This window comes from Chelonia mydas, chromosome 2 (genome assembly GCF_015237465.2).
Source record: "Chelonia mydas isolate rCheMyd1 chromosome 2, rCheMyd1.pri.v2, whole genome shotgun sequence".
NCBI lineage: Eukaryota > Metazoa > Chordata > Testudines > Cheloniidae > Chelonia > Chelonia mydas.
In genome coordinates this window covers 50474306-50533802 of record NC_057850.1, presented here as the reverse complement: position 1 = coordinate 50533802, position 59497 = coordinate 50474306, and the positions used below count along the sequence as shown (strand labels likewise).

General features: G+C 44.0%; 3 protein-coding genes and 1 long non-coding RNA gene across 5 annotated transcripts; 3 read left to right on the top strand and 1 right to left on the bottom strand.

Moving 5' to 3' along the window:
- The first annotated feature begins 7841 nt into the window (after positions 1-7841).
- LOC102932487 (myelin P2 protein-like) lies at positions 7842-10212 on the top strand. 2 transcript variants are annotated; one of them, XM_043539424.1, is made up of 4 exons: positions 7842-8022; positions 8313-8527; positions 9251-9352; positions 9972-10212. In XM_043539424.1, the coding sequence occupies exons 1-4, from the start codon at positions 7950-7952 to the stop codon at positions 10008-10010; spliced, it is 429 nt and encodes a 142-aa protein (XP_043395359.1). In that variant the 5' UTR covers positions 7842-7949; the 3' UTR covers positions 10011-10212. The 2 variants fall into 2 exon arrangements, with proteins under 2 accessions (XP_043395359.1, XP_027674408.2); XM_027818607.3 differs by having other exon boundaries at positions 7858-8022; positions 8313-8485.
- Positions 10213-14808: 4596 nt separating this feature from the next.
- LOC102932267 (fatty acid-binding protein, adipocyte-like) lies at positions 14809-17573 on the top strand. Its single transcript, XM_027818866.3, has 4 exons — positions 14809-15013; positions 16095-16267; positions 16593-16694; positions 17335-17573. The coding sequence occupies exons 1-4, from the start codon at positions 14941-14943 to the stop codon at positions 17383-17385; spliced, it is 399 nt and encodes a 132-aa protein (XP_027674667.1). The 5' UTR covers positions 14809-14940; the 3' UTR covers positions 17386-17573.
- A 2859-nt stretch (positions 17574-20432) lies between these two features.
- On the top strand, positions 20433-40404 carry LOC122464229. The gene is made up of 3 exons (XR_006288171.1): positions 20433-20650; positions 35562-35566; positions 40392-40404. It is a non-coding gene; the product is annotated as an uncharacterized LOC122464229 (long non-coding RNA).
- Positions 22333-43178, bottom strand: LOC102932038 (myelin P2 protein). The gene is made up of 5 exons (XM_007052961.4): positions 42408-43178; positions 34759-34858; positions 28303-28475; positions 23391-23492; positions 22333-22586 (listed from the first exon to the last, which is right to left on the bottom strand). The coding sequence occupies exons 2-5, from the start codon at positions 34829-34831 to the stop codon at positions 22536-22538; spliced, it is 399 nt and encodes a 132-aa protein (XP_007053023.2). The 5' UTR covers positions 34832-34858; positions 42408-43178; the 3' UTR covers positions 22333-22535.
- Between the last annotated feature and the right edge of the window lie 16319 nt (positions 43179-59497).

Below are 59497 nucleotides of genomic sequence, written 5' to 3'. Positions count from 1 at the left end.
TGGAGTGGTGTGTATGGAGTCTCAGGAACCCTGGGCATAAGCCTTGCTACAAAGCAGCCCATCACCTGCAGATCCTCTCAAAGCAGCCCAGTTAACTCATCTTAGATCATCCTGATGCTGGACTTTACAAGATGACAATATGTATCTCCTTACATGTGAATTGGGACCGGGGTGTCCAGGAGATGTAAAATAGCTGGAAGTGATTTTTAATAGTGTCCGTCAGCTGCTGCAAAATATCAGCCTAGCTCTTGGGAAAGTGCTTACAGACCTGGTGATAGAATATTGCTAAAACGACTAAGAAAAAAGGAAAGAACGCACGGAACAAGCAAACTGTGTACCAAACCCCACTCCTCGTTCCCTTTGCTTTTTGTTGCTTCTTATCCATCTTTCATTTGTATGGTTCCAGTACAGCCTTTGATCCTGCACTAGGAGACCCACAGTGGTTCACAGTCGTGCTGGAAGGGCATAACGAGTGGGGTCCTGCAGGGATCGGTTCTGGGTCCGGTTCTGTTCAATATCTTCATTAATGATTTAGATAATGGCATAGAGAGTACGCTTATAAAGTTTGCAGACGATATCAAGCTGGGAACAGTTGCAAGTGCTTTGGAGGATAGGATTAAAATTCAAAATGATCTGGAGAAATGGTCTGAAATAAATAGGATGACATTCAATAAGGACAAACGTAAAGTACTCCACTTAGGAAGGAACAATCAGTTGCACACATACAAAATGGGAAATGACTGCCTAGGAAGGAGTACTGCGGAAAGGGATTTGAGGGTCGGAGTGGATCACAAGCTAAATATGAGTCAACAGTGTAATGCTGTTGCAAAAACAAACATCGTTCTGGGATGTATTAGCAGAAGTGTTGTAAGAAAGACACGAGAAGAAATTTTTCCGCCCTGATTAGGCCTCAGCTGGAGTATCATGTCCAGTTCTGGACGCCACATTTCAGGAAAGATGTGGACAAATTGGAGAAAGTCCAGAGAGGAGCAACAAAAATTATTAAAGGTCTAGAAAACATGACCTATGAGGGAATAGTGAAAAAACTGGGTTTGTTTAGTCTGGAGAAGAGAAGACTGAGAGGGGACATAACAGTTTTCAAGTACATAAAAGGTTGTTGCAAGGAGGAGGGAGAAAAATTATTTTTCTTAACCTCTGAGGATAGGACAAGAACCAATGGGTTTAAACTGCAGCAAGGGCGGTTTAGGTTGGACATTAGGAAAAACTTCCTAACTGTCAGAGTAGTTAAGCACTGGAATAAATTGCCTAACGAGGTTGTAGAATCTCCATCATAGGGGATTTTTAAGAGCAGGTTGGACAAACACCTATAAGGGATGGTCTAGATAATACTTTGTCCTGCCTTGAGTGCAGGGGACTCTCGAGGTCCCTTCCAGTTCTATGATTCTATAAACATCACAACTGAAAAAGATAATAGAACCAAGAGCTTCCTCTCTCTCTCACACACATCTGCAGATAAGTCCTCTCCATCCTGGCCAGAGAGGCTACCAACCCACTGACGAGACAGCAGGAATGAAATCCTGTCCCCATTGAAGTCAATGGGAGTTTTGACACTGATGTTGCTCCAAGTCTCAGCAGCAAACACCCATAATTAAGCTCCCAGTACTATCTGCCACTACCTCCCCTACTGTGACCACAGTAGCAGCAGCCTCTTCATGGTTTCTGTCTCCAGCCTCACAGACATCAGTACCTGTCATCTTTCTGGACACACTAGGACTCCAGTCTCCATTTGCAACAGCCAAGGGATTTGTCCATTTACCCACCCCTGTTCCAAAAAAAAAAAAATTGGTTCAACCTAAACTGTAAATTTCAAAAAAACTGGTGAAACAAGAAAGTCTCCCGCTGAATGCCCCGGCTGCTAGGTAAAAGAGAGATTCTCACTCTCTCTGGTCCACTGATTAGTCAAGGATTTTCTGCAAAGTAGAATAGCTTCAACAGGAGACACTGAGGGAGACCTACCCCAGACTATGCTATAACCAAGTGATTAGGGCACTTTCCACAACAGGCAGAGTGGGGAACTGAACCTGGGTTTCCTACATCCCAGGTGAGTGCTCTAATCACTAGCCTAAAAGCTTTAACTTGGGTGTTTCCTGCTGCAGTTGCTGCTCCCTCCCTCCTTGCCCACCACTGCTTTGTGAATGGCAACTCACTTCCCCACAACATTTTATTTTGGCCTGAACTACTCAGTGAAATAATGGCAAATACCAACAGTTTTGGGTTGACCAAAAGAGCATTTTTGGCAAATAAATTATTTGTCAAAAAAAATCTCACCCAGCTCTGCTCTGGTCTGGTCTGACCGCTCTGCCTTGCCTAGCATACCTCCTACCTCAGCCTTTCTCATCTGAGTTTTAAGGAACCCAAACAATCCTTGAATAATGAGCGACCCCCGCACCCTTCCCCATAGGGGCTAGGACTTGCTGGTGAAATGGATTGGAGAGAATTCTTGAATGAATGGGAGTGACTGGGAGAATTCTTAATTGACGTGGGTATTGAGGGTCGTATGTGGTAATGACAGAACAGCCCTCTTCACTGCAGCTAGGTGGGGGGAAAGTTGACAAAAAGTTGAAGTAAATCACCACTTCCCCCCAGCCCCCATTTGAGCACTGTACTCATGGCGGGGAGAAGATAAGATGTTGATGGAGCCAGGTTTGAGAGCAATCAGAACTTGCTCAGTTTAAAGGGAAGTACTTGTTCGGAGTCAGGAAGCATCACCACAGGCAGTAATCAAGCCTTGTGTGGGTCTCACAGGCACATCAGGAAGGGACTTCTTGAGCCTACACAAACTGACAGGTCTCTTTACAGCTGATCCCTCTCTAATTTGGGAAAGCTGATTGAAAAAAACTCAATTTCATTTAGGGTATGTCTACACTATGAAATTAGGTTGAATTTATAGAAGTCGGTTTTTTAGAAATCGGTTTTATATATTCGAGTGTGTGTGTCCCCACAGAAAATGCTCTAAGTGCATTAAGTGCATTAACTCGGCAGAGTGCTTCCACAGTACAGAGGCTAGAGTCGACTTCCGGAGTGTTGCACTGTGGGTAGCTATCCCACAGTTCCCGCAGTCTCCGCTGCCCATTGGAATTCTGGGTTGAGATCCCAATGCCTGATAGGGCTAAAACATTGTCGCGGGTGGTTCTGGGTACATATCGTCAGGCCCCTGTTCCCTCCCTCCCTCCGTAAAAGCAAGGGCAGACAATCGTTTCGCGCCTTTTTTCCTGAGTTACCCGTGCAGACGCCATACCACCGCAAGCATGGAGCCTGCTCAGCTCACTGTCACCGCATGTCTCCTGGGTGCTGGCAGACGTGGTACTGCATTGCTACACAGTAGCAGCAACCCATTGCCTTGTGGCAGCAGACGGTGTAATAGGACTGGTAGCTGTCATCGTCATGTCCGAGGTGCTCCTGGCCACGTCGGCCAGGAGCGCCTGGGCAGACATGGGCGCAGGGACTAAATTTGGAGTGACTTGATCAAGTCATTCTCTTTAGTCCTGCAGTCAGTCCTATTGAACCATCTTATGGTGAGCAGGCAGGTGATACGGATTGCTAGCAGTCCTATTGCATCATCTTCTGCCGGGCAGGCAAGAGATGAGGATGGCTAGCAGTCCTATTGTACCATCTTCTGCCGAGCAGCCATGAGATGTGGATGGCATGCAGTCCTCCTGCACCGTCTGCTGCCAGCCAAAGATGTAAAAGATAGATGGAGTGGATCAAAACAAGAAATAGACCAGATTTGTTTTGTACTCATTTGCTTCCCCCCCCGCCCCATCTAGGGGACTCATTCCTCTAGGTCACACTGCAGTCACTCACAGAGAAGGTGCAGCGAGGTAAATCTAGCCATGTATCAATCAGAGGCCAGACTAACCTCCTTGTTCCAATAAGAACAATAACTTAGGTGCACCATTTCTTACTGGAACCCTCCGTGAAGTCCTGCCTGAAATACTCCTTGATGTAAAGCCACCCCCTTTGTTGATTTTAGCTCCCTGAAGCCAACCCTGTAAGCCATGTCGTCAGTCGCCCCTCCCTCCGTCAGAGCGACGGCAGACAATCGTTCCGCGCCTTTTTTCTGTGCGGACGCCATACCAAGGCAAGCATGGAGGCCGCTCAGCTCACTTTGGCAATTAGGAGCACATTAAACACCACACGCATTATCCAGCAGTATATGCAGCACCAGAACCTGGCAGAGCTATACCGGGCGAGGAGGCGACGTCAGCGCGGTCACGTGAGTGATCAGGACATGGACACAGATTTCTCTGAAAGCATGGGCCCTGCCAATGCATGCATCATGGTGCTAATGGGGCAGGTTCATGCTGTGGAACGCCGATTCTGGGTTCAGGAAACAAGCACAGACTGGTGGGACCGCATAATGTTGCAGGTCTGGGACGATTCCCAGTGGCTGCGAAACTTTCGCATGCGTAAGGGCACTTTCATGGAACTTTGTGACTTGCTTTCCCTGCCCTGAAGCGCATGAATACCAAGATGAGAGCAGCCCTCACAGTTGAGAAGCGAGTGGCGATAGCCCTGTGGAAGCTTGCAACACCAGACAGCTACCGGTCAGTTGGGAATCAATTTGGAGTGGGCAAATCTACTGTGGGGGCTGCTGTGATGCAAGTAGCCCACGCAATCAAAGATCTGCTGATATCAAGGGTAGTGACCTGGGAAATGTGCAGGTCATAGTGGATGGCTTTGCTGCAATGGGATTCCCTAACTGTGGTGGGGCCATAGACGGAACCCATATCCCTATCTTGGCACCGGAGCACCAAGCCAGCGAGTACATAAACCGCAAGGGGTACTTTTCAATAGTGCTGCAAGCTCTGGTGGATCACAAGGGACGTTTCACCAACATCAACGTGGGATGGCCGGGAAAGGTACATGACGCTTGCATCTTCAGGAACTCTGGTCTGTTTCAAAAGCTGCAGGAAGGGACTTTATTCCCAGACCAGAAAATAACTGTTGGGGATGTTGAAATGCCTATAGTTATCCTTGGGGACCCAGCCTACCCCTTAATGCCATGGCTCATGAAGCCATACACAGGCAGCCTGGACAGTAGTCAGGAGCTGTTCAACTACAGGCTGAGCAAGTGCAGAATGGTGGTAGAATGTGCATTTGGACGTTTAAAGGCGCGCTGGCGCAGTTTACTGAGTCGTTTAGACCTCAGCGAAACCAATATTCCCACTTTTATTGCTGCTTGCTGTGTGCTCCACAATATCTGTGAGAGTAAGGGGGAGACGTTTATGGTGGGGTGGGAGGTTGAGGCAAATCGCCTGGCTGCTGGTTACGCGCAGCCAGACACCAGGGCGGTTAGAAGAGCACAGGAGGGCACGGCACGCATCAGAGAAGCTTTGAAAACCAGTTTCATGACTGGCCAGGCTACGGTGTGAAAGTTCTGTTTGTTTCTCCTTGATGAAACCCCCCGCCCCTTGGTTCACTCTACTTCTCTGTAAGCTAACCACCCTCCCCTCCTCCCTTCGATCACCGCTTGCAGAGGCAATAAAGTCATTGCTGCTTCACATTCATGCATTCTTTATTCATTCATCACACAAATAGGGGGATGACTACCAAGGTAGCCCAGGAGGGGTGGTGGAGGAGGGAAGGAAAATGCCACACAGCACTTTAAAAGTTTACAGCTTTAAAATTTATGGAATGCCAGCCTTCTGTTGCTTGGGCAATCCTCTGGGGTGGAGTGGCTGGTTGGCCGGAGGCCCCCCCACTGCGTTCTTGGGCGTCTGGGTGTGGAGGCTATGGAACTTGGGGAGGAGGGTGGTTGGTTACACAGGGGCTGTAGTGGCAGTCTGTGCTCCAGCTGCCTTTGCTGCAGCTCAACCATACACTGGAGCATACTGGTTTGATCCTCCAGCAGCCTCAGCATTGAATCCTGCCTCCTCTCATCACGCTGCCACCACATTTGAGCTTCAGCCCTGTCTTCAGCCCGCCACTTACTCTCTTCAGCCTGCCACCTCTCCTCCCGGTCATTTTGTGCTTTCCTGCACTCTGACATTATTTGCCTCCACGCATTCGTCTGTGCTCTGTCAGTGTGGGAGGACATCATGAGCTCAGAGAACATTTCATCACGAGTGCGTTTTTTTTTCTTTCTAATCTTCACTAGCCTCTGGAAAGGAGAAGATCCTGTGATCATTGAAACACATGCAGCTGGTGGAGAAAAAAAAAGGGACAGCGGTATTTAAAAAGACACATTTTATAAAACAGTGGCTACACTCTTTCAGGGTAAACCTTGTTGTTAACATTACATACATAGCACATGTGCTTTCGTTACAAGGTCGCATTTTGCCTTCCCCCACCGCGTGGCTACCCCCTCAACCCTCCCCATGGCTAACAGCGGGGAACATTTCTGTTCAGCCATAGGCAAACAGCCCAGCAGGAACGGGCTCCTCTGAGTGTCCCCTGAAGAAAAGCACCCTATTTCAACCAGGTGACCATGAATGATATCTCACTCTCCTGAGGATAACACAGAGAGATAAAGAATGGATGCTGTTTGAACGCCAGCAAACATACACTGCAATGCTTTGTTGTACAATGATTCCCGAGTACATGTTACTGGCCTGGAGTGGTAAAGTGTCCTACCATGGAGGACGCAATAAGGCTGCCCTCCCCAGAAACCTTTTGCAAAGGCTTTGGGAGTACATCCAGGAGAGCCGCGAATGCCAGGGCAAATTAATCCTTTCACATGCTTGCTTTTAAACCATGTATAGTATTTTAAAAGGTACACTTACCGGAGGTCCCTTCTCCGCCTGCTGGGTCCAGGAGGCAGCCTTGGGTGGGTTCGGGGGGTACTGGCTCCAGGTCCAGGGTGAGAAACAGTTCCTGGCTGTCGGGAAAACCGGTTTCTCCGCTTGCTTGCTGTGAGCTATCTACAACCTCATCATCATCATCATCTTCTTCGTCCCCAAAACCTGCTTCCATGTTGCCTCCATCTCCATTGAAGGAGTCAAACAACACGGCTGGGGTAGTGGTGGCTGAACCCCTAAAATGGCATGCAGCTCATCATAGAAGCGGCATGTTTGGGGCTCTGACCCGGAGCGGCCGTTTGCCTCTCTGGTTTTCTGGTAGGCTTGCCTCAGCTCCTTAAGTTTCACGCGGCACTGCTTCGGGTCCCTGTTATGGCCTCTGTCCTTCATGCCCTGGGAGATTTTGACAAAGGTTTTGGCATTTCGAAAACTGGAACGGAGTTCTGATAGCACGGATTCCTCTCCCCATACAGCGATCAGATCCCGTACCTCCCGTTCAGTCCATGCTGGAGCTCTTTTGTGATTCTGGGACTCCATCATGGTCACCTCTGCTGATGAGCTCTGCATGGTCACCTGCAGCTTGCCACGCTGGCCAAACAGGAAATGAGATTCAAAAGTTCGCGGTTCTCTTCCTGTCTACCTGGCCAGTGCATCTGAGTTGAGAGTGCTGTCCAGAGCGGTCACAATGGAGCACTCTGGGATAGCTCCCGGAGGCCAATACCGTCGAATTGTGTCCACAGTACCCAAATTCGACCCAGCAAGGCCGATTTAAGCGCTAATCCACTTGTCGGGGTGGAGTAAGGAAATCGATTTTAAGAGCCCTTTAAGTAAAAATAAAGGGCTTCATCGTGTGGACGGGTGCAGGTTTACATCGATTTAACACTGCTAAATTCGACTTAAAGTCCTAGTGTAGACCAGGGCTTAGAAGCTACCTTTGAGACTACCATCCTTTACTTAACAACTTTCCTTGTGTACTCTGCCAGCTGTAAGGATTTTAGGTTTATGCTAAAAGAAAGAAAAAGGAAATGATTGGTGTCTTTGCATTGCCTCTCCTGATTGGATGTCGCTGAGTATCACATGTTCAGGGCACCTTTAAAAGGAAGTCATTGAGCTTATGTAGCTCATAATAGCTTCAGGTCTTCTAGTGAGAGTAATTTCTTCTTTGCTTAGTCAACCATTGTCTATATCATGTGTGAGGTATTTTTAGGAGCCTGGAAACTCATTTCTAGTGAAAACTTTGACAGCTATATGAAAGAACTGGGTAAGGCATGTGACCTAGCATGTATAAGCACACTTTAATCTAGTGGCTGTGTCAATTTCAAAAGTGACCATAAAAATAACAGTTTTTTACCTCATAGATTTTTCCCCCCTTTCTATATTTCTGCTAATCTCAGTGTCCTCCTTTGTACTCCAGCTAGAGCCCACTCAAGTGTTAGTGAGATGACTTCTCATACATCCACAGACCTGTTCAGCAAGTTCCAGTGAGCTGTGTGTCCCTTCTGGATGTGCATGTAAAATCCAAGTGGTTAACTTTTGCTTTTCTTTTTCAAGGGGTGGGTTTTACTACTAGGAAACTTGGCAGCCTGGACAAGCCCAGTGTGATCATCAGCATCAATGGGGATATAATAACCATCAAGACAGAGAGCACCTTTAAAAACACAAAGATCTCCTTCAAGCTGGGAGAAGAGTTTGAAGAAACCACAGTAGATGACAGGAAAACCATGGTGAGGGCTAATCCTTCAGGATGTCCTGCAAAGGACACCTGGGTTTGTGCCCTTTCTTGCTTATGATTATTTTTGTCTTGATGTGACTTTCTTCCTTCCCAGTCTCCATGGCTGGCTCTTCTGGCTGACTCTAGGGCAATCACGTACCCACAAACTAAATCCCACCTCTCTTCTAAGGTCTAAGGCATTGCAACATCGAAGTCTCTTTGCGGATCCAGGTCTAATGTCTAGGCAACCAGAAAATCCCTGGGATTCACAAAGCCTGAGTTAGGTACCTAGGCTTATTATACAATGCATGAGCAGAGACGGGCACCTGCAGAATGATCCGCAGACATTAGACCTGGATCCACAGAAACTGGCATGCTAGGCAGTGAACTGCCTAAGCTAGCCAATGGGAGATGACAATGAGAGGGGTGTGGTGTAAGGTCCCTCCCTCTCACAGAATTGGGTGCCTATCTCCTGCTTGCAGCCCACAGCTGGAACCCAGCCAGAATGGTTTGCAGGGGGTGGAGGTGGTGGTGGCAGCCTTCCTTAGCCCAGTGGTTAGGGATGTGGGAGACTTCAGTTTAAATCCCCCACGTTCACCTGGCTTGAGAAGAAGGAATTTGTACAGGCATCTCCCACCTCTCAGGTGAGTGCCGTAAGTACTCGGACAACAGAGTGGTGGCCCAATTAATTTATTTGAAGTAGATAGCTGCAACAGGAGAGACTGAAAGTGTCCCATCAGAATATCCCAGGGTCCATTTACTTCTCTTCTTTTGGCAGAGCACTGTAACCGTGGACAATGGCTCCCTGACTCAGGTGCAGAAGTGGGATGGCAAACAGACCACAATCAAGAAAGCGCTGGTGGATGGGAAGATGGTTGTGGTGAGTTCAATCTTCTTTTTTTTAACGCTCATCTGAGCACTAAATTCTTTTGAAATAGAAAAGTACAAACTAAATGCTGCTGTGACTTATGATGGTGAACAAGGGAGGAATATACAGCTTAGGGAAGCTTCACTTGAAATAAAATTGGTGGGGAAGCCCAAAAGAGACCAAAAATAAGGTCTGTATCAGGGTGCTGGAACAACTTCTATAGTGCAGGTGCCGAGATGCATTGAACCAAACTGTAACCCGGTATATAATGGAAACCACTTAAAGCCAGGGGATGCAGCAGCACCCCTAGTTCCAGCACCTATGGGCTGTATCACTATACTAGCTGCTACGTGATGAACAGGAAGCTAGGGGAAGATAAGGCCTGCTGTTCAAGTGCACTAGGCAGAGAAGTAGAGTATATTTAGTGATCCACTAGCACTAAAGAGTTCTTGGAGGCAAGAAATGTCTGGTTTCTTTTTCTGCGAACATGAATATCCTAGTGATGGGCACTAAATAAACACTCTTGACTCTGAGAAATGACAAACATCCTTGCCCTACTTAGACTCATAAAATTCTGGTGTGATAGTTCAGAAGTTTCAATCAATTTTATATATTTTTTTCCCCCTGCTAGGAATGCACCATGAACAATGTCACCTGCACTAGAGTCTGAGAGAGCATGAGGAATTCCCGTCTCCACACCAGAACAGATTCTCAGCAGCAAGTTCTGATCGAGGACTAGCTGCACTACACTGCTGTCTGCTTGCACAAGCATCTTGCTTCACCTTGAGAGACGAATGCATTCAAAGCAGTTCTGTAACTAATTTGAGCTATTGGTGACTGTGGCTATTAAATAAGTCGCTTCTGAACACATGGTGGAATAGTCTACTCTTAGCTGACTCTCTGCCAGTCTAAAATAGCACTGAAATACAAACCACCGTTATCAAGCAGTGGTAGAGAGAGAGGTTTGTTTGGGTGTGGGGGTTTTTTAAAAACCAAAAAAACCCCCAGTAACCCTGTCAGTCATTGCTAGTGATTGGGGATGGGGAATCAACAGCCCTAGGCTCACTTCCGGTTTGTTTTGTTCCTAAACTCATGCTGCAGAGTTTCAGCCGGCTGCCTGCAGGGATCAAGAGATATATATTTCTTTCCTTCCCTCTACACAAATCCCCAGTGTATTCTGGAGAGGATTTTTTGTTTTTTTATTTGCTTCCTCTGAAGCATCAGGGGACACTGGGGATGGGATGCTTGATGGGGAGGGCCAGGGCTCTGAAGTAGCACTGATGAGCATTCTCTCTGCTTGGCTGGCTGGTTCTTGCTCCCATTCTCAGGGTCTAGCTGATCACAGTATATGAGGTTAGAAAGGAATGTTCCCCTGATCAGATTGGTGCTGACCTGTGGGGGGAGGGAAGCAGGAGAAGGTTACACTGCAGAGCAAGGTATGGGAGCAGGTCACTTGCCAGGATTATTTGGGTATATATCTCACTTAATCATTTCCCTGGTGTTGTGGGGGGCTTGGGCATTGGTGTACCTCTGTCCTTCCTGTTCTCTGCCTGTGGCACATAATCTAGTCTCCACAGGGTTGTAAATTGGACCAAACTATTCAGTTTTTGGGCTGTGTGCAGGTGCTGAGTGGTGGTCTGTGATAGACCGGAGGTCAGACCAGATGATCTGGTGGCTCCTCTAGCCTTAAACCCTGTGATTACAATATTATCTCCCATTACTAGAATGACACTTCTATTCTAGCTAAAGCAATAACACTTGCTTCCTCAGCAATTGCCATCTTTATCAAAGAGCTATCTGATGGCAGTTATCAAATAGATCAATTTCTCAACCTACAAGTGGGGAAGCCCCTCCAAATTGAGTTCCATAGTACATGAGCTATGGGATCAGACACCTGTTTTACTCCAAACAGTATCTAGCCATGGAAGCTTAATAGTGTAATCATGCAAATAGTGCAGCACAGTTACCCATGTAAGGTACTAACTGGAAAGCAAGTATAACTCTGCTGCAATAAGCAAGTACATTTTGATGCACTTGGAGAAGAAGGTGATCAGGAACAGTTAACATGGATTCACAAGGGCAAGTTATGCCTGACCAACCTGATTGCCTTCTACAATGAGATAACTGGCTCTGTGGATATGGAGAAAGCAGTGGATATGAGATACCTTGACTTTAGCAAAACTTTTGATAGTCTCCCACAGTATTCTTGCCAGCAAGTTAAAGAAGTATGGATTGGATGAATGGACTATACAGTGGATAGAAAGCTGGCTAGATCATTGGGCTCAATGGGTACTGATCAACAGCTCGATGTCTAGTTGGCAGCCGGTATCAAGCAGCGTGCCCTAGGGCCAGTTTTGTTCATTAATGATCTGGGTGATGGTATGGATTGCCCTCCTCAGCAAGCGTGTAGATGACACTAAGCTAGGGGGAGAGGTAGATATGCTAGAGAGTAGGGATAGGGTCCAGAGGGACTTAGAGAAATTGGAGGATTGAGCCAAAAGAAATCTGATGAGGTTCAACAAGGACAAGTGCAGAGTCTTGCACTTAGGATGGAGGAATCCCATGCGCTGCTACAGGCTGGCACCCGACTGGCTAAGCAGCAGTCCACAGAAAAGGACCTGGCGATTACAGTGGACGAGAAGCTGTACATGAGTCAGCAGTGTGCCCTTGTTGCCAAGAAGGCTAATGGTATATTGGGCTGCATTATTAGGAGCATTGCCAGCAGATTGAGGGAAGTGATTATTCCCCTCTATTTGGCACTGGTGAGACTACATCTGGAGTATTGTGTCCAGTTTTGGGCCCCCCACTACAGAAGGGATGTGGAAAAATTGGAGAGAGCCCAGCACAGGGCAACAAAAATGACTAGGGGGCTGGGGTACATGACTTATGAGGAGAGGCTGAGGGAACTGGGCTTATTTAGTCTGCAGAAGAGAAGAGTGAAGGGGGATTTGATAGCAGCCTTCAACTACCTGAAGGGGGGTTCCAAAGAGGATGGAGCTAGGCTGTTCTCAGTGGTGGCAGATAACAGAACAAGGAGCAATGGTCTCAAATTGCAGTGGGGGAGGTCTAAGTTGGATATTAAGAAAAACTATTTCACTAGGAGGGTGGTGAAGCACTGGAATGGGTTACCTAGGGAGGTGGTGGAATCTCCATCCTTAAAGGTTTTTAAGGCCTAGCTTGACAAAGCCCTGACTAGGATGAGTTAGTTGGGGTTGTTCCTGCTTTGAGCAGAGGGTTGGACTAGATGACCTTCTGAGGTCTCTTCCAACCCTAATTTTCTATGGTTCTATGTAAAAATTCCAACAGTTTGCAGCTCAGCTTAGCTCTAACTGAACTAGAGCAGCAAACTAATAAAAGTAGTTTCCAAAATGCTGTGGAAAATGAACTGTACACTGAGTACTTCTATACCTCCCATTCTCTGAATACTGGCATTTATATCTGAATCAGCTGTGATTCTTTTTCTTGTTCTTACATCTTGAGTTACTCAATATCCTGAGAAGGTCATGGGACTGTAAGATTCTTAGCTATCACACTTCAACTAAATGTAAAATATCTGGATCATAGAAGAAGTTTGTTCAGGGGTGTTCCTCTGGTATTCATCCCTCCCTTACCAGCAGAGCTTTCCACTATGGTGATCAGATAATTTGTAGGCTATGACTTACTTTCTCAGCTGTCTTTTAAAAGAGTGGCCAGAAGTAAATTTCCTGAGGTAATGCAGAACACAAACTCTAGGCTTCAGTTCCCTGTTTCTCCAGTTTCCTTTGTTCCATTTATAGTCGTCCACTTGGATTCTACTTCCACCCTAACACATTAATGCTTTATTTTGTTGTAAAAAAATACACACTCATCTAGTAGTTGTTTGATAGCAAGTGGCCTCCCTCACCTTTTCCTCTTATGATTTTTCTGCCTTTTGTCCAAGGCAGGAAAGGTGCTTCCAACACCAAAAGCAACCAATAGTATATTATTTCAGCTCACCCTGATGCTGGATTTTACTAGGAGATGACACAGCAGGAATCTCCCCACATGTGAATCTGTAGAGGAGTGGCCATGAGACATACAACACCTAGATGTGATTTGAAAAATTGTCCATTTGCAACTGAAAAGTTCAGTCCATTTCTTGGAAAAGTGATCACAAAACTGGTGATAGAATATATTTTAAAAGAAAAAAGATTTAGAAAAAAGGAAAGAAAGCACAGATCTAGCAAGTATGCCAAATCCCACTGCTTACTCCCTTTACTTTTTGCAGCATCTCATCTTCCATTCCTTATGTGTATGTTGCCGGTACAGCCATCTATCCTACACTAAGACACCCATAAAAATGAAAACTGTTTTTAAAATATAGTAGCATCAAAAATCTTCATGCCCACTAACTCCCTCCACCGGGGCCAGAAATACAGGCAGCCCACTGACACCAAACATGAAATCCTGGCCCCATTGAAGTCAATGGGAGTTTTTCCACTGATGTTGCTCCAAGTCTCAGAAGTAAACACCATAATTCAGCCCCAAGTACTATCAGCCTCCTCCATAGGGCCTTTTGGGGGCAGAACTCCAAAGTCCCTAGCTCCCTGAATATGGCCGCAAGAGCAGCAGCATCTTTATGGTCCCTTTCTCCAATCCAAAGACATCAATACCTGTGTTCTTTTTAGACACCCTCGGACCTCAGTCTCCATTTGAAGCAGTCAAGGGGTTTGTCTGATCCCATTGCTCTGCCCTTTCTGATATGCCTCCTGCTGTAGACTTTGTCACCTGTTGGAAGGACAACGTCTACTTGACAGTAAATTAAATATTGTCACAGCTACAGTGTATTCCCAGGTCACCCAGCCACGTTTGTACTTTTAAAGCCTCATGTCCTTAGTTTTTTAAATGTCTTGCTCTCCCCTGGTGCTTTGTGAGAGATGCACACAAACAACAAATGGAACTGACTATGCATAAAGTGTTGTCCAATGAACAAAGCAATCAAACAATAAACAGAGAAAATATTAGTTTAACTTCTTTCATTTATAAGAATCTTAGGATTAATTGTCTCTGTAGTAGGTAAAATATTCTCAGACACAATGTAGTTTTAAAATTAATATTCTGTTTTGTTTTCAAATACCCATTTTCTTTTGTTATTATGTTGATACAGGAAAGACCCGCTAACACCCATTTTGCTGTTTATTGGTGAACTGTAGCCTTCTTTGTTAATTTTGGTGTTCCTTTAAAACTACTGCTGCTCTCATTTAGGAAAGCAGGTAAAAAGTTCTTCTGTTGGGGAAATTTTTTTTGAAGCTATGAAACATGGTATGTTTGACTTTAAGATGTATCAAAATGTCAGGATCCTGTTCGCATAATTCATTCAGCTTTAAGGTGTTGCTACCACTTTTGATTGGGGTTTTGCATTAAAAGAAATGGAAGTGAAATGGAACCTCTGATGTAATCTGCTCCTGGAATGGAGTCTCCAAAAACACTTCAGTTCCCATTGGTCAGTCCCAGAGAATCACATGTTCAGGTCGTCCTTTTAAAGAAGCTATCTAAGGTGGTTTCTCCATTTTCTTTTGCTCCTTCTTACTGAGAGTTGCTGACTTTTCCCCTGTGGAGTATTACTTAACAAGCCCTACAGAATGTGTGACCTGTTTGTGGGAATCTGGAAGTTTGTCTCCAGTGAAAAATTTGAGGACTATATGAAAGAACTGGGTGAGAAAAATGATATTGTGATATTTGAGGATGTTCACTGTTCAGCAGGGAAAGCATAACTAGCCACTTACTTGTCCTGGGATTTCTTTCATTGTTCTTAAGGACCCTTGCTTATGTAGTTCCCTAGTACTCAATTAGGAAAAAATGAGGATGTATCAGAGTTTAAATTCCTTTTTTAAAAAGGAAATGTTGCTTCTGTTAACTAGAAATGCCTACTGTGTCTTCCTATCCCTTTATATGGGATTCTGACCTTGCATCTTTAGGATTAGGATTGAAAGAGAAGAAGCTGCTGCTATAACATTGTAGGTGTAATTTGCTTGTTCAGTAGCATGTGTAGAAAAAGTCTTTCTGTCTTGATAATTGGGACATAGAAGGCCAGGCTCTGGCTCCTAGCATCTACCACTATAAAGTAATGTAAGCTAAACAACTGAAGGCTAAATCTTGTTTTGATCTATGCTGGTGTACATCCAGAGCACATCAATGGTGTTGTCTCAGATTCTCTGTTGTAAGAGACCAAAATGTGGATGTTGGTATCAGAGCTAGAAATATCACCAATAACTTACTATTCCTAGCACCAGAGTGCAGTGCTTAGGGGAAGCAGTGAATGGGTAACAGCTGAGCTATAATTGGAACCCTGAAGGAGGGTAAATCTAAAACCTGCATAGCTTTGGGGATCACTGATTGGGTTAAAGTCCTCTACCTTGTGATTACTGCCTTGCTGAGAGGATGTTAGCAGCAGAGTGTACCTTTAAACTGAAAATGCAAAGCTCATCAAGCTGACCTCCCTACACCAGCTCATTCTAGATTCCACGTGGGATAGGGTTTGTCAGCTGCTGATGGAACTATGCTACCACTTCAATTTAATTTTGTGTGTGTGTAACTTTTTACAGGCCTGTCAGCTGTATAAATAAGAAGTTTAAGTAGCCTGGTTATCAGGTGGCTAGAAACATTCAAGTCTGATGAGGCATTGAGCCTGAACTCCCAACATGTGTCTTGAATGGCCCACACAGAGAGGGTAGACACTTTTTAAAGAAATGTCTTGCTTCCTGACAGTGAACATAAGTGTCTTGTGCCTCTGCAGGTGTGGGTTTAGCCACCAGGAAACTGGGCAGCCTGGCCAAACCCACTGTGACCATCAGCACAGATGGTGATGTGATAACCATCAAAACCAAGAGTACTTTCAAAAATACTGAGGTCTCCTTCAAGTTGGGGGAGGAGTTTGACGAAACCACAGCAGATGACAGGAAAACCAAGGTGAGTACTAAAGCAGCACTCATCCTTCATTCCCACTACTCCATTGAGGAGAAACAAACTGAAGGGAGAAAGCGCACTACTGAAACAAAGCGTTCAGAGAATGTGAAACTTGGTTCTGGGTTAAATACCATTTTAAATCTCCTAAACTCATTTTTAACCATCAGTGCCTACTGTTGGATAACAAGAATGGGAGCAGTCAACTTTGCTAGCATGTGTTCTTGCATTAACAAACACAAATAGCTGAGTTGGAAACATCTCAGTTCTCCAGTTCTAAACTTCAGACTGTCCCCCTAATTCTGATTCTGGTCAATTACTCTCTTTGCAGAGCATTGTCACCTTGGAAGAAGGCTCAATAACTCAGGTGCAGAAGTGGGATGGTAAAGAAACCACAATAAAGAGAAAACTAGTGGATGGAAAGATGATTGTGGTGAGTGAGATCATTTGACTACTGGCATTAACTAGATCTTAATGGAATTGCATCAGGGCTGATCCAAAGAAACCCAAGGCTTTCTAAAAAGCCACTTAATTGCATTCCTTCTGACTGCCTAGACTATGATTTAGTGTGGAACTATTCCCCACCTGCCTCAAATATCTATACCTGCTGGGGGTGGGAAGCAAAGCTCAGTCCTGTGTGTGGAAGAATTAACTGGTGAATGGCTGGCTGCACACATGGCAGCACTGTCCAAACTGCTGCTGTAACCAGAAAAACCCTGTTTGAATTGCATAGTCAAAATGTACCTATGCTCCAACGGAAGTGGAGTAAGATGAAACCCAATGGAAGCAAATGAGAACTACCTAAACATGACCCACTTTTTGGGATGGTCAAGGCTGAGATGAAGCAATGAGCGCCATTGTCTTATTGCAATAATGGACAAAATGTCCTTTCCTCTTCTGCTTAAATTGAAGAAAAAGGCAAAGAACCCAGATCTGTATCTAGGGAATTAGTAAAGTAATATTACTATAGTTCTGAGTGGGGAGAAAAGATTGGCTTTTTTTTTTTTTTTCAACAGCAGTCTGAATCTCACTGATAGTTCATGAGTTTCAATAAACTCCCTTTTTTCTTACAGGAATACACCATGAACAATATCACTTGCACTAGAGTCTATGAGAGAGCATGAGTAAACTCCATGTCCAGGAGTGTGTCTAACTTGGTCTGAGAATGAGTTCAGGTCCAGGAAACTACACTTCTCCTCCTCTTAGTTTTGTTGCCTGAAGAAAAGGCCTAATGGGTGCAGAATCCTAATTAAAAACACTAATGTAATCAGAAATGTTAATGCGGTTGCTAAATAAAATATTCTGAAATTAATGTCTCTCTGAATAAATGTTAATGTGTTGTAGATTACAATGCTGTTAATATAACTCTACATTGGCTGTGCACAAAAATGAGCATCCTAATCTGCACTTCAAGAAAATAAACCACGCTGTTTATAGTTTGAGGTGCAACAGATATAGTAATACCACTCTATGTAAAAATTAAATGCTGAAAGGACTTAGTCTGTCAACAGGAGAGGCTGGGGTGAGTTAACTTCCAAGTTTCATGTTAGTCCTTGTCTGCTATGGGGTCAATCACTTCATAGGGCATCTACTGCGAAGCTAGATTATGTCCCTTCTGTGGGCCATCTTCTAAAAGACTGAAATCTTTTATTTCTGCCTCGATTGAAAGACTAACAGCTAGTATTATGTATTCAGAGTGTGGGGACATAAGCTCGCCTTCTGAAACCTGAAGTTGTATTCAGTACTGGAGCTCTAACCCAGGAAGTCTTCAAACTTTCTCCAAAGAAGAAGCAACAGCCCTTTTTTGGAAGTCCTATGTTCCCAGTCCTCTGAGGGGAGATCAGTGTTGCAACAAAAAACAGGTTGTTGATTTTGGGCAGGGAGAGACTAGATTTCTACCTTCTCTCCACTACTGGGCTCCAATTTATCCAATCCCAGAATGATTTGGAATTTAGCTTGTTAGATAAAGGACTAGCTCTTTAGTGCCTCTGCTGACCACAGCTGTGACAGCTTAGTTTAAACTGGAGATTCTCTACCTTTACATGAGGGCTTTGGAGTAGGTCCTTAGTCAAAGCAAGCTTGAATCATCTCTTCAATCCTCTTTCCCCTCCCCCCCCAGCATCCACCTCCTACACTTGATGTAAGGCTTATCTCTGATCCCTAAGGCATGGATGAAATGGAACTTTCTTTAAACCAAAGAATAAAGATGGTAAGGAGACCGTTTGCATTCAATGGTAGGGAGCGAAGGGGTCACAGCACCTGGTTCCTCTGCTCTGCTTAAACTGTGTAATCCTGTAGCAGTGTAGTCAGGAGGGAAAGGGCAAAGTATAATCACAAAAAGAGCAAACAGAGCTTCTAAGATCTCAGGAACATGAAGCTGCTGGTTTTTGGAAATTTGTCATTGTATCACAACTGTCCACCTTTCCCACTCTGAAAAATGCTGCTCTAAACAAATCTTTCATCTGCTGTGGGCTATAATACATTCTGTCTAATTGGGATTGGTGGGGTTAGTGTGGGGGTGGTAATGGAAAAACCAATTCCCATGAAGAATTCATAAAGGTCTTTAGTAACCTATTAAAATTCTTACTAATTGAACTGTAGAACATTACAAACCAATGGCTGTGTGTTGCTATAAGGCTACCCGCCACTGAAAATCTCTCCTTAGTAGAGTAAAAGACAAAATCCAATCTTAAAATTGGAAGTCAAATCCTGCTGAGGAAAATAGAAAGGAACATAAATTCGGGCAAGTCAAGGATAAATAGGCAGGCCCAAAAAGAATCTGAAGAGCAACTAGTAAGACACAAACACTACCTGCAAAAAGAAAATTTAAGTATATCAGAAGCAGGAAGCCTGCCAAGTAATCAGTGGGGCTAATGGATGATCAAAGTGCAAAAGGAGCACTCAAGGAAGACAAGTCTGTTGTGGGGAAGCTAAATGAATTCTTTGCATCAGCCTTCCCTGCAGAGGATGTGAGGGAGATTTCCACACTTGAACCATTCTTTTTAGGTGACAAATCTGAGGAATTGTCCCAGATTGAGATGTTGACAGAGGAGATTTTGGAACAATTGATACATTAATCAATAAGTCACCAGGACCAGATGGCATTCACGCCAAATATAGGGTGACCGTATGTCCAGGTTTCCTGAGACATGACCTCATTTTTTTTGATCCTCTGTCTGGATGGATTTTGCAAATAAGAGGCAATGGCTGGGATTTTTGTGAGCAGATGTTGCAGCTTGTAAAGAGCTGTCTCTGTGCCCCAATTGGTCCCTTCCCTCCAGCTGCCGGACCTTGCCAACCCAGCTCCCAGCTCTGGGGATGGGGCCTGCAGGAAGGCACTGACTGATGGCTGGTGCTGTGTCTGGAACCTGCACCAGCCACCTTGCTGCTGTCACAGGGAGTGACACTGCCCCCCACCTTGAGAGTGAGGCTGTAGGTACCCCTCCTAATACATACGCACCCCACCAGCACCTCCACAGAACTCCCCGAATACCCCTCCCAGTGTGTGTGTGTATACACACCCCTTCTCCAGCAGTGTCTCTTTTTGGGAACCTGAAATATGGTAATCCTACTCAGGTCAGGCTATACCTGCGACTGTAATGAGAGTAGATGTTCCTGTCTGCGGCTCATCAAACCGACTGCCTTCTGGGTAGCCCGGGAGGGTGCAAGGCTAAGGGAGCAAACCATTACAGAAAAGCCCCACTGCCTTTTGGGTGAATTCGGGAGAATGTAAGGCTATGAGAGTAAACTTGGACAAAATCTGGAGTGGAGCACTGAAGGTGGTCAGGTACGAATATTTTACTATCTTGTGACATTTTACTCCATAGGCTTTATGGAAATATGCTTATGAGTGTGAATATGATGTAACTGGAATATGCTTTATGCAAAAAGTCTCTTGTAAGGTATCATTACAAAGCTTATAATCTACTGAGTGCGTTCATCCTATTTGTTTGCATGTATTAGTTTATGTCTAGAGTTAGGAGAATAAGATATAAACTTGTATTACTGATGTAAACATATTAAGTGGAAGCGATTAAGGGTGCTTCAGAATCAATGAACTGTAAATGGCTCTGTTTACTTGCAAACCTTCCTGTGTACATGTGGGCCAGCCCAGGAAGAATGGGGGCTGGGGTCTCACAGGACATGTGACCATGTCACCATGATACTGGAATCCATCTTAAATCTGGTATTTTTCCATTTAGAAGGTGGGGTGGGGACCCAGAGAGACGACAAATTCCCGCCTTGTGCCAAAGCTATAAAAAGGGATGGAACAGGACAAAAGGGTCCCAGCCATGAGAAAACCCTTGCTTACCACCTGAGATGTCTGCTGGAACTAACAAGGACTGTACCAGGGGAAAGGATTGGGCCCAGACTAGGAAGGAGTCTTGTGTTTTTTGTTTTTGGTTTTTTTTTTTTTTGTTGTTGTTGTTTTTGTGTGTGTGTGTGTTCGTGTTTTTGTTTTTTTTTAAAAAAAAAGGCTCCAGAGGTGATCCTGACAATTACAGGCCAGTAAGCCTAACTCTAGTAGTAGGCAAATTGCTTGAAACTATAGCAAAAAATAGAATTATCAGAGCCACAGATGAACACAATACAAAATTATTCAAGACAGTTAAGTCCAAAGCTGTCTGCAAAGAGTTACAAAGGGATCTCACAAAACTGGGTGACAGGGCAACAAAATGGCTGATGAAATTCAGTGTTGATAAATGCAAATTAATGCATGTTAGAAAACATAATCCTTACTAGACATATAAAATGAGGTCTAAATTAGCTGTTACTACTCAAGAAAGAGATCTTGCAGTCATTGTGAATAGTTCTTTAAAAACATATGCTCAATGTGCAGCAGTAGTCAAAAAACATAATAGAAGAGGTGGAGATAAGACTGACTATCACAATGCCAATACATAAATCCATGGTACGCCCACATCTTGAATACTGTGTGCAGTTCTGGTTGGCCCATCTCAAAAAAGACAAAGTGCAGAGAAAGGCAAAAAAGAATATTAGGGGTATGGAACAGCTTCCATAGGAGGAGACATCAGAAAGAGTGTGATGGTTCAGCTTAGAAAAGAGATGACTAAGAGGGGGTTCTGACAGAGGTCTATAAAATCCAGGAATGGTGTGGAGAAAGTGAATAAGGAAATGTTACATACCCCTTCACATAACATAAGAACCAGAGATCACCCATTGAAATTAATAGGTAGGAGATTTAAAATAAACATAAGGAAGTACTTCTTCACACAATGTACAGTCAACATGTGGAACTCGCTGCCAGTGGATGTTATGAAGGCTAAAAGTATAACTGGGTTCACAAAAGAATTAGATAAGTTCATCTATTAGCTAAGATGGTCAGGGATGTAACTACATACTCGGGGTGTCCCTAAACCTCCGACTGCCAGAAACTGGGACTGGATGACAGGGGGATGGATCACTCAATAAATTGCCCTGTTCTGTTCATTTCACCTGAAGCATCTGGCCCCGACCTCTGTTGGGAGACAGGCTATTGGGCTAGATGGACCACTGGTCTGACCCAGTATGGTTGTTCTTATGTAGTTCCCTCAGTGGGTCCAGCTGTAATGGCAGTGTCTAAGGCAGGGGTCTCAAACATGCGGCCTACAGGGTTCTTCCCTGCGGCCTGCCAAGCTCCCTGCGGCCCCGTCCCTGTCCCCTCCCCAGTGCGCCGTGTCCCCAGCCTACCTCCAGGCCAGGGGTGGGCAAACTATGGCCCCGGGCTGGATCCGGCCCCTCAGGACTTTGGAGCCGGCCTGTGGATTTGCCAACCCCGTGGTGCTGAGGGCCCCGTTTGGCCCTGGGGGAAGGGGAAGGGAGAGTGGGAGAGGGGGTTGATGTGGCCCTCGGGCCAAGGTACAAGTTCTCATGTGGCCCTCCTGGTGATTTGAGTTTGAGACCCCTGGTCTGAGGTACTGTGAATCTTCTATAAACACTGAAATGAGTGTGCATTGCCCAGTAATTAGAAAACTTTTTCAGGGCTCATAAACAATTCTTTTCAAAATGGAATTTTTAAAAAAAGTGGCTGGTGGCAAGTGCATAATGCTGTTAGGATCAATGGTGTCATGGGGCAGATTCTTTTAGTGAGGCAAATTTAGCATCAGGAACTATCAACCTTTTTAAAGAAAATCCAACCACTCAATAGCCTATAGACACCGCTATAAAGGCAATAAGTATTTAACTTCATTTGTAAGCTTTTTATTAAGTACCTACAACAGTTAAGTTTATAGTACTCCAATTTTTAGTCAAGCAGGGTACTGACAGAGTTTCTTCAGGCTTTCTCATAGATCCTAGTGCAGGTGATATCATTCATGGTGCATTCCTAGAAGACAAAAGAGGAGTTCACCAAAACAGTTGTACTTTCTCACAGCAAAACAGTAAAGACAATCCCACTTTAAATGCAACGAGGGAGAAGAAAAATCATCTCACCCATTTTGTTTGTGCAAAGAAAAATGTACATTATATTATAAGGTTATTGGTATTAGTATTTCCCCTTTTCACATTTCCTTCCAACTTACAAAAAAAATCAAAATATATGTTAAAGACTAATATTTGTATGAATTCAGCCATCTTTTGAGCGTCTTCATTTCTGTCTTACTTATATGGCCCCCACAACCACAGTATCTGAACACCTCATAATCTTAAATGAATTTATCTTCACAACACCCCTTTAAGATATGGAAGTACTTTTATCCCCATTTTACAAATGGGGGAACTGACGCACAGAGAGTCTAAGGCCTGCATCCTTAAAAGTATGTAGGTGTCTAAATCTCATTGAAATCAACAGAAGTTAGGTATCCAAATACCTTTGAGGATCTGGGTCTAAGTAACTTGCCCAAAGTTATAAAGGAAATGTGTGGTGGAGTAGGGACTTGAACACACGGCTTCTGAGTTCCATGCTAACCACCAGGCCATCTTTCCTCTTGTCCCATATTCCACAATATTAACTTAAGTCAGCCTATTTTCTAATGTTCTCTTCCTGCCCTATGCAACCAATCACACTTCTAACATAAGCCACATTTATTTAAGGAGAAAAATTGAATGTAAAATTAAACTATAACTGTTTAGATGATCTCTACAGCTTTGCGTTAATCAGTGATCAGATAATTAGAATGAATTCACTCACCACCACCATTTTCCCATCTACCACTTGTCTCTTTATTGTGGTCTCTTTGCCATCCCAGTTCTGGACCTGATTTAATGACCCATTGTCTAAGGTTACAATGCTCTGAAGAAACAGAAAGAAGCAAAACATGAGTATCCTGCCCAGATTATTATTATTTAATCTAATTAGAGCAGAGGCACACATAAATTATTATTTAATTTAATTAGAGCAGAGGCACATATAGTACCCCAGTGTGCAGGGGGACTCAGTTATGCTAGTTACTGTACAAACATATATTAAAAGATAGCCCCTGCCCAGAAGAGCTGATGGTCATGCTGGTTAAAGTAGTTATTCACTCAACACTCAGAAAGTCCCACTTTCTATCTTGGGGTTTTACACTGAACATAAAAATGGCCACACTGGGTCAGACCAAAGTCCATCTAGCCGAGTATCCTGTCTTCCAATAGTGGCCAGTGCCAGGTGCTTCCAAGGGAATGAACAGACTAGATAATCATCAAGTGATCCATCCCCTATGGCCCATACCCAATGTGATGAGCAGCAGGTATCTGGGGATCTTTCATGTGAAATAGATGGGCAATGATAGGTACTAGCCCCAATGCTATTCAACATTTTTATTCATGTTTTGGCAATACATATAAAATCACTACTGATAACATTTGTGGATGAAACAGATTGCAGGGGTGGTAATTAATGAGGGCAGAGCAATCTGGATTGGTTGGTCAACTGGGCCCATTAAAACAAAATGCATTTTATTACATCCAAATACAAAATGATATACCTAGAAGAAGAAATGTAGGCCTTAACTACAGAACAGGGGACTGTATCCTGGAAAGCAGTGACTCTGAAAAGGATTTTAGGGGTCATAGTGGACAAGCAACTCAGCATTAGCTCCCAGTGCGATGCTATGGCAAAAAGAGCTAATGTGATTGTGAAAATTTGTCTAAGTACAGTTTATGAATTCTGGTTAATTTTGTGAAATTACTGCATGTGACTGAATGCCTCAATGTGTAGTGAGTCAGCCAGGGGCTGGGAAGGTCCCTGTCACATCAATCGCTCCCCTCCCCTTCTGGAATAAGCTACAGAACAAACAAAAAGATAAAACAAAAGATAATGGAGCAAATAATTAAGCAATCAATTTGCAAACATCTAGACAGTAATAAGGTGATAAGTAACAGTCAGCATGGATTCGTCAAGAACAAATTGTGTCAAACCAACCTGATAGCTTTCTTTGGCAAGGTAACAAGCCTGGTGGATGGGGGGAAGATGTGGTATATCTTGACTTTAGGAAAGCTTTTGATACTGTCTCACATGACCTTCTCATAAACAAACTACGGAAATGCAACCTAGATGGAGCTATTATAAGGTGCGTGCAAAACTGGTTGGAAAACTGTTCCCAGAGAGTAGTTACCAGTGGTTCACAGTCATGATGGAAGGGCATAACGAGTGAGGTCCTGCAGGGAGCAGGTCTGGGTCCGGTTCTGTTCAATATCTTCTTCAATGATTTAGATAATGGTATAGAGAGTACACTTATAAAGTTTGCGGACAATACCAAGCTGGGAGGGGTTGCAAGTGCTTTGGAGGATACGATTAAAATTCAAAATGATCTGGAGAAATGGAGAAATAGTCTGAAGTAAATAGGATGAAATTCAATAAGGACAAATGCAAAGTACTCCATTTAGGATGGAACTTTCAGTTGCACACATACAGAATGGGAAATGACTGCGTAGGAAGGAGTACTGTGGAAAGGGATCTGGGGGTCATAGTGGACCATAAACTAAATATGAGTCAATAGTGTGACACTGTTGCAAAAAAAGCGAACATCATTCTGGGATGTATTAGCAAGAGTGTTGTAAGTAATATATGAAAAGTAATTCTTCCGCTCTACTCCGCACTAATTAGGCCTCAACTGGAGTATTGTGTCCAGTACTGGGTGCCACATTTCAGGAAAGATGTGGACAAATTGGAGAAAGTCCAGAGAAGAGCAACAAAAATGATTAAAGGTCTAGAAAACGTGACCTATGAGGGAAGACTGAAAAAATTGGGTTTGTTTAGTCCGGAGAAGAAAAGACTGAGAAGGGACATGATAACAGTTTTCAAGTACAATGAAGGTTTTTTACAAGGAGGAGGGAGAAAAATTGTTCTTCTTAACCTCTGAGGATAGGACAAGAAGCAATGGGCTTAAATTGCAGCAAGGGAGGTTTAGGTTGGACATTAGCAAAAACTTCCTAACTGAGGGTGGTTGAGCACTGGAATAAATTGCCAAGGGAGGTTGTGGAATCTCCATCATTGGAGATTTTTAAGAGCAGGTTAGACAAACACCTGTCAGGAATGGTTTAAATAATATAGTCCTGCCTTGAGTGCAGGGGACTGGACTAGATGACCTCGTGAGGTCCCTTCCAGTCCTATGATTCTATTAAAAGAAGTTGTTAACCGTGATGACTGTGCTCTGACAGGGCAATGGGTATGCTATGGAGGATGCCTGAGCTGGAAGAAAACTAGTTTAACCAAGTTTATCTGCAGGGAAGGGAAAGTGGAGAGTGGAAAATCCCCAAACAGGAGAACAAATGGGAAGAGCTGGCAGAGCAGGGGTTTAAAAAGCAAAGGAGCAGGCTTTAGGAAGGAGAGGGGATTTATTTATTTTTTTACTGCAGGACCAGCCAAGGTCAAAGGAAGCTGGATGGAGGAGAGAGGTCCAGGAGGTGGCACTTGGAATCCTGAAAGGACACTGTCCCAAATCCTGAAGAATACTCCAGAGTAGTGAGGAAATTGAGGCAAGAATGACATACAGATATTTTATTGTATTGTCTAGAGCTGTGTAATTTTTGTGCTGTTTAAAGTAGAGAATGATTGGTTTAGGAACCTTTAGCTAAGTCTTTGTGATGTGTGCTTCACGTATCATGTGTCCCTGGAGACTGTAAAGGTAGGAGCCCTTAGAAAGGGTGTGCTTAAATTAATGGGAAGATGGAGGGAGCCAGTACTAATTTCAGGACCTAGGCAGCTGGATCATGGGATCTCAAGAAAGGTGTTATACAGAGGATCTGTATCCTGAGAATGTGCCTAAAAACCCAGAGCCAGATGACGCTTAAAGCAAAAGGCACCACCATGTTGAGACCCAAACGCAGCAGCCTGGTGAGTGTCCAGAAGGGGGATTGACTAGGACTGTGACAGCAATCCTTAGGTGTATAAACAGAGAATTAGTGAGTATGAGTAGGAAGGTGATTTTACCTCTGTATACAGCATTGGTCAGACCAATACTGGAATACTGGGTATAGTTCTGGAGTTCACAGTTTTAAAATGTGTTGAAAAATTGAAGAGGGTGCAGAAATGAGCCACAGAAATTATTTGAAGGATGGAGAAAATGCCTTTCGTTGAGACACTTAAAGAACTCAATCTGTTTCGTTTATTAAAATAAAATAAAATAAATAATAAATAAAAAAGACCAGTGGTGACTTGATTACAATGTATAAGCACATTCACAGGGAGAAAGCACCGAATAGTAAATAGCTCTTTAAGCTAGCAGAGGAAGGCATAACAAGAACAAATGAATAGAAACTGAAGCCAGACAAATTCAAATTAAAAATTAGGCACATATTAACAGTGAGGGTGATTAAGCATTGGAACAGACTGTCAAGGGGAATGATGAATTTTCCATCTACTGATGTCTTCAAATTCAGATTGGATGCCTTACATAAGAACGGCCACACTGGGTCAGACCAAAGGTCCATCTATCCTATTATCCCGTCTTCTGACAGTGGCCAATGCCAGGTGCCACAGAGGGAATGAACAGAACAGGTAATCATCAAGTGATCCATCCCGTTGCCCATACCCAACTTCTGGCAAACAGAGGCTAGGGACCATCCCTGCCCACCTTGCTAATAGCCATTGATGGACCTATCCATGAATTTATCTAGTTCTTTTTTGAACCCTGTTATAGTCTTGGCCTTCACAACATCTTCTGGCAAGGACTTCCACAGGCTGACTGTGCGTTGTGTGAAAAAATACTTCCTTTTGTTTGTTTTAAACCTGCTGCCTATTAATTTCATTTGGTGATCCCTAGTTCTTGTATTATGAGAAGGAGTAAATAACACTTCCTTATTTACTTTCTCCACACCAGTCATGATTTTATAGACCTCTATCATATCCTCCCTTAGTCGTCTCTTTAACAAGCTGAAAACTCCCAGTCTTATTAATCTCTCCTCATACGGAAGCCATTCCATACCCCTAATCATTTTTGTTGCCCTTTTCTGAACCTTTTGCAATTCCAATATATCGTTTTTGAGATGGGGTGACCACATCTGCACGCAGTATTCAAGATGTGGGCAAACCATGGATTTATATAGCAGCAATATGATATTTTCTGCCTTATTATCTATCCCTTTCTTAATGATTTCCAACATTCTGTTCACTTTTTTGACTGCTGCTTCACATTGACTGGGTATTTTCAGAGAACAACTCTCCACAATCACTTCAAGATCTTGCTCTTGAGTGGTAACAGCTAATTTAGACCCCTTCATTTTATATGTATAGTTGGGATTATATTTTCCAATGTGCATTACTTTGCATTTATCGACATTGAATTCTTTCTTCTAGATGCTCTTTAACCTATAAGTTATTGAGCTGGGTACAAAGTTACAGAGGTAACTGGGTTAGAATATATGATCTAATGATCCCTTCTGTTCTTAAACTCTATAAATCTAAGGAAAAAATTCCTAATGTACTTCATGGAATCTGGCTCTTCTCCTTTTTTAGGGGGATATAAAAGCTCTACTTAAGTTGCACTGAGCTTTCCAGGTGTGTTTATGTAATTATCCACTCTGATAATTAGCAGATGTGTTATTATCATGTGGAAAAGAACTGTCTGTGCCTTTTGCAGCAGATTGGGAGCACCGAGAAGGACAGCTTTAATCCTCACCTTGGTTTTCCGGTCATCTGGTGTGGTTTCATCAAACTCCTCACCAAGCTTGAAAGAGATCTCGTTATTTTTAAAGGCACTCTTGGTTTTGATGGTTACCATATCACCGTGAGCACTGATGGTCATGCTGGGTTTGGCCAGCTTGCCCAGTTTCCTGGTGGCTAAGCCCACTCCTGTAAGCAAGATAATTCAGATCTCTTAAATGCTACCAGGAAAAAAAAAACATTATGGATTTCAGTGTCTCAGGAATCCATCACTTCTGGGACCGACCCGTCACTTCCAGGACCGACCGCACTGGCCAATTGTGCCGGCCTATGGGGCCCCACAAAGCGCGGGGCCCGGAGCAGTCACACGCACCTAGGAGCCCTGTGGCCCGCCTGGGCGATTTAAAAGGGCCGGGGGCTACCCTTTTAAATCGCCCAGGCCCCTGGGCAATTGCCCCCTTTGCCTCCACTCCCGTTGGTGGGCTTGTTTATTAGTGACCTCAGAAAAAAACATAAAATTCTCACTTATGAAGTTTGCAAATGACACAAAAATTGGGGGAGTGGTAAGCAATGAAGAGGACAGGTCACTGATACAGAGCGATTTGGATCTCTCTTTGTATATATGTGTTTTAATATGGCTGAATGTAAAGTTATACATCTAGGAGCAAAGAAGGTAAGCCATACTTACATGATAGAGGACTCAAGGCTGGGAAGCAGTGACTCTGAAAAAGATTTGTGGGTCATGGTGTATAATGAGCTGATCAGAAGCTCCCAGTGTGACGATGTGATCAAAAGGGCTAATGCAATCTTTGGATACATAAACAAGGGCACCTCAAGTAGGAACAGAGAAATTATTTTGCTTCTGAATTTGGCACTGGTGCACCTGCTGCTGGGATACTGTTTTTAGTTCTGGTGTCCACAGTTCAAGAAGGATATTGATCAACTGGACAGGGGTGGGGAACTTTTTTTCTATTAGTGGCCACTCACCCACAGAAAAAATCAGTCGTGGGCCACACACAGCCCTGTGGGGGGTGGGGGCTCGGGGCTTCCCCTAAGCTCCGGGGTGAGGCCAGAAATGAGGGGTTTGGGGTGCAGGAGGCGACTCCAGGCTGGGGCCAAGGGGTTTGGAGTGCGGGAGGGGGTTCTGCCCTGGGGCAGGGGGTTAGGGGTGGGCTCAGGCTGGGCTGTGCTTATCTCAGGCAGCTCCCGGTCGGCAGTGCAGCAGGGCTAAGTCAGGCTTGCTGCCTGCCCTGGCTCCGCACTGCTCCTGGAAGCAGCCGCCATGTCTGGCTCCTACGCGCAGGGGCCAGGGGCCTCTGTGCAGTGTGCGCTGCCCACGCCCACAGCTCCCATTGGCCGCGGTTCCTCGCCGATGGGAGCTGCGGAACTGGCACTGGTGGAAGCGCACAGAGCTTCCCTGATCACCGCTGCTCCTAGGGGCCACAGGTACATGCCGGTCATTTCCGGGAGCTGGAGCTGACCCTATCTTTCCCCCACAGCAGAGTGAGCCGGCGCTTGTGGCTCCAGCCCCACGGGGGAGTGGGGCGCCAAGGCTCGGGGCTTCTGGCCTGCAATGTGGAGACTTGCCACGGGCCAGTAGAATTGAAGCAATGGGCCGGATACGGCCCGCGGGCCATAGGTTCCCCACCCTTGGATTAAAGGATTAGAAAGCCTGCCTTCGAGTGATAGACTCAAGGAGCTCCAACTATGTAGCTTAACAAACAGAAGGTTAAGGGGTGACTTGATTACAGTCTACCAGTACCCACATGGGGAATAAATATTTGATAATGGGCTATTTGATTTAGCAGAGAAAGGTATAGCCTAGTCCAATGGCTCCAAGTTGAAGCTAGACAAATTCAGACTGGAAATAAGGTGTAAATTTTTAACAGTGAAAGTAATTAACCATTGGAGAAATTTACCAAGGTGGATTCTCCATTGCTGACAATTTTTAAATCCATATTGGATGTTCTTCTAAAAGATTTGCCCTAGGAATTATTTTGAGGATGTTCTATGGCCTGTGTTACATAGGAGCTCAGACTAGATAATCACAATGGTCCCTTCTGGCCTTAGAATCTATGATTCTATGGATCTGTGATTTAACGCTGTGTAGTCAGCCAGAATAATATCCAGCAGGTAAATGGAGGCATATATATTCATATGAAATAATACAGACATCTTCCTCATTCCCCACACCCTACTTTTAATACCTGCCCTGTAGTGGGGTGCAGAACAGGGGTTAAAAGCAGTCGTGGAGAGGGCTGCAGCTGGGAAAAGGAGTGAAAACAGTTAAGGGAATAGCTGATCACAGGTGTGGCCAGCCCAATCAGGCCACAGCTGGCCCTATAAAGGGGCTGTGAGCCAGGAGTTGAGGAGTCTCACTCTAGCCCTGGAGTGGGAGGGGCTAGCTGGAGAAGAGAAGAGAAGAGAAGAGAAGAGAAGAGAAGAGAAGAGAAGAGAAGAGAAGAGAAGAGCAAAGCAAAGCAAAGCAAAGCAAAGCAAAGCAAAGCAAGCTCCAGCCTGGTAAAACCCCAGGCTGCAGGCCTTGGTGAAGGCCTACAGAGGTACTAGGGCTGCAGAGATACAGCCTGGGAATAGGCAGAGGCAGCCAGTCCTAATCCCTTGCCAATGATGAGTGGCCATTATAGACTGCAGTCTGCCCCAGGGAAAGGGGGCGAGATGATCAATTGGAGAGGGGTGGGGAACCTTTGATTCCCTCAGGGAACTGATGGGCAGGATCCCCTGGGAAAATAACATGAGGGGGAAAGGAGTCCAGGAGAGCTGGCTGTATTTTAAAGAATCCTTATTGAGGTTAAAGGGACAAACCATCCCGATGTGTAGAAAGAATAGTATATATGGCAGGTGACCAGCTTGGCTTAACAGTGAAATCCTTGCTGATCTTGAACACAAAAAAGAAGCTTACAAGAAGTGGAAGACTGGACAAATGACCAGGGAAGAGTATAAAAATATTGCTTGGGGATGCAGGAGTGAAATCAGGAAGGCCAAATCACACCTGGAGTTGCAGCTAGCAAGAGATGTTAAGAGTAACAAGAAGGGTTTCTTCAGGTATGTTAGCAACAAGAAGAAAGTCAAGGAAAGTGTGGGCCCCTTACTGAATGAGGGAGGCAAACTAGTGACAGAGGATGTGGAAAAAGCTAATGTACTCAATGCTTTTTTTGCCTCTGTCTTCACGAACAAGGTCAACTCCCAGACTACTGCACTGGGCAGCACAGCATGGGGAGGAGGTGACCAGCCCTCTGTGGAGAAAGAAGTGGTTGGGGACTATTTAGAAAAGCTGGACGAGCACAAGTCCATGGGGCCTGATGCTCTGCATCCGAGAGTGCTAAAGGAGTTGGCGGATGAGATTGCAGAGCCATTGGCCATTATCTTTGAAAACTCATTGCGATCCGAGGAAGTCCCGGACGACTGGAAAAAGGCTAATGTAGTGCCCATCTTTAAAAAAGGGAAGAAGGAGGATCCTGGGAACTACAGGCCAGTCAGCCTCACCTCAGTCCCTGGAAAAATCACTGAGCAGGTCCTCAAGGAATCAATTCTGAAGCACTTAGAGGAGAGGAAAGTGATCAGGAACAGTCAGCATGGATTCACCAAGGGCAAGTCATGCCTGACTAATCTAATTGCCTTCTATGACGAGATAACTGGCTCTGTGTATGAGGGAAAAGCGGTGTTGTTCCTTGACTTTCGCAGAGCTTTTGACACTGTCTCCCACAGTATTCTTGCCAGTAAGTTAAAGAAGTATGGGCTGGATGAATGAACTATAAGGTGGATAGAAAGTTGGCTAGATTGTCGGGCTCAATGGGTAGTGATCAATGGCTCCATGTCTAGTTGGCAGCCGGTATCAAGTGGAGTGCCCCAAGGGTCGGTCCTGGGGCCGGTTTTGTTCAATATCTTCATAAATGATCTGGAGGATGGTGTGGATTGCACCCTCAGCAAATTTGCAGATGATACTAAACTGGGAGGAGTGGTATATATGCTGGAGGGTAGGGATAGGATACAGAGGGCCCTAGACAAATTAGAGGATTGGGCCAAAAGAAATCTGATGAGGTTCAACAAGGACAAGTGCAGAGTCGTGCACTTAGGACAGAAGAATCCCATGCACTGCTACAGACTAGGGACCAAATGGCTCGGCAGCAGTTCTGCAGAAAAGGACCTAGGGGTTACAGTGGACGAGAAGCTGGATATGAGTCAACAGTGTGCCCTTGTTGCCAAGAAGGCCAATGGCATTTTGGGATGTATAGGTAGGGGCATTGCCAGCAGATCGAGGGACGTGATTGTTCCCCTCTATTCAACATTGGTGAGGCCTCATCTGGAATACTGTGCCCAGTTTTGGGCCCCACACTACAAGAAGGATGTGGAAAAATTGGAAAGAGTCCAGCGGAGGGCAACAAAAATGATTAGGGGACTGGAACACATGACTTATGAGGAGAGGCTGAGGGAACTGGGATTGTTTAGTCTGCGGAAGAGAAGAACGAGGGGGGATTTGATAGTTGCTTTCAACTACCTGAAAGGGAGTTCCAAAGAGGATGGATCTAGACTGTTCTCAGTGGTAGCTGATGACAGAACAAGGAGTAATGGTCTCAAGTTGCAGTGGGGGAGGTTTAGGTTGGATATTAGGAAAAACTTTTTCACTAGGAGGGTGGTGAAACACTGGAATGCATTACCTAGGGAGGTGATGGAATCTCCTTCCATAGATATTTTTAAGGTCAGGCTTGACAAAACCCTGGCTGGGATGATTTAGTTGGGGATTGGTCCTGCTTTGAGCAGGGGGTTGGACTAGATGACCTCCTGAAGACCCTTCCAACCCTGATATTCTATGATTCTATGACTAGCAGTGGCCACTGAGGCAAGGTGGGGTTAGAGGGTTGGGGGTTCTCCAGGGAGGGGAGACCCAGAGCATGGGGCAGAACCCTGAGGTAAAAGGGCAGTGGGGTCTGGGAGGGACATGAGACTGAGGCAGGTGAGCCACTGGCCAGCAGAGGGTGCTCTGAGGCTGGAAAAGAGCTAATTCCCAGATGACCAGCAGGAGGTGCAGTGCCAGTGAGTTCTGTAATCTGCTACACTCCCTCATAAAGCTTACTACAAGGTGCCCAGAAAAAGTTTTAAATAGACATGGGTACCTTGCATTTCAGAATGCACTTTATGAGGCAACATTAAAAGTATGGCTTACACAGTCTGCTTTGTGTGACCTGATCTTGGTAAGGGCTTATTTATTCATTGCTTGCAGTCTTACCTATGCTGGATAAAGCACTGCCAGTGACTGACCAATGAATGGAAAGCCGAACACAAACGAGGCTTTGTGTTTTGGGGGAATAATTATTAGTTAAGCTCTTTGTTCCCACAAAGGACAGAGACAAACTGATCCCTTCAGAGTTTATGCCTCAAAAAGCCTGTATTTGAGAAAGATTGCAGCACCAAAACAAGCTGAAATAATTTATTAGGGGAGATCTGGTGAGATTTTGAGACCTCCCTAGAAAAAACGTAAAGGGTAATCAGAGGTGGAGTTTATAGATTTGTTCAAATCTGGGTCACATTGTGCCTAAATCACTACATTTTGGGGGAGGGCTCGGCTTATAATTGCAAGTCCTTTAATAAAGTTTTATGTAGAGCAAACAGCTGTGTCTCAGAATGGTGTCAGCTGCCTTAGAGGCAGACTATAGAAACAAGCCAGCAATTGTCAATTGGTACTAGGGACTCAGTGATGTCACTGTCATGGTACTGTCATATTTGAGGTATGAGAAATGTTTGGTAGTACTATTAAGGAGAACCCAATATTAGGCCACTGCGAAAATGATGCTAATTCTAATTGATTGGCTCTATTTGGCAACTGAACAATGTGAACCATCACTTTTCCTCTTATTTGTGGTGGATTCTTCCAACTCTTGGCTTAGTTGAAGGAAGTCTTAGTATTTTAACAGGATTTGAGGTTTTGATGGTACCATCATGTGTCCACATTTTACAAGTATAGCACTTGGTTCCATTGCTCAGTATCCTGAACTCAATTTTCCAGGATAAAAGCAAAATTTAGTCATTAAAACAAAATCAATGCAAAAAACCCACATCTTTTTACGTTATCTCAAGAAAGGAATCAGGGAGCGGTAATCATCTTTAACACAAACACCTCTGGCTAGAATATTTACAAATGATTTACTAATTAAGTTACTTTATAAATATCATAGGTTTTTTCAGGTGTAGCAGATTATCTGGGCAATTCCCAGGCAATGGAGGATCAGTACTTGCAGTGTCATTTCAAGTCTACTATAGCAGTGAATGTCTTAAGGAAAAAGGAGTTCCACCATGTCCCATAGCCTATTCTACCATCTCATAGTGGTCACCCCTTTGTTTGCAAGTGACTGGAAAGCAAGAGATCCCCGGATTATTTCTACCTAAAAACAGTGACCATTAAAGGCAGAAAGGACACTTAAAAGAAAAAGCATTAAAACCCTGTAATATTTCTCACCTAATTCTTTCATGTATGCATCAAAGTTTTCACATGAGGTTGATTTCCAGGTTCCCAGGAGATGATCAACCATTTTGTCCGATTTAGTGGAGCGCTCACTCTGAAAGGGGGGGAAAAAACCCAACTGCTTTAATGGCCTGATCCAAAGCCCAGTGAAGTCAATAGGAGACTTTCCAATAGCTTTAGTGGGCTTTGGATTAGCCCCTAAGCATGTGGTGTGTAATGCACAGGGAGTAATATCTTGTTTTTAATATGCTCTGAATATGTGCTATCCAGGTTGGAACAGTGTCTTCAGAAACCCACATTAGTAACCATTCACATTTATCCCAGCATTTCCATGCAAAGACAATCATCACCATATAATGAACTTTTCAAATCCAATAGGGAAAAGCAGCCTGGCTGAGCACTAATGAAACACAGCTGCGAAAACAAAAGGGAGCAAAGATTCTGCAGCAAGAATGGTTCTGCTTCCCCACTTCGCCCCAAAGGGCATAAAATCTCACAATGAAACACACATTTGTCTTAGTTAATTGTGTATTACTTTTGGGGGGTTGGCTATATTGGGCTGGATTCTCAGAGGAAGTAAGTGTTCCACCTTCTCTGGTCATAGAGCTGAACGTAATTTAGAGCAGACTCTGGACTGTTCTAATTTACAGTGGCTGGATCAGTGACCTGGGTGGCCCAGGGATTGAGGGTATTAAGAGAGACCTTGGGGAAAGGGCCTTGGAGAGTGGGGAAATGTAAGAGGGACTTAGCGAAGGGGTGGTGGAGGCGAGGTTGGTATGCCATGTATTTGAGTTCAGCTGTGGTATATCGGGTCTTAAAGTTTGAGGTGAGGTGCAGAAGAGAGGGGCAGGGGTAGAAATGAGAGGTGGGAGAGAGGAGAAGTTATGTTTTTGAGATACTGACTTCATGCTGATGACATTCAGGAAGAAATGTCTGAAAGACAGTGGCAGATGAGAGAGTGAACAGAGGATGAAAGCTCTGAGGAGAGGAAGGAGAGTGGTAGAGATGGTAGCTGAGGCCCAGCTCCTCAAAGGTATTTAGATACCTAACTTCCATTGATGTTGATCCTGAATTCCTTTGACGATCTGGGCCTGAAGTCCCAAAAACAGATGAGGTAATTTATGGATATGCTGTAGATGGGGAAGAGGAAGGAGGTCACAGTGCTGTGGGTCACTGGCAGAGCATGAGAGGGGAAGGATATGGACCCACCCTGGGCGACAATGAATGAGGAGTCTGAGGGTATGTCTAGATAGCAATTAGACACCCGCAGCTGGCCTGGGTCAGTTGACTCAGGCTCGTGGGGCTTGGGCTGTGGGACTGTAAAACTGTCTAGACATTTGGGCTTGGGCTGGAGCCTGAGCTTTGGGACCCTCACATTGGGTCCACAGCAATTTTTAGCCCTGAAGCCTGGGCCCCAAGAATTCAAGTCAGCCATGCCATAGGCCTTTTATTCCAGTAGACGCCAGTCTGAGAAGCAGCTTTGCACTGTTCCTGGAGATGCTGCTGCTAAGGGTTGAAGTATTTAAAATAAGCTTAAAATAAATAACACAGCAGGACCTACCTTTTGCTAATGTGTTTTGATTTAGGGTTCTGAGCCTGCTTCTCTTTCCCTGCAGGCATCCAAGGGGCAAGACACAGGGAACCTACCTACTACTCCACTGACCAGTAGGTGAGAGCGTGCTGGCTTGCATCCATTTGCAGCTGGCAGTTGGCACTGACAACTGTCAAAGAGCCTTTAGTCAGGGCAGGGTACAATGGGATTGGCAAGCAGTTGGTGTTCTCCAACCAATCACTGAACTCTAAGTCACAATGCTTCTTAACTTCACCCTTTTGCCTGGCTGCTGAGAAGGCAAGTGAAGCAGGTTTGTGAATGAGATTCATGCAAACAGACTGAAGGGAAAGCAAATTTGCCAGATACAGTTACCTGCGGTACCCTTTGTATTGTTTTCTTTAGCCTAAATTATTGCTCACTGATAGGAAAAGGTGACTCTGATTCTGTACCATCATCACATGACATACGACTTTTCAATCCGTTTTCTCTCTCTAGGGCCACTGATACAATAGATAATACCGGAGTACCTGAAACTCTACCTCTCAACCTCCAATGTACCACACATCTAACCAATACCAGTGTGGAAAGCAGGGACAGCCACAGTGCTAACAGTGCACCACTGGGCCAGAGTGGCTGCATTCTAAAGTTTGACAAAGACAACCATGTTTTCAAGGGGTCATTCCAGACTAGGGGTAGAATGCTAAAGACATCCAGAGAGTTATTTTTTTAATTTCTATCAGGCTGTTTATTCATCCTTGCTCTCTATTATCTTTGAAACTCAATCATTCCCTATACTCTATGTTGAATCTGCAAGATTGTTTATAATCCCTGAGGCTGTTGTTACAGTGCTATTTTCTTGGGAATTACCTTGAAGTTTCACTCTAACACACAGAACGCATCAGGACAACCCTGGTGTAACACCTTGAGTTCACTGGAGTTACAGCAAGGATAAATTTGATCTGTCAGCTCTAAGGTCTAGGAGTTTGTGTTTAATTTTGTAACTGGGGACCTGTAGGGTGGGTGGTCCTGTTCAGCAATTACTCTGCAAAGTCAGTACACCGACATACTTCTCATGCCTGTGTGTGTGGCTTTTGTAGGATCTCTGGAGTGTAATAAGAACTGTTATAACAAACTGAACAGTTTAACACTTCATACTGCAGGCCTGTCACCCCCTGACTCTGTGTGAGGTGACATGGGAATCTAGGGTGCGTTGAAGCTTAACCCATATGCTCTATATCTCACTGGTGATATTATTAGCCAGTTATGCAGGCTAAAATGTATAATTTATTGTGGCACAGTCTGCAGTGCCTTTAAATTTTTCTAATCTTCTTTTCACTAAATCCTTTTACTAAACAATTACTTAGTAAAGAAAATGGTACCGGGTAGAGCAGGATTAAAATAATGATTGTATGAACCAACTGGGACTGGAGAAAATGAAGATATCTCACAGATATAAGTCACTAAGGCTCAGATTTACTTCTGCTGACCAGGATTAGAGGATAAAAAATAGTCCACATTTTAAAATCTGCAAATATTTTATCTAGGGCTTCCCTCTCTCACCAATAAGATACACATAACAGATTTCGTTTTAGGGAGTTTGTGAGACCTGGTGAAGTTATTCAAGACTGCTTTGAAACCAAAGATCTTTTAAAATAAATCTGATCAAGAGGGTATATGGGTGAGCAAGTCACCATGTGCATATTTAAAATATGTGTCATCTAATAGTTATTAAAGATTAAAAATGACAGTCTGAGACATTGGGAAAATCCACTATGGAAGTGAGTACCATTAGGGGGAAAGGGCTTGCAGGTTTAAGATCTTATTCATGGTCAATGGAGAATTTAAAAGTGAGAAACAGTTAGGGCTGGGATTAATAGTAAATACAATGTTTTCAAAATCCATTTAGTAGAGCCTGAAATCGGTCAAAAAGGTGGTGGGGGTGCGTATTGCTAATCATTATTAGGGCATCTGAAATTATGAAAAAATTGGGAGTCACAAATGTATAAAAAGAAATACAGAAAGTCACAGGATCACATTATTTTGTGCAAAATATCCTTTATCTTGGGGAAAAAAATAAATTCCAGGTGACTTTCCCATTCTGCACAGGACATTGTACACATTCATGGAGAGATCTTGCTCAGTTGCAGGCTGACCGGGGCAGCAAAAGATAATTTATTATGAAAACATTTTTTTTCTGGCACAGAAGTCATGATCATAACAAATGTGTAGCCTTAGTCTATACTTTAGATCAAGAATGACTATGTCAAGGATAAAGATTGTTTGCAGTGTTGATGTAGTTGTGAAAGCCCCAGGATAGTAGAAAGAGTACCTTTCCCAGACCTGAAGAAGAGCTCTGTGTAAGCATGAAAGCTTGTCTCTTTCACCAGCAAATGTTGTTGGTCCAATAAAAGATACTGCCTCACCCATCTTGTCTCTCTAAGGACAGAGGATGCATGTTGTGAGCTCCAATGAGGCAACTCTCATACACAGATTTCTGCTCTATCTTTTGTTGTGTTATAGCTCTGAAAAGAAAGCCACAGTTCTTACCTCCTGACAATTAAGGTATCTTCCAATATACAAATAGCTGGGCATGTTACAAAACCACCTCTTTCTTATGTATCATTGAGACAGCTGCTGTCTTTGTGCACCATCATGGAAGCTGATATCAGATGGGATGCTCCTATTAAATGATTCACATCTGGGAGCCTGGAGTTATGGCATTATTCATGGTGGGGCTTCAGCTCTGGAATTTTCTCCCGGAGTTGAGGGGGAAAAAAAGCCACAAGTGGGTGCCTTTGGGTGCTTCTGAAAATCCCACCCTTAGTCTCGTCTTTGATAGTTGGCTGGTACTATGCAATGTTTAACCCTAGGTTCAAACACTTCTACTGCGAGAACTAAACCAATGGAGTTCTGATGATATCTAGGGTGGCGTCCATCATGTTGTTTTTCAAAATGGGGCTCAAAAATAATTTCAAATTATCGCCATCGTGACAAAGGAACTATTCAGTTTTCCATAGGAACTTACTTTCTTCTAATTATGAAGCTCAGCCAGCCTACATTTGTTCTTGTGCAGGTTCCTTGATCTTTTCTTGGTCATAAAAGCACTATGTGTAAGGTTATAGAAAAAAAACCTAGTAAATTGTGTGTGGAAAATGAATGTGCCCATGTTTCATGTACTGCATGCTAGGTAATCATATGAGAGGACTCAATGTTTCTTAAACTAAACTTATTCTTTATTAAGAGAACTATTTACCGAGGTGCTGTAACTGCAGCTAGCGTTCCAGCCACATGCACACAGATTGACTTACTAGTGCCTCCTCCAAATTCTTCCCTCCTACAATCTGTGCTTTGCCCTCGAAATTCCATGCATGTTGCTACAATCACAAATATATCATTGCCTGATGCATGCATAGGTGTATGCTTGCAAGTGTAGTGAAGCGCATATGTATATGTGATTTCATACTTGCTATGGCTCTCAGGAAGAATTTGCACACATACAAACAGATGCTTACTGTGTGTACACATAGAGGCATATATAAAATCTGGTTACACAAACACTGACAGGTCCATAACTGTTTGGGCCATCATGTGAAAGTACAACATGGCAAAGTGTCATCAATGTATAAAGTTTATCAATTAAATATATGTTTACTTATAAATACAGCTACACTCATGGGCCTGATTTTGCAAGGTGAGGAATCCCAGTCGGTAAATACTGAGTTTTCTTAATTCACATTGATATTAATGAGAGTTGGGAGCACTCAGCAGATGAATAAAAATGTCCACTCTGGTTTGTGTTTCCAAAGTGCTCGTACAGTAGCCTTTTCCATAATTTTATTTAACTTTATAATGAAATTATAAACTGCCCTGAAAATTGTGTCCTTTTAAATATGGTTTCCAGTCTTCCCAGTGTGAAGAATCTAACCAATGTTGTTGTTAATATTATAATCTTACATGCATTTTGTGCTTTTTTGTTCCAAACAATCCTAAAGCACTTTGCAAACAAGAATCACCTTTCCCACCATAGGAATGCAGCCACCTCTGCACAACACAACAGTTCAGAATAGGAAGTAAGAAAGAAGTGTATAACCAATTGAAATCTAGGTAGATTTCAAGTTTACTTTGAAAAAAATTACCTGTTTTTCTATCGGGATCCAAGAAACTAATCAGTGATGTATTTGGGATTATTGTCACAGTAAAATATCATTCATTACTTTAGATTACTTCTGATTCATGGCTGTGAGTAGTACAATGAGACTGTGTCTGTAGCAGGCAGCACAACTAACAGAAGTGGCAAGAAGAACTGAAAGGAACCTGTAATTGGTTACGTAAAAGCTAACTGGTCGCATGCTAACTAGCGTCTCTAAATTACTTTAGCAACCCAAATTGTACCACCAAGACTTTAGCCGAATGTATTTCCAGTATGCCTGTACAAATGTAACTGCAACATTTGTGTGTTCATCGCGGTGCATGGGAAAATTCACATTTGTGCAGGCAAAACCAGTAACTGCCGCCATGACATTTTTGCACAAAGAACAGAATTGCGTGTGCGCTCTCTGTCTCTCTCACGCACACTGACTCCAGGAGTGTAGGTGCTGAGCACCCATCAGCAGCCTCCATGGATCAGCACCTTCCCCTCCCTCCCTGAGCCTCTCGCCCACTGCGAACAGCTGTTTTGTGGCATGCAGGAGGCGAAGGGAAGAGGGAGGAGCAGGAGGGGCCAGAACTGGGTGGGAAGAGGTAGAGTGGGGACAGGAAGAGGTGGGGCGGGGTTGGGGCCTTGGGGGAACGGGTGGAGTGGGGCAGGGCCTGGGATAGAGCTGGAGGTAGAGCACCCCCTGGGGACTTTGGAAAGTTGGTGCCTATGACACAAAGAATTGATACAATTGCAAATTTAGTGGATGCATTTTATAGGCTTGCTAACATTTTAACCCAAGGTGTGTGCCACAGCACCTCTAGGAGTTGTTGGCAAAATTAAACTATTGCTGGGTGTCTCTCTACGTTTGGGCAACTGCATCTAGTTAACATGTTCTGCCAGCCTCTTCAGTAAATAATTGATGGGGAAAAAGAAAAGACAGGAATATCTTACCAAGTATTATTCATAATAACAGATGATAATCCACCATGCTAACAGCAAAAGTAAGGCAAATCTGCTAGCATTGTAACTTCCTTGGCCAGTTTACAGATATAACAGTATGTGCAATTTTCTTATGCTATATAAACTGAAATTTAATTCTGTTTATTTTTCGTACAGCAAATTATTCCACAATGCAAAACCGGTTCATGACACCACTACAAATATAACAGATTTGGTCTTTATCATCGGTATCTTTTAAAAGTGTCTTCCATTTTGACAGTTTCTATTTATTCTATCAATTCCAGTTCCCCATTATATGTTTAAGGAATATCTCTATCACGGCTAGTATTTGTAGTGTTGATGACTCATTATTTTATTGCAAATCTCACAACAGCTGGTGTTCTTTTGAAAGCCCCAGCTCATGTGAACCTTCCAGCCCTACATTTCTATGATTCCATGAGACTCTCAGCTTTCATATTAAAACAAAGTTTCTAGCCCTAATGGTTAGACAGAAAAGCTGGAAAATGGGCACCCTCAAGGCTCAAAACCCAGCAGGGAAATAAAAGAATCCCAAATCTATTACTTTTGAAACTCTCTTCATTTTTAAGTCTGTCTTAGGGGTCTGACTCATGATTTTTGCATGCTTGGGGGCGGCAATACTGAGCTGCCTGTTCGAAGAAAATGTTGAGAGTTCCCACTGTATAAAAATGGCTATTGTTTAAGTGTGATGACCATCATCTTAGTTATCTCTGGTGACTGAACCTGGTCATCCAGCGCTAAAGTCTGAGCCTCTGCAGTTTGAAATGGCAAATGTATCTGTACCTCTGGTCTGCTGAACATTACCCTAGGTTATTCCAACTTCTTGGTAGCCTTAAAAGTTTCACTAAATAACAGTCACCCTCTGCCCAACTCAGTCTAACAACAGTCTTGCAAACCTTGAGATTAACAATTCAATCCATTCATGAATATGAATGATGTAGTTGAACACAGATACTAGAAAATTGCATCACTCACCTTTAACTGGACTACCTCCCTGATTTCTCTGCCTCAGGGCTGATGGCTCTTGCAGCCTGTGGGCTAATCTCCTTCCTCGCAGCTATGCTAGGCCCTGGGCCTTGCTGTTCAGAACCAGCCCACAGCTTTCTCTTGGCACTTGTAGAAATGGCTCCCCCTGCTGTTCAAGAAGCCTGACCTCCACTCCCTGCATGGACTGGACACATAAGAAATATTTTTGGGGGCTCCTTAAAAAATATTGCCTGTACTGGTTAAGCTTGACTATCTGTTTCTGAATGAGAAACCAAAATTTGGCGTCCTATTTCCAAAGTTCATGCTTCTCTACTTCGTTCATTGAGGGAAGAGGTATTCTTAGAAGTTCAAAGGATAGGAAAAGACCATGGCAAGACTTTCAGAAATAGAAAGAACTTCCATCAGATATTCACTTGCTTCCATCAGATGTCCACTTTGCCTAACATGGCATACTGGGGATGCATTAGGTGTGTGGGATGAATCATAGTATTTCCAATCCCAAGTATTCAAAAGTCATGTGTCAGGCCCCACAAAATCATGAGAGAGACTTAAAATCATTATATAAAATCATTTCTTTTCTTCTCAAATAGAAGATTGTAATCCCAACAATCCAGGAGCTGCTGCTTCAAGAAAAATCCCAAACATCACGAGGTGCATGATAAAATTGTGAGAGTTGGCAACACTGGAATCATACCTCAAATGCTGCCCTTGCATACAGTACCTGGAATATGCCTTTTGTAGTGCTGCATTTTTCAGTGTGAATCTCCCTTATCCAGGGCCGGCTCTAGGCACCAGCAAACCAAGCAAGTGCTTGGGGCAGCTCTTTTCAAGGGGCAGCAATCCGGGCCTTTTTTTTGTTTGTTTGTTTTGGCGGCACTCCGCTTGGGGCGGCAAAAAACCTAGAGCCAGCCCTGCCCTTATCACAACATTCCTGTACATTCTGATGTCAACGCTTAAAAGAACTCCACCACAGGCAGGGTTGTCCTTGGTTTCAGCAAAAACAAGATTAACCTTTGACAAAGAACGGTCATTTTACAGTTCAAACTAACATACAAAAAATAAATAAAACCACAAACAGAGGCATAAAGCAAGGTTACAGGGAAAGGGTATAGGTCGTTGTGGGTAAGCTATATAAGAATTAAATCACATATGACAAGTGAAAAGCACAGTGGGCTGAGAGCTGGGGTGAGTTCATTTTTGTAACTTTAGTTGCATATTTGTTCTATTTGTAAGCGGGGGAATAGTCCCACTATTGTGGGGAACTTTCCTGGCTTCTACACTACCCCAGTGAAGTGGGCTAGCAAAAGGATCTGAGTCCTCACTCCCACTTCCTTTACCCAGTGGCCTCCCTGCCCTTGAGGACTCCCCTTCCACTCTCCTGTCTGGCAGAGTCCTCATAACCCCAACAAGGCTGGGCCCAGGATTCCTGGGGGTCTCGACCCCCAACCCTGCTGTGGTCACTAGGACAGGGGCTAGGATGTCCCCACTCTGGGGTACTCTGTCTGCACAGGGAACTTCTCTGACCCACTTACCATTACATACAAGTTAAAGCAAATGCAAGTTATTTAATCAACAATTAATTTTAAAAAGAATAAGGAAAAACGGGAAAGGTTAAAGGAAACACATCAACCCGCTCTGTGGCAGGGAACATCACAAACAGTGTCTCTGGAATGTCAGGGCAGTTCACAGTCTGTTCCTTGTAAGTCCCAGGCCTTCTTCTCAGGCCCTGGCTTTGCTGCAGGGATGCTGTGGGTTGGACACTTGCTCTGCTGGTGGCCACACGCTCTCAGGTTGGACCCTTCTTCCCAGTGTCGCCCCCGCCCTGTCGGGGTTATGATCCAAGCCTGGCCCGCAGAGCCCCTTGGCTGAGGCATCTCCCTGTGCTGGGCCTGCTGCCCAGGGTCCCCCTCGGTCTCCCCAGCTGCTCACTACACCCAGCTCCAGACTGCTCCAGCCCCAACTGCACCACTCTGTCTCTGCACTGCTGCTGCTCCGCCTCCAGCTTCCTGGGCTGCTTCTTTGGCCCCTCTGGCTCTGGTTGCTGCAGCTCTGCTCCCAGGACAGGTCTGCTCTGCAGGCTGCTTCTGTGACTCTGCTCCCAGCACTGATCTGCTTTGTGGGCTGCTTTTCTGGCCCCTCTGGCTCTGGTTGCTGCAGCTCTGCTCTCAGGACAGGGTCTGCTCTCTCTGGGCTGCTTTTCTGGTCCCTCTGGATCTGGCACAGCTCTGCTCCCCAGCTCAGCTTGGGCCCCTGCTTTCTCCTTAGCTCGGCCCCCACTCTGTCGGACGCAGGCAAATCCAGCTCATACGGAGGACGGGACCTCCCTGGCCTCCTGACTCTCTGATTAGCCTCCCCGCCCTGTCATTCAGGCTGGCCTGGAGCATTGGCCTCTCCCCATTGTTCCTGGGGACTATCAGTCTCAGGGACCTGGTTTCCCATAGACCCTTCCCCTTTTATTACTGGGAGCTAGCAACTAAAACACCCCCACTGAATGTTAGTAGGGGGGCAACAGTCCCCTTACATATTACAGTGGTTTTCAAACTTTTTTTCATTTGTGGACCACTATAAAATTTTTTTCATTTGCAGACCCCTATAATATTTTGAATGGAGGTATGGACCCCTTTGGAAATCTTAGATATAATCTATGGCCTCCCCAGGGTCCGCAAACCAGAGGTTGAAAACCATGGTTCTATGAGAATCTGAAGGTGATGCAATTTAATCAGGGAAACTCTAATTAACATGCAGCTGTAACTATACATAACACAGTAAAGCTAACGACAATTTACCGTATTCAGTGCAACCCACATGTAACGGTCGGTTTCCACACAAGATTCATAGCTTTTTAAGGTCAGAAGGGACCATTAGGATCATCTAGTCTGACCTCCTCCATAAAACAAACCGTAAAAACCTTACCAGTAATTTCTGCATGAAAACCATAATTTCTAATGTAGCTAAAGCATATCTTTTTTAAACAACACCCAATGTTGATTTAAAGACTTCAAATGATGGCAAATCCACCACATGCCTAGGTACGTTGTTCAAATAGATAATTACCCTCGCTGTTAAAAATGTGCATCTTATTTCTGAATTTGTCTAGCTTCAACTTCCAACCACAGGACCACATTATATATTTTTCTGTTGGATTAAAGAGCAATCTACTATCAGAAATCTCTTTCCCCATGTAGGTACTTGTAGACCATGATGTAGCCTTTATTTTAAATTGAATGAACTGACCGTTTTGTGGTCAATTATAGTGAGTCCACTTCCTGTTGCTTCAGTTTAAAGATAAATAGGGTGGAGATTTGGAGGCTCTAGGAACACACAAAGAATGAAGGCAGTAACTACAAACACATGGAGGCCTTGCATTACAGCTTAGTTTTACTTATACCTAATACACAGTCATCACTCCTAAATACCTGTCAATCTTATACTTCTATAATCCTATCTTGCTTATATCTGTTCATCACACATTGATTATATATGATGTAACATATGAGTTCACGATGACAATAACACATTTCAATGATAAAATGAACTAATTGGGTACAATGATTAAGTCACCTCTTTCATTTCCCTTGGCTTAACTAAATAGATTGCATTTCTTGCATGTTTACCAGACCTGGATTCATTATTGTCGTTCTTTTCTGAGCCTTTTACAATTTTTTAACATCCTTTTTGAAGTGTGGACACCAGAAATGGACACAGCATTCCAGTGGTGGTCTCTCTGATGTCATATCCAGAGGTAATATACCTACTCCTACTTGATATTCCACCTACTTATACAGCCAATGATCATGTTCGCCCTCTGAACTACAGCATCACCTTAGGACCTCATGGTCAATTGGTTATTTACCATTATCCCTTATTCGTGTGGGGTCTTTACCCATGAAAGCTTATGCTCAAATAAATCTGTTACTCTTCAAAGTGCCACCAGACTCCTTGTTGTTTTTGTGGATACAGACTAACACGGCTACCCCCTGATACTTGACAGTCTGAGATAGTCTCCCATCTTGTATGACCTACATTCATTGTTCCTAGATGTATGAGCTTGTATTTGGATCACTTAACCATAAGTGGAGTTTCGTATAACTGGAGGCTATCTTTATAACAAAGTCAGTTTCTACTCAAAATCACTTCATGGTAAGAGGTCTTCCAGTATAACTGGAATCCACCTTTTCAGTGGTTCCATTCTGCTTAATTCTGCCTTCTACAGCTGCAAAAGAGCAATAGGGTTTCCTTCCTCTTCTACTCTCTCCAGGAGACCAGGGAGCAGTAAGTAGACTGGCTGGGCATCTCTTTATTTCCTACACGGTTTAAGAGCTAGAAGGACAATTCAGATGCTATGTGATTTCATGCTGTCTTGGAGAAGACGCTCTTATGTGTGCTTGCTGTAAAAGCATCAAAATGAGAGGAATGAAGCACAGCACGCTGCCCCTTCTGCTGCTGCTGTCGCTGGTGCTCCTCAGGTTTAGAGGCATGAAACTAATTCAGCATATGGGGCCCCTAATGACTGGAGAGCAGGCTATGGGGGCATCAACTGATTTATAAATATTTAAAGGGAGAGAACAAATATTTGTGTGTGGATTGTTTTTTAACTAAAAAGCAACATAATTAATTCATGCCCTTAATGCTTATTTTAACGTATACTTGGATGCAAGCTGTATTTTAGATTACAAATAATATTAGATGATTTAATCTATTTGTGGAAAATCTCTCCCATACAAGGCCTCATCCAAAGATCCCTGAAGTCAGCGGGAGTCTTTCTTTTGACTTCAGTGGGCTGTAGATGAGACTCACACATAGGATTAAACTGATCATCAGATGCGGGGTTGAGGAGGAATTTTCTTCCAGGAGATATTGGCAAGAGCCTCTGGAGATTATCACCTTGTCCTGGAACTTTGAGCAGAGATCATCCAAAGGGATCAGTTGGACATATATCATGTAATCATTTCCCTGTAATTGCAGGTGCTGGAGGCTGGTAGACCTTGGTCCTTCTAAACTCCTATTTTTATTTTTATGTTGTTGACTGCATGCAGGCCATGTGCATGTTGAAGAAATCAATTAGCCCCATAACAATTATTTGAACTTGGTATTCCCCATCATGCAAACTGAAGTACACTATTTCTATGCCACAGGTACATGTACACTATATAAGAGGATGTGAATCAACATGGATGTAGGCAATATGACCACAGTTCCAAATCCATTTTTAATTCATCCCAAGTCGTAGTTACACATCTTGAATTTAATATAAAGAACTCAGTGGGGTTCTATATACAAATTACTCAAAAAATCTAGGCTCGCGCCTCAGGGTTTTTTGAGCCTCACTCACCACAGGACTTAGAAGAGACCTGACCTTTAGAATTTTAAAATTCACCTATCCAGTTTAAGAAAGGATTATACTGCAGCTATAGAATTCTACAGGGTGGCTTCAAAATTGTTCTACATTTTTTTTCCTTGCATGTTTGAAAAAGTCCATGTAGTTCTCTGTATGTTGCGTCTTATTTCTCGGATTGTTTACTTTGGGGAGAGCAGCATGAAACCTCCTCATCCCAGGGGTTTGGTAATACTAATGGCGCCACCAACAGGAAATAGCTAAGTTTATTTTTCAAATGAGTGTTGTGCTGATCGAAATATGTTCTTTTTAATGGAGAATTCTCTTTTACTTTTCTCATGGCCACAAGGCAGGAAGCATGCTGAGTGCACTGTGGAATATTTGGGCTGGGCAGATTGTGCTGAATGTGGAGAGAGAAAAGAGCATCTGTGAGAACATCCGTAAGGCTGAGATCAGAATATGACAGTGCATGTTTCAACAGGCTAGCTGAGTTTATTACAGACTTAGAGACAAACCGCGCGGCAACTACAAAGAAGACACACAGCAGCACTAAGAGCTCTAATAGCTCCTAGCTGGTTCTATAAGGAGCATGTTTAACAGATCAGAATGAAATCTGTGAAAACCTGTGGATCCCCTGAGGCTGTCAATCTGAACATCTGACAATAATTTTGACAACTCCTACCAGACTAAAGACAATTCACTGGATGGCACATGATGCCCTTCTAAAAGATTTAGATTTTGAGCATATTGTCTCAATTCATCTCATTTTGTTCAAGGTTTTACAAGCTCTTAAGTAATATCTAAGGGCTTGATTCTGATGCTACCCATCCCCATTGGCCGGGAATGGTGAACAGCAGCCACTGGGAGCTGCGGGGGGCCGTGCCTGCGGATGGTCAACGTAAACAAAATGTCTCATGGCCTGCCAGCGGATGGGCCGCATGCCATAGGTTGCCGACCCCTGCTCTAATTTAAACGTGCCAGTGACCTGTGCCCCATGCTGGAGAGGAAGGTGAAAAATGACCTGGGGAAAAACTCCTTCCCACCACAAATATGGTGATGCTGATAAACTCTGCGAGGCAGGGACTGTCTTTACATTTGTGTCTTGGTCACTGCTGAGCAAATTGTCAGTACTTAATATGTTAGTAAAACATATCAGGCTTGAGCATGCAAAGTACTGAGCTAGAGTGCTTGGCCCCTTGACTTTAAATTGCAGTGTATACATTTCTAAGCAAGGTGATTGCTACTGACTTGGTTATTGTATCTTTCTTTCCAGGTACTTACATTGTCATCATCACTGTAGGAAAATGGCTCTTTCCACCACCACCCCCATCTCTCCAGAAGTTTAAAAACAAATTGAAGGAAGAAGAGCAATACTGTGCCTGGACCCCTAATCCTAATAATAGGTCGTAAAGGCAAAGGTCTTAAATCTGTCAGAGAAAAAATAAACTGTCCCATAGAAGTAGGAAGGAGAAATAGAATCAGTCAGGAAGCTGAAAGGGGATTTGCAGAGTCAGGTTTCCATTTCATGCATTAACTGTATGGCCAGAGTGACTGTCAGGGTTCCTTCCCCACTCTGAACTCTAGGGTACAGATGTGGGGACCCACATGAAAGACCCCCTAAGATTAATTCTACCAGTTTAGGTTAAAACTTCCCCAAGGCACAAAGTCTTTGCCCTTGGATTAGGTAAACGCTGCTACCACCAAGTGATTTAACAAACAATCAGGGAAAGGACCACTTGGAGTTCCTATTTCCCCAAAATATCCCCCCCCCCCAAGCCTTTACACCGTCTTTCCTGGGGAGGCTTGAGAATAAACAAGATGAGCACAGACCAGCCTTGGATTTTTAAGACCCAAAAAACCCAGCCAGATTCTTAAAAACCAGAACTTTATTAGGAGAACAAAAGAAAGATAAGAGAACAACTCTGTAAGATCAAAATGGAAGATAATCTTACAGGCAGTCAGATTCAAAACATAGAGAATCTCTCTAGGCAAAACTTTAAGTTACAAAAAGACACAAAAACAGGAATACAGATTTCCTCCAGCACAGCAAATTTCACAAGCCAAAACAAAGAAAACCTAACGCATTTTCTAGCTAGATTACTTACTAACTTTATAGGAGTTGGAGGGCTTGCATCCTTGATCTGTTCCCGGCAAAGGTATCACACAGACGGACAAAAGCCTTTCCCCCCGCTCCAGATTTGAAAGTATCTTGTCCCCTCATTGGTCATTTTGGGTCAGGTGCCAGCCAGGTTACCTGAGCTTTTTAACCTTTTACAGGTAAAAGGACTTTGCCTCTGGCCAGGAGGGATTTTATAGCACTATATACAGAAAGGTGGTTACCCTTCCCTTTATATTTATGGCAGTGACTATGGCTAAAATTTTATTTACTCTTAGGTATTTGATTTCAGTGGAAGTTAGGTGCCTAAACACCACTGAAGATGTAAGCCTATGACTCTGGGATTGGTGGACATATGTGAGTAGTCCTTCTGAAGTCTTATGAACACACAATGACAAGACATTCAGTGTCAGTTTGAAATCAGTTGTTCACATAAGTAAGGATCATTACTTGTGGGAGTAATGGCTGCAGGGTTAGGCCATTGGTGACACATGCTACAGCTTCAGCCTGATCTTGTAATATATATCCGGGGAATAAGGGAGATTCCACATAGAGACAGTTATGTTCTTAAAGCAGTCCAGCATTTCCTCTTCACAGCCATTACATTTGTTCTGACCACACTGAGTGAAGTTGGAAGTTTTCTGTTGATGGCCCAAATGTTGTAAACATTTACAATGTGCTTAGAGTTCAGATAACGGAAACGTGTACATGAATCAGTCAGTTCAGTGAAAGGCTGATAACAGCCCTAGCAGCTGTATCAAGGTGTAGGTGGCTGTTTATTGTCTGCATTTCTCTGACTAAGCTGAAAATTTCATTGCCAGTGCTGAACAGATTTATTTATCTTTTCCAGTGTGGCTTTCTGTGCTCCCTGGACCCAGGACTAACATCCATTTGTTAGAGGGATTTTAGATTAGCTCTCCAGTACAGTCCTGTTGACCAGCCATAAACTTCTCTATTCAAGCTGATAGTGAAGTGTGAGACTACAAATGATACAATAGTTTTGTATTGGATTGTAACCAAGAGCCGGACCCCATTGTGCTGGGTGATGTATGCATACACACGTATAATGAGACAGTCTCTACAATCTAAATAGACAAGAAGGATCTAGGATAGGAGAAAGCAAGTATTATTATCCCCACAGATGGGGCACTGAGACACAGAGAGATTCAATGCCTTGCCCATGACCAAACAGCAAGTCTGTAGCAGAACTGAGAATTAAACCCAGGTCTCCCAAAATCCAGTCCAGTGCCTTAACCACCAACACTCCCATTGCTCTATTATACAGTAATATAGTATGGGCATATTGCGCTATTTAAAAAATTATTATTCTATATGTTTGTGCATATGACACTATTTAATTAAAATAACCCTGTACTGTTAGTCATCAGAATTTTTAGCTAATCTTGGTAGTTTGCTACAGACTTTTCTCCAGGAAAAGCCAGCATGAGTTATTGCTAGATATGCTAAACATAATCATTTCTATTGCTTGAAATGCTAGTGATGTTTGTGAACTTATCTATTAATCTATATTGTGTATTTTTTGTTTTGTTTCTTGCAAAACTAATGGTGATTGCAATTAACCTTCAACACTTCTGTATATGGATTAAGGTAAATCACATTGCTTCGGAAAACCAGAAACAGCTGTTGAGATGTATTACACTCTGAATCTTAGCTCAGGCATTAATTAGTCTCCAAAGCTTGTTAATTACAGGGCTAGCATTTGTGGTGGAGAAGTATAAAAAGCAGTAAATGGCTTTTGTATGAGATAAAGTGCTGCAGCAAAATGGAGGGATTTGTCAGCCACAAACGCTGCTGAGAACATAATTCCTATTACTGAATTAGACAAAGGAGGAGTCAACAAACCCAATTATTAAAATAATGTTTGTCTCATCTAATGAGGCCCTAAAAGTCAGTGAGGCTGCCCGTCCATAATTTCCATTTGGGTGTCAAGCAGAGATCCCTGATTTAACATGGTACTTACGCACTTGCTTAATTTTAAGCATGTGGGTAGTCCCACAGAATACTCTATGAAGTCATGTGACGATTCCGGTGTAAAATTAAAGCATGAGTTTAAGTGCTTCGCTGGACTAAGGCCCAGGTGATGATTAAAAAGGGAATATGGCCCATTCACAAGCAACTTTGCTGATCCAGGTAAAAAGAACAAAATAAAAATAAAAAAGCTCACGAAAGCTTATGCTCAAATAAATTGGTTAGTCTCTAAGGTGCCACAAGTACTCCTTTTCTTTTTGTGGATACAGACTAACACGGCTGCTACTCTGAAACCTATGAAATTAAAGTTATTGATTTTAGCAGTTCCATGGTAGCTACTAAGGACTTGTCTCTATTAACACGTAATTCATGGCAAGCTAGGGTGTACATCTACTGTAAAAAGTTCTATAGTGTGCACTGAGCTACCCTGCTTTGAAACAGAAGTAGATTAAAGTGAACTAGGAAACTTCTAATGTGGAGCAGCAGGTTCCATACGGACACTTAGTGCAGGATAGAGTTATATCCCAGCTTGTCACAAACTAAGCATTTGTATAGACAAACCCTGAGTAATAGCTGGATAAAAATATCTAACACCAAAGGAAGCAAAAATTCCTGGGAATGGCTGCACCATGCAAATTTGGAAGATTAATGGCTAAACATTTCAAAATTAGAAATGTTTCAGAATTGTATTCAACTGATCTCAAGCCAGCATTAGTGCCTTGATTCAGCAAAGCTCTCATGCACATGCTTCAGAGCCTAGAAGAGCAAGAGCAAAAAAACCTCCCAAACTTCCACAGCGTTTCTCCAATTCAAGCAAAGCTTTGACGTGCAACTAATTTCAGTAAGTCCTGTGGGTAAGTTTATGGGAGGATGTCAAAAGAGGATGGGCTGGTGAAAGTTTTATGTCATACAATGCTACAGCTCAGAAACCATTACTCATCAGTCTCATTGTTACATGAATTTTAGCTTCTCCAACTACCCTGTCCTTGATCATTTGGCAGAAATGAAATCCATCCTAACATTTTTTACTCATTTCAATACTCAATACAATGTTTAACTCACTTACGATAGATTTAGAGCAGCCTGCTGACAGGAGATGCTTTAGACTGGGTCACCCCTGTTAGAGGGCTTTTTCCTTCACCCTCCCACTTCCCTGGTCCTTCTTGCATGAACAGTGAGCAGCAATACCCGAAGTCCAAAGGTGCAAACAATTCGATGTTTATTGGGGTGAACTTCCAGCAAGCTTAAATCCAAGTTCCTTTTTCCTTATTTTTGAATCCCAACATACTTCCTGTTTGCCCCTAATTTATATAGTAATATTCTCAGCTATACCTTAACCAATCATTTTACTGAAATTTACCTAACCAATCCTAACATATTGTAACATGATTAGCTAACCAATTATATCCCACCACATTAATTAGTTTACACACAACAAAATTAATTATGCAGCAGATAGAAACAATCACAGAACCAGACAGAGATTATACAGACAAACAGTAGGGAAGTGGGGACTACAGTGATAGAACAACAAAGAAATGAGGATTTCACACCCCAGCTACTGATAAGTGAGTTCTTGCCAGACAGGATGCTGTCAAACTAAGTTTTCTTTTACATCTTCTAGGTGCTTCCCTTTATCTGGGGATGATAGATTGGATCACCTTTCTAACAGCACCAGATTGCCTTATTTCAATATGACTGGTTTGAAATGTGTGAGGGCATGACCCTACGCTTTTCAGCTTATGGCTGTTCCCAGTGCTTAGCCAAAGGCCTTAGTTTAAGAACCAGGCTTCAGACTGTCACAGTGAGAGAAGGCCCTTTCACAGGAAAACAGTGATTTTGATTCTTTCTTTCTTTTATACCTCTATAACTAACTAAGTGATAAATATACACCGAAGTTCTTAAAGCATAGGCCTTTACAGGCAGGCCTGCATATCTATATCCTAACATCCCCCTTGCTGGAAGGCAAGTTCCGTCGGACTGGGATGCTTTTCTCCAATTGATGTCCACCATCTTCAATGACCCACGCTGATGGGACTCCAGCAGGGGCAACACACAGTGGCCTCTTATGTAGCGCACTTCTGCTACCTCAGAGCAGATACAGAGTAGAACGAAGGCACACAGTGATACCAGTTCCAATGGGGCTTGCGGGAAGAAATCAAAGATGAACTGGCCCATATAGAGATGCCAACAGGCCTAGATGCCTTTGTGCACCTCACCATCCACACAGATAATCATGTGTGAGAACAAAGGGAGGAGGAAGGGGTTGTCTGTAGCCTCCCTTATCATGTACCATGACCCCAATTTTTGTATCACCCACTGAACTCATGCAAGCCAATCTAGCTTGCCAATGACTCACACCTGAAAAAACCAACGGTACCACCAGCACCACCTGTGCTTCTACTGTGGTGAAACTGCCCCTGGTATCTCGGCCTGCCCAGTACAAATGCCAAAGAGCATGGGGAAACAAGCCAACCCAGGCCTCGTGCGAGGAACCAGACTGGACCTTGAAAGAAGGTTCCTAGTTCTCACTGAGACACACCCTAAGCCCCATCCACAGGCTTCCCATTTGCAGGTGACTATCCAGCTGCACATCCTGGGGGACCCCCCGACAGATTCCCTTCCAACAGGCCCTCATCAATTTAGGAGCAGCAAACAATTTCATGGATGCAGCTACAGCTCAGGCCCTACAGTTCCCCTTGCTACACAAGACCATGCCTGACACAACCAAAACTATTGCCAGCTCCCTGCTATCCTCAGGTCCAGTTGTAGAGGAGACTGTCCCCCTGGAGGCCATTATTCAGGGACACAGAAAAATGATACAATTTGCATGACCCATTCCCCACATTTTCCCCCAATCTTAGGCATATCCTAGCGGACCCTTCATGACCTTGTTCACTGGTGAGAACAGAAAGTTACCTTCCCATCAGAACTCTGCTGACAGCATGGCCAGGGACCCCCTACGGCCACTTCAAATATTTAGTTATGTCATTTGGACTGACTAATACTCCAGAACATTCCAGCTTTTCATTAACAATGTTCTCTGAGACCTACTGGACCAGTTTGTGGTAGTGTCCTTAGATGATATATTGATATTCTCAGATGATCTGGACCAACACACCACTCATGTCTGCACAGACCCGGAGAGACTACGACAACATGGTCTCTATGGTAAACTAGTGATGTGTGAATTTGATCAGACCCCAACAGAGCTCCTGGGTTTCATCCTATCCCCAGAAGGCATCAAGATGGAAGGTCCATGCAAGGTCTAGTCTGTCTGCAACTGGGCAGCCCCCCTATAACATTTTTTAGGCTTCACAAACTTCAAAACAAGCAAGCCCCTTACTGTCTTACGCCAAAAAAACCCACCAAGTTCCATTGGTCACCCGGCCTAGCATACATTTGAGCAACTGAAGCTTGCCTTCATCACCACTCCAGTATTGGCCCATCCTGACAAGGTTCAAGCTTTTGCTGTGGAAGCAGACACCTCTACTACTGTGATTAGGGCAGTCCTCTCCCAAAGCCAGAGACCCAAGGAAATACTGCATCCCATTGCCTACAACTCAGGGAAGCTCACACCTGCTGAATGAAACTATAAGATCCAGGACAAGGAACTCCTGGCAATGAAGACTGCCTTTGAAGAGTGGTGACACCACTTGGAAGGGGCCCATCATCCAATCCAAGTGTTTACAAACCACATGAACCTGGAATACCTTTGCAGGGCTAAGGCCTTGAACCAATGACAAGTCCAATGGGCCCTATTTTTCTCCCAGTTCAACTTACCCTGACCTACCACCCTGGAATCAGGAATGGCAAGGCCAATGTCTTGTCCCAAAGATATGACCCTGACCCAGAAGGCTCCAGTCTGGAACCAGACCACAATCTCAAATCCCATAACTTTCTTAATGCAAATTACTTCCAGGACCTGCTCACACTCATCTCCATCTCTGGAATTCCATCTGAGAAGCTGGCCATTGTCAACCAAGAACTGCACTACACACAGGAGAAGATCACATTTGTGAAGGACCACATCCGTGTTCCCCTGGACCTAAAGGGTGGCAGTTCCCCAACTGTGCCTTGGCAGGACACTTAGGGTGATATAAAACCCAACAATTAACATCCAGTGTCTTCTGGTGGCCCTGAATGTGCTCCACAATAAAGACCTTTGTAGCTTCCTACCAGATGTGTGCCTGCACCAAGATCCCTTGCCAGAAACCCTGCAGTCTCCTCTATCCTCTGGACACCCCATCTCAGCCCTGGGAAACCATTTCCCTGGGAATTTGTGATGGAACTACCAGAATCCAGTGGTTTCACCACCATTCTGACAGTTGTATTTCAATTTTCTAAAATTGCTCATTTTAGTTCCTGCACAGGTTTACCCTCTGCAGAGGAAACTGTCCGGCTCTGGATAAACAATGTAATCTATCTTCATGGCCTCCAGATCATATCACCTCTGACTAAGGACGACAGTTTACTGCCTGCTCCTGGCATGAGGCCCTACATTTATGAGGGGTCTACATGCACCTGTCCTATGCCTAACATTCACAGTCAAACAGAAAGAATCAATCCAGATCCTTCTATCCTGTTATGATAACATCAACCAGGATGACTAGTCTTCACTGTTACCACATGCAGAGTACTCATACAATAATGCAGATCATGCATCTACAGGCCACAGCCTCTTCTTTATCAACTATGGGTACCATCCCCGATTTCACCCACAACTGCCTTGGTCCTAGTAGAACACATCCAAGAGGAGGTGAAGGAACATCTTGACTATAAAAGGCATGCAGACAAACACAGACAACAGGGACCCACCTACTTTGTAGGACAAAATGTATAGCTTTCAACAGAACACCTTTGCACAGACAGACCCACCCAGAAACTAGACTATCAGTCCCTTGACCCATACTGCATTTGGCAACAAATCAGCCATGTTGCCTTCAAGCTTCAGTTCCCTTGATCCTTTAGAATCTACCCTGTATTCCACATCTCACTTCCGAAACCATACACCGAGAACACATTTCCCCATAGCAGGGCTGGCTCCAGCTTTTTTGCCTCCCCAAGTGGTGAAGGAAAAAAAACCCAAAAACCAAGCCTGGTTGAGCTGCTGCCGAAGTGCTGCCAAAGAGAAAGAGAGGGACTGCAGGGCCCGCCGCCGAATTGCCGCCGAAGACCTGGATGTCCCGCCCCGATGACGGACGGAGTGCCGCCCCTTTCTATTGGCTTCCCCAGGCACCTGCTTCCTTCGCTGGTGCCTGGAGCTGGCCCTGCCCCATAGATCCCAATCACCACCACCACTACCGGTACAGGTACAGAGTCAAGAGGAATACACTGTACATAAGTCCTCAGTTCTAAGATCAAATGGGACTGTCACGCTGTCTGAAGTGGCTCATGATCATGAGTGCCTACCTCAGGGCAGACTGTCAAAAGCAGGACAGACACCCTATAATTAGATTTCACCAAGCCAGTACCAAATGTGAACTACTGGATCACTATAACCATAGGCACCGACTCCATGGGTGCTCCATGGCTGGAGAAAAATTTCGGGTGCTTAGCATTCACTGGCAGCCAGCTCCCCTCCTGCCCCCGCCCACTCCTGCCTGCTGCCGGCCCTCACCGATCAACTCCTCCCCCTGCCTCCCAGCTCCTCCTGCACACCACAGATCAGCTGTTTTGTGGCATGCAGGAGGTGCTGGGGGAAAGGGGAAGGAGAGGGAATGGGAAGAGGTGGGGCAGGGGTGGGGGCTTTGGGTGAATGGGTGGAGTGGGGGTGGGAAGAGGCGGGGTGGAGGGTTGAGGGAAAGGGTGGAGTGGGGACAGGCCCTGGATCTGAGTGGGGGGTTGAACACCCCCGTGGAAAATTAGAAGCTGGAACCTGTGACTATAATAGTGTTACCATGGAGTCACAGACAGCGCCTCCCGCCCCGCCCATCTATCTTGTCACGCAGACAAACTGGACTTAGTGATAAATGGTCATTTATACCAAAATTCACAAATATTCCAGGTTACTCCCAGTCCACAGAGACCAATCCACTCACCCAGATTGAGTTGCTTTCTGGATATCACACCAAAGACAACACTGGTAGCCAATTCTATAGTATACCAACTATAGGTTTATTAACTAAGAAAAGAAAATGAGACGTTAAAGCTGATGAAATATATCTACAGGTGAGTCGCAGGCCATAATTCCAAATGGTGGCAGAGATGTAATAAATTGCCAGTTTCCCAAAAGTCTTTTCAGGATACCCAGATTGTCTCCAGGGATCTCTAATTTGCATCCACTACCCTTTCCTGTAAGAGTCCAAACTGTCTAGAGCTGCAGGATCTTTCCCTGAATCTATACTTATAACTTCTTCTCACAGAAAACAAGTCAACAGGGTCACCCATGCAGGCTCTTTCTTTGATTGGTGGAGAGGAGTGCATTTAGAGTCTTTGTTCTCTGATCATCACACACAGTGACCACTTGCCTTCAAATACACACGAATTAGCACTTTCCTGCTAAAGTTCTTCATTTGCATTACACAAGGCTTCTTTCTCATTTGATGGGTTATTTATTTACAGGTGTATATACAATGTAAATGTTTGCTATTACATTATAACAGGATGAGATAAGTGAAAACTGGGCATGTAACATCCCATTAGTTTTCATGAAGTTTAAACACCAAATCCATTCTTATACAAGTAACAATCACTTTGAGCTATACTAATAAACAAGTGAATTGGCCTGGGGCTTTGGCAGGAGCTGACACCTGGTCTGCCAGTGTCACTGGGCAAATTATGGTACCTGATCAATTGGGAAGGTTATAGCCTAGGCCCTAGAGGAATACACTTGTTCATACTCCTGCCCTGGTTCAGGCCTTCAGTAGGAGCCACCCTGAGAAACCTGGACCCATGTCACCCAGAGGGGAAAGGGTGATGCCATGACCCATGGGTCTCAAACTGGGGTCTGTAGGAGCAACCATGCGCCAATCCTCTATCTGGCAGCCTACTGATGCTTGCTTACCTGGCACCCATGAAACCTAACCCCCAGTTTGAGGCACCCCCCCCCGCAGTCCTATTGGCAGAGTCCTGGAGCAGCTGATTGGCTGGCTGAAGCCAGCAGCAGGAACAGGAAGCTGTCTGAATAACTGGGCTTCACCCTGTTCTGGTCTCCTGCTCCCCTGGCATCCTGACCTAGCGTGACCCCTGGCATTTGATTTGTGGTTCTGATCTCCCGTTTGTCTCTTGCTTCTAACCCCCTGGTATCCTGACCCAGCTGACTCCTGTCTTATGACTCTTAACTCTGACTCGACTACTAGGTTTGGCCACCCAGGACCTGGCTGTGACATTAAATACTAAGGTGACTGTGGGTGAAATCCTGACATTCTACAAATATCTTAGATACCAAGATTAGATAAAATGGTTACAACACTGCTTCTGAGGTACTTCAGTAGGGCAATCAGATTCAGATTGAGTAGAGGGACTGCTTTGTTGTAGGATCAGAGCTGAATAGTTGTTACTTTCTGGTGGCTGTGCATTTTATTTTTAATTGCATTTCTGGTGCTCATCCTTCCTCTGAGCTCCACCCAAAATCTGAAACAGAACAAGAACCCTACCACTTTCAAAACAAAACTTTAGTTCATGGGGCAGGTACTG

Bases quoted from the DNA above. Each gene is read 5' to 3' on its own strand.
- LOC102932038 (XM_007052961.4), bottom strand. From the start codon at position 34,831: ATGGTTGATCATCTCCTGGGAACCTGGAAATCAACCTCATGTGAAAAC. The intron at 23,493-28,302 runs GTGAGGATTAAA...CTGTTTCTTCAG, and splicing joins CAGATGACCGGAAAACCAAG to AGCATTGTAACCTTAGACAA. The intron at 22,587-23,390 runs GTGAGTGAATTC...TTTGTCTTCTAG, and splicing joins TAGATGGGAAAATGGTGGTG to GAATGCACCATGAATGATAT.
- LOC102932267 (XM_027818866.3), top strand. From the start codon at position 14,941: ATGTGTGACCTGTTTGTGGGAATCTGGAAGTTTGTCTCCAGTGAAAAA. The intron at 15,014-16,094 runs GTGAGAAAAATG...GTGCCTCTGCAG, and splicing joins GGACTATATGAAAGAACTGG to GTGTGGGTTTAGCCACCAGG. The intron at 16,268-16,592 runs GTGAGTACTAAA...CTCTCTTTGCAG, and splicing joins CAGATGACAGGAAAACCAAG to AGCATTGTCACCTTGGAAGA.
- LOC102932487 (XM_043539424.1), top strand. From the start codon at position 7,950: ATGTGTGAGGTATTTTTAGGAGCCTGGAAACTCATTTCTAGTGAAAAC. The intron at 8,023-8,312 runs GTAAGGCATGTG...TTCTTTTTCAAG, and splicing joins CAGCTATATGAAAGAACTGG to GGGTGGGTTTTACTACTAGG. The intron at 8,528-9,250 runs GTTTGTGCCCTT...TTCTTTTGGCAG, and splicing joins GTCCTGCAAAGGACACCTGG to AGCACTGTAACCGTGGACAA.